Genomic DNA, 72,089 nt, shown 5'->3' with positions numbered 1-72,089 from the left:
GAAAAATCTAGAAAAGTCATCACTAAAATCAGCAGGAAATCCACGGACCTCAGCATTAAACAGGGTCGCCAAGTGGTCAGATTTATCCTAACCATGAGAAGGATTTATCTCGTACAATGGGGGGCACCATGCAAATTAGCTGGATAAGACTAATGAATCAGATCCCCAGAAAGGATAATCTCCTTAAAGATTAAAAATCAGCTTTTAAGACTGATATTACTCAATCCTAGAGATTGACCTTAAAGATTGAGAATTCAAACTCATGGAATTCAATGATATCTAAACTTGAGCTTGAACGAGAAAATATTTTTATCAAAAATTACAAACCGATTTGTTTTCTGAAAACCCTATTTTCAATGCGTTCATTACCATTGAACGTAAAATCCTAGGAATTCACCTGGAATTCATTAGGTCACCTGAACTAAATCGGGTGTCAACCGTAAGAACGGTGGTTGCATAGCATGGTCAAAGACAGGACCTTGTGTCAAACCGACAAATTATAAGGGTGAGCTTTACTATTGCTCCTACCAAGGATAGTAATTGCGTCCGACACGTTATAGACCATAATCAAAAGCATGTCACGGGACATTGCCTTAACAGTTGCTTGTTCAACGCTTTCCTTTACAACCGGACGGTAGTTTACCGAAAGGTAATATACGGGACAAGTAAACTGGACGTGTTGCTTTCCAAATACAAGGTTAGCAAGTGGGTGACACAAAACCGCAAGTTTTGAGCTAAAATTTTCAAATCTGAAACCCACCAAACCCACAAAAATATTTTGCAAACACCGGTAAAGGGTTATTCCGGAAAACTTATCTAGGGTAAAAACTAGATTTAATTTTCAAAAGATCAAATGTTTTCATAAAGATCCAATTTCCTTAATGGATCTAAATTTTTATAGTCATGTGGGACTGTAAACCATATCGTTACTACCATTGTTTATACCGCCGTATAGAAATCACTGATGTACAAAGTGTGAAGAATAAAGAAGTGATTCTAGTATTTCAAGACGATATTGCTTGAGGACAAGCAACGCTCAAGTGTGGGAATATTTGATAATGCTAAAAACGAACATATATTTCATAGCATTATTCCTCAAGAAAGACAAGCTTTTAGTTGCAATTGTTCTATTTACAAGTGATATTCGTTTAAATAATAAAAGGTGAAGACAAAAGACAGATTCGACGAATTGAAGACGCAAACGACCAAAAAGCTCAAAAGTACAAAAGACAATAAAAAAGGTTCCAATTATTGATAAGAAACGTCTCAAAATTACAAGAGTACAAGATTCAAAACGCAAAGTACAAAATATAAAATTGTACGCAAGGACGTTCGAGAATCCGGAACCGGGACCAGAGTCAACTCTTAACGCTCGACGCAACGGACTAAAAATTACAAGTTAACTATGTATATAAATATAATATAATATATAATTAATTATATTAATTATATATATATTATATTTATATATAAAAAAACCGTCGGCAGAGAAAACTCCAAGGACTGAGCTGTAAATACTATCTCCGCGACTCGCGGAGTTTGAAGAGCATTTTGCCGCAAGTCGCGGAGCCCCAAAATTCAACTCTGGCTATAAAGCAAACCGAATTCTGATCAAATTTCATATTCTATTTCTATCTCTCTCTCAATATATACGATATATATATATATTTATATTTTAATTTTAATTTTAATTATAATTCTAATAATAAGGGTATGTTAGCGAATGTTGTAAGGGTGTAAGTCGAAATTCTGTCCGTGTAACGCTACGCTATTTTTAATCATTGTAAGTTATGTTCAACCTTTTTACATTAATGTCTCGTAGCTAAGTTATTATTATGCTTATTTAAAACGAAGTAATCATGATGTTGGGCTAATTACTAAAATTGGGTAATTGGGCTTTGTACCATAATTGGGGTTTGGACAAAAGAACGACACTTGTGGAAATTAGACTATGGGCTATTAATGGGCTTTATATTTGTTTAACTAAATGAAAGTTTGTTAATGTTAATATAAAGATTTACAATTGGGCGTCCCTATAAATTACCATATACACTTAATCGGACACGATGGGCGGGGTATTTATATGTACGAATAATCGTTCATTTAACCGGACACGGGAATGGATTAATAGCCACTAGAATAATTAAAACAGGGGTGAAATTACATTCAAGGGTAATTGGTGTAATTGTTAACAAAGTAGTAAAACCTTGGTTTACACGCAGTCGATAACCTGGTGTATTCATTAAACAAAGTATTAAAACCTTGTTACAATTCGAATCCCCAATTAGTTGGAATATTTAACTTCGGGTATAAGAATAATTTGACGAAGACACTCGCACTTTATATTTATGACTGATGGACTGTTATGGACAAAAACCAGACGGACATATTAAATAATCCAGGACAAAGGACAATTAACCCATGGGCATAAAACTAAAATCAACACGTCAAACATCATGATTACGGAAGTTTAAATAAGCATAATTCTTTTATTTTATATTTAATTTCCTTTATTTTATATTTAATTGCACTTCTAATTATCGCACTTTTATTTATTGTTATTTAATCGCACTTTTAATTATCGTACTTTTTAATTATCGCAATTTTATTTTATCGCATTTTTATTATTCGCAATTTCATTATCGTTATTTACTTTATGCTTTAATTTAAGTCTTGTATTTATTTTATATTTTACATTAGGTTTTAACTGCGACTAAAGTTTTAAAATCGACAAACCGGTCATTAAACGGTAAAAACCCCCCTTTATAATAATAATATTACTTATATATATATTTGTATTTTTATAAAAGTAAACTAATATAGCGTTGAGCTTTGTTTAAAGATTTCCCTGTGGAACGAACCGGACTTACTAAAAACTACACTACTGTACGATTAGGTACACTGCCTATAAGTGTTGTAGCAAGGTTTAAGTATATCCATTCTATAAATAAATAAATATCTTGTGTAAAATTGTATCGTATTAAATAGTGTTTTCTAATAAAATTTAATAGTATTTTATACCCCTTAGCTTTAACATCACCATGTTTGTATGATATTGTGTAAAAACTGCATTCAAGAAACATATGTCGATGTAATATATTTCTATTGTAAACCATTATGTAATGGTCGTGTGTAAACAATATATTTTAGATTATCATTATTTGATAATCTACGTAATGTTTTTAAAACCTTTATTGATAAAATAAAGGTTATGGTTGTTTTAAAAATGAATGCAGTCTTTGAAAAACGTCTCATATAGAGATCAAAACCTCGCAACGAAATCAATTAATATGGAACGTTTATAATCAATATGAACGGGACATTTCACATATTAACATGTTATACTGTACATTCTTCGAATCTGATACAACAGTCATTTACTATCCTACTTACATCTACATATATACGTATCCGTTTACCGCAGAATAACCATTTTCCTTCAATTTCATATTTGGATTTTGACCTATCAGAATCCAACGAGTGGCATAATGAAGAAAACATTTGACAAAATAAAATTTGTTAGAAACAAACAAATTAACTATGAGAAAATTTGTTAAGAAACCACGCTAACGAAATCCTAGCTAACTGTTCCTAGCTAACTGTTCCTAGCTAACTGTTAATTCCGTATTACATTTTATTTATCGCAATTTAATTATCGCAATTTTAATTCTCGCAATTTTTTTATCGTCATTTAATTTCTGTTATTTATTTTACACACTTTATTTATTGTCATTTAAATACTGTTATTTACGTATTTTAAATATCGGGACACGTATACAAGGTTTTGACATATCATACCGACGCATCTATATATATTATTTGGAATAACCATAGACACTCCATATGCAGTAATGATAGAGTTAGCTATACATGGTTGAGGTTGATTCTCAAATAATATATATACTTTGAGTTGTGATCGAGTCTGAGACAGGTACACGGGTCACGATACGTATTAATCAATTCGAATATTATATGTTAAACTATATATGAATTATTGGACTGTTAACTGTGGACTATCGACCGTGGACTACCAATATTGGACAATTAAAATGAATTAAAATATTGATTATAACATATGAAACTAAACAATTCTTCAAGTTTGCCACTTGATTTCATCTTAAACCTCAAATGTATCTTGACGATTACAATTTACGTTCAAACCTTTCGTGATTCTTGAAAACACCTCAATCGAGAGGATGAACCAACCGCACTCCATCTACGGAAGAAAAGATTGATGCATATAGTAATGCACCTGAAAAACTCTCGGAACTTGAGTAAACGTTTAATACGAATCTGAGCTAATTCCTTTAGCGTTATTATTACCCAAAATAATTTTGCAATTCCTTTTCGAAGTAGCAAATTTTGTCACAGCTCCACCAAGAAAATTTTGACTTTTCATCCGGAGTAACCTTATTATAACCCTATCATATACTCATCCGCATTTTGTAATGAGAATTTCCATACCAAGTACCGGGAAATCAGCAATCAGTATTTTGAATTTCGCAGCGTTCTACATCAATAGTTACATGTATACATATAACATTTATCTCTTAGAATTATGAACTCCTATTCTGAAAATCTGAACAACACTCTAGTCTACGAATCAGTTCTTTGAATTTTGAGAAAGCTGATAAAGCAGCGAAAACTGTTGATGACTTTAACAGTCAAAAGTATGATGATAACGAATAGAGTGTTGGAAACGCTCAATAGAAAATTTAGTACCAAAAAGCGAATTATGCGAAACAATGAAGGAGACTTTGAACAAATCACAAGGACTAAACTTGTACATGAAGAATCCTGATGATTCTGTTTTTGATGAAATCTTTAGCGAATACCTTACTCCTTAACCGCTCTAAATCATTGTGACTAAACTTGTACATGAAGAATCCTGATGATTCTGTTTTTGATGAAATCTTTAGCGAATACCTTACTCCTTAACCGCTCTAAATCATCGTGAATGAATTTCTTCATCACAATTAGAATCTAAAATTCTAAGATATTATCGTATCTTTCATTGTAAATATCCTCAATATTTCTAAAGATATCTTCATAAATATTCTTGTCTGATATTAATTATCTCTCCACGCTATCTGTGTTATCTCATAAAAGGAAACTGTTTTAGTTTCTATATTCTGTAAATCTTCGAATTTAGAATACGAATGTTTTGAAGTAGTGTTGGAAATTGATGCATGAGTTAGTATAATATAATGACACTTGATCAACGTGATTATATTATAGTAAGTCATGCTGAGTTTCTAATGGAACGTGATGATTCATAGACCCTAACGTCATCATGTGCAATGTTACACGACTCTTACATTCTAACGAATCTTCAAATATATCGAGAACATATCTCCTGATAGTTCTATCTTTTCTCTTTAATTCTGGTAATTTAACCAATCAAGATCGTGCTATTACAATCTCTCTCTTAGAACATTAGTCATGTTCATTCAAAACTTCATACCCACGAATTTTGGACCATTATTCGCTTGTCTTAAAGTCGGGAAGAGAAAACAAAAAGGATGGAACTCCAAAATATAAAGGAAGCAAAGAGGGTGGATTATAGTGAAATATCAGGCAAAACAATCGAGGCAGATCACCGTATTTAAATTATAAAGATCTTAATTTCCTTTTTCGCCGAAGAATCAAATCTTTTAGATTTCAAAGATCTTCTTTAAATCCCTTGAATTTCGGAAATCCACCGTGACTACGTCAAAAGTTAAATCTCTGTCTCAATCTGTTGTGACAGCTTCACTCGTACGCTTCACATAATCGAATCGTTTTATCTATATTAGTCAATAATGATAAAAATCTATTTATTAACTAATATTCGTCATGAAAATATTTTTTATTGTTAGCCATGACGATCTCGATCAAATTTCGGGATGAAATTTCTTTAACGGGTATGTACTGTGATGACCCGGAAATTTCCGATCAAATTTAAACTTAATTTTAATATGAACTCGACACGATAAGCAAAGTCTGTAAGATTGAGTCTTGAAAATTTTAGAACTGTGTTCATGTATCCTGTTACCCATTGAATATTCCCGACGATTCATGAACAATTTTGTATAAATAAAAATGTAATATATATATATATATATATATATATATATATATATATATATATATATATATATATATATATATATATATATATATATATATATATATATATATATATATATATATATATAGGTATATGAACACTTTTAAATAAATAAAAATACACTTTAACTAATTAGAATAAAAAAATGTGAAATAATAAACAGTAAAATTAAGTATTATTAAAATGAATAAATATATATATGATTCTTATTGATAATTATGATTATTGGTAATATATATATATATATATATATATATATATATATATATATATATATATATATATATATATATATATATATATATATATATATATATATAATGTATAAATAATTATGCAACATATGTTATCATATAATATTTAGTATTAATAATTAAATATAATTACAAATTAAATTATAGTTGTTATATTATTACTACAATAATTATTATTACTAGTACTATAAGTATCATTAAAGTTATAATATGAAATTTTTACATGTAAATTGTTATATTATTATGATCATGGTTATCATTATTGTTATTAACAATATTACCATATTAGTACTACTAACTTTATCAATATTATTATTATAAAAAAAATTAATAATTATCATCATTAATATTATTACTAAAAATTATCATTTTTAATTATTTTCATTATTTCTCTTATCAATATTAATGTTAATATTAGTATTATTAATTATTTTTATCATTAATAATATTAGTATCTCTGTTATTATTACTATTAGTATTAATAATATTAATAGACTTTTATTAATATATTATATTATTAATTAATATTACAGAGTTAACATGGCAGATGGGAACAAATTCGGTTACACATAATTTTCTCTCTTTAATTTTTTTTAAACCTTCTGTGTAACCTGTGATTGAATGTCGACCATATACAATAATACAGACAATATTAAATCAACTCTTGCTATTGTTAAACCTTTCAGTTACAAATTATATATGCATTCTACTGTGAATTATAATAGAAAAACACCAAAAATTTTAAAACAAGAAAAGAGTGTTATTTGAGCCGTCCTCTGCTCTTGATTTTTTTTGTACCAAAACTCGAATTCAAAATCATTCTCAAAATCTAATAATGTAGTAATGTTAGGAATCATCCATCCAAACTATCTCTAAGTTTTCATACTCCAATTCGTTTTATTAATTACGAATTTTGAAGTCAAACATTTAACTTTCAAAAAGTCAAAGAATTGTTCATCATGAAATTTGTAATTGTTATGATGTTTTGGGTTAAATTAATGATTCCAGAAGTTTATACTAATGATTTGGTATCTAATTCTCGTTAACATCATAATCTAATTGGGACCAAATCATTAAATAAAAGAATGAGTTTAAACTATTTTTTTTTTTGTTACGAACCTACAGCTTTCTGTTTCTGTTATATATTTTTTTTAATAATTGAACACTCATAACAGGTGACTATGAATCGATTTTAAGTTCTAAAAATAAAAAACATTTAACTAAGAATGGATTTTGATTTGATTTGTTCGATTATGAAAGTGAAGAGGAAATTGAGATAAATTTAATATAGGATAAATATTTTTATGATTCAGTTAATATCAGAAAAATAGAAGATGGAGCCATGGTAAAGAGTGTTATGGTTTAGCGAGAGGTCTCGGGTTCGAGTCCCGTTTGGGGCATTTTTTTATAGAAAAAGCCTAATTCATTGAGGTAGTCCCATTATTATTATTATTATTATTACTATTGTTATTTTTATTGTCATTGTTATTAATATTTGTTGTTATCATAATCGGATAAACATTATTACCATTTTTGATACTACTAATTAATATCATTATGTAGTAGTATTAGTAGTAGTAGTAGTAGTAGTAGTAGTAGTAGTAGTAGTAGTATTATTATTATTATTATTATTATTATTATTATTATAATTATTATTATTATTATTATTATTATTATTATTTTTTATTTTTTATTTTTTTTATATAAGTATTATTATTATTATTATTATTATTATTATTAGGATTATTATTGTTAGTGTTATTATGAAAATAACACAATTTATTATTAGAATTAGTATCATCATTTAAGATATTATTAGTAGTATTATTATGATGAAAACCAATATTGTTTTTATTATTATTATTATTATTATTATTATTATTATTGTTATTATTATTATTATTATTATTATTATTATTATTATTATTATTATTATTATTATTATTATTATAGACATTATTATTGCTAAAATTATTATGAAAAGTATCATTTTAGTAAAAGTACTATATTTATTAAAATTATTAACATTACTATTACAAATAACATTTTTATAAAAATTATCATTTCAATTAATATTAAGATTATTATTATAATTATTATTATTATTATTATTAGTATTATTATTTTTAGAGACATTATTGCTATTTTTATTACTATTATTATTACTACTATAATTATTATTATCATCAGTATTATTATTATTGATATTATCATTATAATCAAACACAACTTTCATTACTATTGATATAAAAATACACTTATAAGTAACATTACATATGAATTAATTATATTAACAACCTTTATATAGATATTCATATATATATATATATATATATATATATATATATATATATATATATATATATATATATATATATATATATATATATATATATATATATAACCAATTAGGTATTTTTAAAGTATATATATATAAAACTATACAAATAATAATCATTTTCAAATATATATATATATATATATATATATATATATACAAATTAAATATATAATATATACAGTTATAATATACAAATTTGTTCGATTACCATTATATGTGTTAATATACATATAAATGATATAGGTTCGTGAATCCGAGGCCAACCCTGCATTGTTCAGTATCGTCGTATTAATATTTTTACTACAAAATATCGTATTGTGAGTTTCATTTGCTCCTTTTTAAATGCTTTTGCAATATATATTTTTGGGACTGAGAATACATGCGCTTTTATAAATGTTTTACGAAATAGACAAGTAATTGAAACTACATTATATGGTTAAATGACCGAAGCCGAATATGCCCCTTTTAGCTTGGTAGCCTAAGAATTAGGGAACAGACCCCCTAATTGACGCGAATGCTAAAGATAGATCTATCGGGCCCAACAAGCCCCATTCTGGAATTTGGAATGCTTTAGTACTTCGAGTTTATCATGTCTGATGGGTGTCCCGGAATGATGGGGATATTCTATATGCATCTTGTTAAGGTCGGTTACCAAGTGTTCACCATATGAATGATTTTTATCTCTATGCAATTTGCGAAATGCCTGATATGAGAATGATGTTTATGAAAATGAAATCTTGTGGTCTATTAAAATGATGGAAATGATTGTTTATGATAAACTAATGAACTCACCAACCTTTTGGTTGACACTTGAAAGCATGTTTATTCTCAGGTATGAAAGAAATCTTCCGCTGTGCATTTGCTCATATTAGAGATATTACTTGGAGTTATTCATGGCATATTTCAAAAGACGTTGCATTCGAGTCGTTGAGTTCATCAAGATTATTATTAAGTCAATTATAGTTGGATATATTATGAAATGGTATGCATGTTGTCAACTTTCGATGTGATGAAAGTTTGTCTTTTCAAAACGAATGCAATGTTTGTAAAATGTATCATATAGAAGTCAAGTACCTCGCGATGTAATCAACTATTGTGAATTGTTTATAATCGATATGGACTTCATCCAGATGGATTAGGAAGGGTCATGAAAACTTAATAATAACAAACTCTGAACCACCAAAAATGGAGTAATTACTATTCCTAATAACAAAAATAAGGAAGAATTGTAGTAATTGAATTTTGAGACAACCAGCTTACATGAATCGTTCCAAAACTACATCCAGGCTTTCATAAGTAGGCCCTAATGGTGATATTATACCTGTCCTAATTGTAAACTTTGAAGTAGTTGAGTGGACTTTGTGGACTTAGCTGTCAACATCTTTCTTGTCAGTTGTGACTCTTGTGGCCGTTTTGACACTCACCATGGAAAATATTTTATATGAATTATTTGGAACTTTTTTCTCTTACTTTGCATCTGTATGTACAATGTATATATGTATATGTATTATATTTTATATCGAGTTGGTTGCGTGTGCCTTAGAGAATGTATCTGACCCAGTAGCTCATGAGCTGGGTAACACCCTTCATTTTGAGTTCTATGAAACGAATGACACATTAAAGGAAGAAAATTTAGGCCAAGGGTTACAAATAATCCATCTGCCAAACATCAATACTCACGAAAAGTCTGATCTTGAACTTATGCACAAGATAATCGAAGAGTATAAGGTACCAGCTAAGTTAAGATTCTCACTTCTGACAAGATTGCGTTTTTCAAGAGCTTTCAGTTCCTTTGCTGCCCGAAAATAGTACACATGTATCCGCTTGTATGTTTATTAGGATATCTAACTATATGGGTTTCTGCATCAAATAATTAAATATTGTAACCGAATGCTGATGTAACAAATATTTTGTTGATGTGTATTGGATCATGTATCTACTAAATGTTACAGCAGGTTTGTAAGTATAAAATTTATCGCAATGGTGGTTTTATGTATTATATTCAATCCATGATAGTTGTATGTTTTATTCTTTTAATTCATTATTTAGTTGAACTATACTGATCAACGAATTTCTTAACATTTGCGTTTCACTAATCGATTGAAGGACATGTTGATTTGTTTATGATCTAATTGAAGCTGAAAATGCAGATTGATTGAACGTTTATCATCAATCTTCTCCATGTCATAGTTTTTGAGGTGTGATCCAAATCTGTTATTTTTGTTTGAACATTATATCTCTAAATCTAATTGAAGCACTATACTATTTAAATATAACAGTTGGGTATATCAGTATATGATGATTTAGACACTTTAATGAAACTTAGATTCTCAACTTTCCTCTTGGAACTGAGAAAGATCGTTGTACACAATAAGAATTTTAATACGAAACTTGATGGATGATCAAAATGCCAAGTTTGCTTAAAAAAGGAAGAAAGCAAGGGAACTTTGTGCTGCAAAAGATAAGGTGTTGCTGATTTAATAATAACAAATGTCGGTGTTCCTCATACAGTGAATGAATATGATGCAGTTTATAAGATAAAAAACGAACCATCTGAAGCTTGTGCTATGATGTTTTCATGTAAATCAGTGGTAGCTGCAGGTGGGCGTTTTTATTTATGTGATTTTTAGATAAAATATTGATCCAATATACTCATTTAGGCACGTCTATACTTCAGTCTTAGTTTATCTTGGTTGATTTGTCCAAGTACCAAAATAGAACTTTATATATAACATTTTCAATATTAAGCTTTTATCAAACTTTTACGGCTTCACCCCTTTTATCACTAATCAGCTGTGTACATAATTCGGAAATCAATTTATTTGTTATAGATAATATTTAAACTCTCCTCTACTTGAACTTTAATAATTGTACCAAGTTGTCAATAACTGCTCCTTTTCAATTACTTTCATGTAGATAAGGAAAGGCTTGATAATGTGGGCATTATGCTGTTGGAACTGATCCAATTTTCAAGGACAACAAGGGACATCTGTACTCGAAATTTACGGGCGTTTCAACAAACCTTGTATTATTATTCAAGGTGAGGTCTTTTTGCATATTTTGAAGGTTTTAGTTTCTTTTAATATGTTTCATTGCTTATCACTAAAATGTCGATATGTGAAGTATGTTCTTAATCAGCTCTATTATTATTTTATGTTTTTTGCAGATTTTTTTGTAAGTTTCAATATAACATTTCATGTCCTATTTCCTGATAGTCAAGCCAACTAATCTGAAAAAAACACAAATTATATAATTACCTCCATTACTATTCCGGAAAATAACACAAATTGTATAATTACCTTCATTTTGTAGTTAGGTGTGAAGAAGTTACTTATTTTGAACTGTAGGTAAAAGCTTTCTTACTCTACGAGTAAAAACAAAGACTCCAGTAAATGCAGTCTCCATCAGGAGAATTCCAAGGTGCCCCTATCCGTTTTTAGCTTGTTCTTTTTCATCATCTCTTCTGTGATAGTTATTAGATTAAATTGTGATTTAAATTAGCTAAGTGTAACCTTTACTTTACTTTGATAACATCATACTGTAAAATAAAAATAGACATGCTTTTACATGTAGGTATTAATTTGGTTCAGGAGATTTTACATGCATTCAAGGATTACATTAAAATTCTCATTATAGGTGTCAATATGAGTGACTTTTATAATTAGTCAAGTGGGTAATATATTACGTTAAGATTCTTATTATATGTGTCAATATGAGTGGTTTTTTTATATATATTTTTAAACATTTGAAATGTTATATTATTTATTTGTGTTATCATTGAAAGTAATTTATTATAATATGTAGGGTTTTGGGTTTAGATTTAGGATTTAGGGTTTAAGTTTAGAGTTTAAGGTTTAGATTCAAGGGTTTAGGGTTTATATTTGAGGGTTTAGGGTTAGGGTTTAGAGTTTTTAGGGTTTAGGTTAGGGTTCAGGGTTTAAGGTTTAGATTTAGGGTGTAGTGTTTAGAGTTTATGTTTAGGGTTTAGATTTAGCGTTTAGGGTTTAGATTTTAGGCTTTAGAGTTTTGGTTTAGGATTTTGGGTTTAGATTGTAGGGTGTAGGGTTTTGGATTTAGATATAGGGTTTAGGGTTTAGATTCTAAGGTTTAGGGTTTAAATTTTAGGGTTTAGGGTTTAAATTTTAGGGCTTAGGGTTTAGAGTTTTTAGGGATTAGGTTAGGGTTTAGGGTTTATGTCATAACCCGTCCTTAACCGTAAGAACGTGTTAGATAACGTATGATTTCATTGCGAGGTATTGACCTCTATATGCGACATTTTTAAAAGAAAAACTGCATATATTATACATTACAAACCATGATTCTTATTTTTGATACAAGCTTTGGACGAAATAAAGATGATTATCGTTTAGCGATAATCTTCGACTTACAAACTTTACAAATGATGATAACAACACGATTTCTAGCATATTTTACAACACAAGTTCTTGGATATGCAGTCTTATTTTTGACACAAATATGCGTACGCAAGATCCTGCTCACATTCAACATAATGCAGCGGAAACTTCTAATTATCACCTGAGAATAAACATGTTTAAAACGTCAACATAAAGTTGGTGAGATATAGGTTTAATGCCGGCAGCAATATATATATATAGACCACAAGATTTCGTATATAAACAGTTTAATAAAAATATTCTAAGTGGTTGAGCACTTGGTAACCATACTTAACATTTAATCACGTCGCATATTCCCTTTATTATGAAATCTTACTACACCGTACCAAGTGTAGTCACGAAACGAAGTACTGTGCAACCGTTGAATACTGGTCGTCCAGTCCGGTTGGGGTTGTCAGGCCCGATAGATCTATCAACAGGATTCGCGTTTACAATACCGCTGTAAATATTAGTTACCAAGCTACAGGGAAGTATGCCAGTGGTACAACTCAACGTAGAATATATATTTTTCAGTTACTTGTGTCCATAACGTAAAACATAAAATACATGTATTCTCATCCCGAAATATTTAGAGTTTAAAAGTGGGACTATATACTCACTTTCGTCTTGAAGATATATATATTTTGACTTGGTCTCCCGGTTGATATCACGAACCTATCCATATATAATATATCAATACCTTTTCTTTTTAAACAACGTCACATATATATATATATATTTTTTTTTTTTTTTTTATACTTGTTATACTTTTAATACTTTTTATAATTCCTTAGTCCGTAGTTAGCAGTTCGTTGTTAGTAATTCAATTTTAATGGTTCATATTTAGATGTTTAATAAACCCCCAACGAAATAAATAAAACCCCCAACATATATGTATTGGTCGAGATTAATCTTGACCCACGGTACCGGTGTTGTCAAATGACGTGTTGCGTACATAAAGTACCGGTGTTGTCAAATGACGTGTTGCGTACAAACATGGGATCTTATGATTAATCTTCTCGTGTTGTTTACGGGTGATCCTGAACCATATAAAATTGAATTATGAGTACATATATATAAAATATCATGTTATCTTAAAAAGATGTGATTTATTTTAATTTTCTCCAATTAATCCCGAAGTTAAACTAGTCTTGGATAGCCAATTTTATTTCGGTCATAGTTTCTTCGTTACAACTCCGTTTTCGTTGATTCAACTTGCCATCTCCTTGGATCGAGTTCCTCTTTAAGACTATGAACTGTAAATATCTTAGTTTGTATTCAAAATCACACGGCATAGGTGAAACTTTAGTGAAACTTATGAAGTTAAACCTTTTCCTTTATGTAGGCAACCTTAAATGATTATTTTTCTAAAAATACTTATACTTTGAGTTAAATCATGAAATTTTTATGTGTTATCATATTCATAGTAAAAATCATTTTTCCAGAAAATAAACCTCCAATTCAAAGTTTAAGATGGTTTTTAATTATCCAACCCAAAACAGCCCCCGGTTGCACTCCGACGCCGTAAATTCAGTTTTTAAGGTGTTCTTTGAAAAACCAAGTTATACCTTGTTAAGTTAGCATATAATTAAGATATGTTACAGGTCTTGAAGTATTTTAAAAGTTAAGTTAGAAGGATCTATTTAGTTTGCGAACAAGTTTGAAATCATTCAAACTATGTTCTAGTTTATAAACTCTTATATATATAGCTTTAAAATATATGAATTGAAAAAGAGTTGAAGTAGAGTTTTTACCTCAAGTTTAAAATGTAAAGTTGCTGGAAAGAAGTAGTAAAATAAAAGTTGAGAGAGTTCTTGCAAGTGTGTGTGAAAATTGGAAGTAAAATTTGGAAAATGAATGTGTAAAAATGAGTTAGAAATGGTGCTTATTTATAGGCTTGAAAATTTGGTTTTTAGTGAAAATATCTAAGATAAGTTAAAATTTATTATGTCATGAATGAGATATTATTCCAATAATTGAAGATTTCTATTGGTATATACCAATAGTAAATACTTCTAGAAGCTGTGTATAGTACCCTAGATATACGTATAGGATTATTGAGGAAACGGAACGAGAATTCAAATATAACTATCTTTTGTAAATATACTTATATTGTTTTATGTATAAAAGCCCTTTAAAAATGATTAAATACATTACTTATACGATATATGTATAAACATTATAAATCATCAGTATTTATGTCAAATAACGTTACGTATGGTTATTGTTTTGAAAACTTAAGTTAGTAGTTTCAAAATATACTTATGACTTTTTGTTATTAATACAAAATGAGATATTAAAACATCCTTAGATCATGTTAAATATGTATGTATAATTATCATATATTGTATAGTTCGTGATATCATCGGTCAAACTAGACGGTCAAACGTTGTGTAAAACTCTTTTCAAAAACATAAGTCTCAACAATTTGGATTGCTTATCATGTTGGTAAGGTTTAATTTATGTAAATATTAATCTTATAAGTATAGAACGATCGAAAAAGTGCGGGTCGTTACATTACCTCCCCGTTAAATAAATTTCGTCCCGAAATTTTAAAATTGTACCTATTTTGCGTCATCGAGAAACAAGTGTGGATACTTTTGTTTCATCTGATCCTCCCATTCCCACGTAAACTCGGGACCTCTTCGAGCATTCCAATGAACCTTAACGATCGGTATGTTGCTCTGCTTGAGCTGTTTAACTTCACGGTCCATGATTTCGATTGGTTCTTCGACGAATTGTAGTTTCTCGTCGACATGGATTTCTTCAAGAGGAATGGTGAGGTCTTCCTTTGCAAGACACTTCTTAAGGTTCGAGACGTGAAAGGTATTATGTACTCCGGCGAGTTGTTGCGGTAACTCGAGTCGATAAGCTACCGGTCCAATGCGTTCGATGATCTTGAACGGGCCTACATATCTTGGGTTCAGTTTACCTCTTTTACCGAAACGTATTACACCTTTCAAAGGTGACACCTTTAGCATAACCATGTCACCGATCTGAAACTCTAATGGTTTCCTTCGGACATCGGCGTAGCTCTTTTGGCGACTACGGGCCGTTTTCAATCTCTCTTTGATTTGTACTATCTTTTCAGTAGTTTCATGTATGATCTCGGGACCAGTTAAATGTCGATCTCCTACTTCATTCCAACAGATAGGAGATCTACACTTCCTTCCATACAATGCTTCGAATGGTGCAGCTTTAATGCTCGCATGATAACTATTATTATACGAGAATTCTGCTAACGGTAAATACTTATCCCATCCGTTTCCAAAATCGATCACACATGCCCTGAGCATGTCTTCAAGAGTCTGAATTGTTCTTTCACTCTGCCCGTCGGTTTGCGGATGATATGCGGTACTCATATCTAAACGAGTTCCTAGTGCCTCCTGCAGTGATTGCCAGAACTTTGAGGTAAATCTACTATCACGATCGGATATAATGGAAATAGGTATTCCATGCTTTGAAACAATTTCCTTTATATACAATTGTAATAGTTTCTCCATTCTATCCGTTTCCTTTATAGGCAAGAAATGTGCAGATTTGGTAAGACGATCAACAATCACCCAAATGGTGTCGTATCCCCAGGCAGTCTTTGGTAACTTCGTGATGAAATCCATGGTAATACCATCCCATTTCCATTCTGGGATTTCTGGTTGTTGAAGTAACCCTGATGGTTTCTGGTGTTCTGCCTTGACCTTGGAACAAGTTAAACACTCCCCAACATATGTTGCAACGTCTGTCTTTAAGTTAGGCCACCAATAATGTGTCTTAAGATCTTGATACATCTTTCCAACTCCAGGATGTATCGAGTATCTTGTCTTATGTGCCTCGTTCAATATCAACTTCCTTAATCCACCCAACTTCGGTACCCAAATACGGTTTGCAAAATATCGAATTCCATCTTCCCGTATAACGAGTTGCTTCTCATACTTCTTCATTATTTCATTTCCTATATTTTCTTTAGTAAGTGCTTCTCGTTGAACTTCTTTGATTTGTGAGTTGAGATTCATGCGAATTTTTATGTTCATCGCTCGTACTCGAATTGGTTCTCGTTCCTTTCTGCTTAGTGCGTCAGCCACCACATTCGCTTTCCCGGGATGATAACGAATTTCACAATCATAGTCGTTTATTAACTCGACCCACCTACGTTGCCTCATGTTCAGCTGTTTCTGATCAAAAATATGTTGAAGGCTTTTATGATCAGTAAACACAGTGCATTTAACCCCATACAAGTAGTGTCTCCACATCTTCAATGCAAACACGACTGCTCCCAATTCTAGATCATGCGTCGTATAATTTCGCTCGTGAATCTTCAATTGTCGGGATGCGTATGCAATAACTTTCTTCCGTTGCATAAGAACGCAACCAAAACCTTGTCGCGAAGCGTCACAATATATTTCAAAATCATCGTTCCCTTCTGGTAACGATAAAATAGGCGCCGTAGTTAACTTCTTCTTTAGTAATTGAAATGCACTCTCCTGCTCAGAGGTCCATTCATATTTCTTCCCTTTTTGCGTTAACGCTGTCAACGGCTTAGCTATTCGGGAAAAATCTTGAATAAACCTTCTATAATAACCGGCTAAACCCAAAAATTGGCGTATCTGCGTTGGTGTCTTAGGAGTCTCCCATTTTTCAATGGCTTCAATTTTTGCTGGATCAACCTGAATTCCTTTGCTACTAACAACGTGGCCAAGAAATTGCACTTCTTTCAACCAGAAAGCACATTTAGAAAATTTAGCATATAGCTGTTCTTTTCTCAACAACTCTAATATTAACCTTAAATGCTGCTCATGCTCTTGCTCACTCTTGGAATAGATAAGAATGTCATCAATGAAAACGATAACAAACTTATCTAAATACGGACTACAAACTCGATTCATAAGGTCCATGAATACAGCTGGCGCATTCGTCAATCCAAACGGCATGACCAAAAATTCGTAATGACCATAACGTGTCCGAAAAGTAGTTTTCAGAATGTCCTCTTCTTTGACACGTAATTGATGATAGCCCGACCTTAGGTCAATTTTTGAGTACACACATGATCCTTGGAGTTGATCAAATAAGTCGTCAATTCTCGGTAGTGGATACCGATTCTTGATAGTTAACTTATTTAATTCACGATAATCTATACACATCCTAAAAGATCCATCTTTCTTCTTAACAAACAAAATTGGAGCTCCCCACGGTGAAGTGCTTGGTCGTATGAATCCACGGTCTAGTAATTCTTTTAACTGACTTTGAAGTTCTTTTAATTCGGACGGTGCAAGTCTATATGGAGCACGAGCCACTGGTGCAGCTCCTGGTACTAAATCAATTTGAAATTCTACAGATCTAAATGGAGGTAATCCCGGCAACTCTTCCGGAAAAACTTCAGGAAAATCTCTTGCCACAGGCACGTCGTTGATGCACTTCTCTTTTTCTTTCTTTTCGACTTTATTAACATGTGCTAAGATAGCATAGCACCCTTTCTTCAAGCACTTTTGAGCTTTCAAATAACTAATGAGTTTTAGCTTTGAGTTACCCTTCTCTCCATAAATCATCACCGGCATTCTATCCTTACAAGGAATGCGAATTGCCTTCTTGGCACACACAACTTCAGCTCCTACTTTGGACATCCAGTCCATGCCGACTATTACATCAAAACTTCCTAATTCTACGGGTATTAAGTCAATTTTAAATGTTTCTCCGGCTAAATTTATTTTACAATCACGGCAAATTTTATCGGCTTTAATTAGTTTACCATTAGCTAACTCAATCATGTACTTAGCATCTAGAGGTAATGATGAACAATTCAATTTAGCGTAAAAGCCTCTACTCACGTAACTTCTATCGGCACCAGTATCAAATATAATAGATGCGGATAAGTTATTAATGGTAAACGTACCCGTAACAAGCTCCGGTTCTTCACATGCCTCTTTAGCATTAATAACAGATGCTCTTCCACGTGCAGGTCCGATATTCTTCTCTGGATTCGGGCACTGGCTCTTATAGTGACCTTGTTTTCCACACCCAAAACAAGTAATGGTAGCCAAAGCAGTTCTACTTGCATTGGTGGCAGGAGTCTTGGTACCATTTGTATTTGTAACGAGAGCCCTACAATCTTCAGCAAGATGACCCTTTCGATTACATTTGTTGCATACCACATTACAGTAACCAGAGTGATGTTTGTGGCATCGGTTGCATAAAGGATTTTGTCCTTTATAACCAAAGCTTAAACCACTACCCGTACCTTGCGTGTTTTCTTGTTTCTTAAAAGATTGTTGTTGGTTACCTCGATCATAATTTCCATTCCACTTTCTTTTGTTACCTGATACCTTCACATCAGTATTGGATACTTTCTTATCCATGATGACCTGATCCATTAGCTCGTTTGCCATGGTTATAGCTTCATGAATTGTCTTAGGTTTCGATGCTGTAACATTTGCCTTGACCTTTTTGGGCAAACCATCTTTGTACATTTCAATCTTCCGTTCTTCGGTTGGAACCAATTCAGGACATAGCAAAACTAATTCCATGAATCGCTGATTGTAGTTGGTGATTTCAGTACCAATAACCTTCAGACTTCGTAACTCATCTTCCAACTTCCTAACCTCGTTCCTTGGACAATATTCGTTGATTAACATTGTTTTGAATTCTTCCCACGGAGTATCATAAGCTACATCTCCTCCTACAGCCTTCACATAATTTTTCCACCACGTGAGTGCACTATCTTGTAAAGTGCACGATGCGTATTTGGTCATGTCCTTTTCAACACAACCACTGATTTTGAACACAGTTTCCATCTTTTCTATCCACCGGGTTAAACCGATCGGTCCTTCTGTTCCACTGAATGATGAGGGCTTGCAAGCTTGAAAAGTTTTGTAAGTGCACCCCACACGAGGATTTGGGTTAACTGCAGCACCTCTTGTAGCCTCGACCCATAACATTCTGTCGTTCACTCGCTGATTGATGAGTTCCTGGATTTCTTGTTCCGTCATTCGGTTCAATCGCGCCATATTCTTCTATAAGAATGAAAAGAAAATAATTATTCACATGGAATATTATAGATGTAGTGTATATTTACAGTACATTATAGCTTATTAATAATATGAACCAGGTATTATTATAAAAGCCTTTTCTTCTTATTAGCGTTTTATAATTATATCTAGGGTAGTACCTACCCGTTAATGTCCATACTTAATAGCTTAGTACAGAATCAATTACTACCATCTAAATAATACTTAACCATGGAAAATTATTGCATTTCACACTTCACTATTTTACATATGCTTATCTTACATCGAACATTAAGCAAACCACACTAATAATATTATACAAAATATTATATGATCCCATGGTTTAATACGGCAGCGCATCGTTTGGTCTATTTTCTAGGACGTTTAGGTTCAAAGAATCGCTTAACGCTTATCCTGGCTGTCTGCCTATATTTTGGCTGTGGGACTGAAGAACTGGATGCCGGGATAGAACGAATAGGAATAGCGGGAATAGGGGTGGTAGTGTCTAGTGGAGTTGGTGCCACATCATCCTTATTAAACTCAGGATTTGAATTTTCTAATTCATTAGCCTTTCGTTTCTTTCCTAGTTCGAACTCTTCTTTTGTAATTTCCTGTATTTCTTCCTCGGGTTCACTTTCCTCCTCGGGTTCACTTTCCTCCTCGGGTTCACTTTCCTCATCGGGTTCACTTTCCTCCTCGGGTTCACTTTCCTCCTCGGGTTCACTTTCCGGGTTCTCTATAGTCGGTTCATCCGGAATTTGTGAGTCTTCCCCAAAGATATTATTTTCGTCATCGGATAGGTTAATGACTGGAACACCATCTGAAGATTCTGGTTCGGAGTCGCTGAATGTGATAACAAGTTTTGAGCCCGACATCTATCACACAACAACTAACCCATTAGTACTACATAATATTTACATATAAATTTTAACCAACAATGATAAGCAATGGTTTTTAAATCAGACCCGGTCAAAGTCCAGACTTACTAATGTATCCTAACGACTTATCAGTTAGACACACTAATGCAAACCTGGTTCGCTAAGACCACCGCTCTGATACCACATGTCATAACCCGTCCTTAACCGTAAGAACGTGTTAGATAACGTATGATTTCATTGCGAGGTATTGACCTCTATATGCGACATTTTTAAAAGAAAAACTGCATATATTATACATTACAAACCATGATTCTTATTTTTGATACAAGCTTTGGACGAAATAAAGATGATTATCGTTTAGCGATAATCTTCGACTTACAAACTTTACAAATGATGATAACAACACGATTTCTAGCATATTTTACAACACAAGTTCTTGGATATGCAGTCTTATTTTTGACACAAATATGCGTACGCAAGATCCTGCTCAAATTCAACATAATGCAGCGGAAACTTCTAATTATCACCTGAGAATAAACATGTTTAAAACGTCAACATAAAGTTGGTGAGATATAGGTTTAATGCCGGCAGCAATATATATATATAGACCACAAGATTTCGTATATAAACAGTTTAATAAAAATATTCTAAGTGGTTGAGCACTTGGTAACCATACTTAACATTTAATCACGTCGCATATTCCCTTTATTATGAAATCTTACTACACCGTACCAAGTGTAGTCACGAAACGAAGTACTGTGCAACCGTTGAATACTGGTCGTCCAGTCCGGTTGGGGTTGTCAGGCCCGATAGATCTATCAACAGGATTCGCGTTTACAATACCGCTGTAAATATTAGTTACCAAGCTACAGGGAAGTATGCCAGTGGTACAACTCAACGTAGAATATATATTTTTCAGTTACTTGTGTCCATAACGTAAAACATAAAATACATGTATTCTCATCCCGAAATATTTAGAGTTTAAAAGTGGGACTATATACTCACTTTCGTCTTGAAGATATATATATTTTGACTTGGTCTCCCGGTTGATATCACGAACCTATCCATATATAATATATCAATACCTTTTATTTTTAAACAACGTCACATATATTTTTTTTTTTTTTTTTTTTTTTATACTTGTTATACTTTTAATACTTTTTATAATTCCTTAGTCCGTAGTTAGCAGTTCGTTGTTAGTAATTCAATTTTAATGGTTCATATTTAGATGTTTAATAAACCCCCAACGAAATAAATAAAACCCCCAACGTATATGTATTGGTCGAGATTAATCTTGACCCACGGTACCGGTGTTGTCAAATGACGTGTTGCGTACATAAAGTACCGGTGTTGTCAAATGACGTGTTGCGTACAAACATGGGATCTTATGATTAATCTTCTCGTGTTGTTTACGGGTGATCCTGAACCATATAAAATTGAATTATGAGTACATATATATAAAATATCATGTTATCTTAAAAAGATGTGATTTATTTTAATTTTCTCCAATTAATCCCGAAGTTAAACTAGTCTTGGATAGCCAATTTTGTTTCGGTCATAGTTTCTTCGTTACAACTCCGTTTTCGTTGATTCAACTTGCCATCTCCTTGGATCGAGTTCCTCTTTAAGACTATGAACTGTAAATATCTTAGTTTGTATTCAAAATCACATGGCATAGGTGAAACTTTAGTGAAACTTATGAAGTTAAACCTTTTCCTTTATGTAGGCAACCTTAAATGATTATTTTTCTAAAAATACTTATACTTTGAGTTAAATCATGAAATTTTTATGTGTTATCATATTCATAGTAAAAATCATTTTTCCAGAAAATAAACCTCCAATTCAAAGTTTAAGATGGTTTTTAATTATCCAACCCAAAACAGCCCCCGGTTGCACTCCGACGCCGTAAATTCAGTTTTTAAGGTGTTCTTTGAAAAACCAAGTTATACCTTGTTAAGTTAGCATATAATTAAGATATGTTACAGGTCTTGAAGTATTTTAAAAGTTAAGTTAGAAGGATCTATTTAGTTTGCGAACAAGTTTGAAATCATTCAAACTATGTTCTAGTTTATAAACTCTTATATATATAGCTTTAAAATATATGAATTGAAAAAGAGTTGAAGTAGAGTTTTTACCTCAAGTTTAAAATGTAAAGTTGCTGGAAAGAAGTAGTAAAATAAAAGTTGAGAGAGTTCTTGCAAGTGTGTGTGAAAATTGGAAGTAAAATTTGGAAAATGAATGTGTAAAAATGAGTTAGAAATGGTGCTTATTTATAGGCTTGAAAATTTGGTTTTTAGTGAAAATATCTAAGATAAGTTAAAATTTATTATGTCATGAATGACATATTATTCCAATAATTGAAGATTTCTATTGGTATATACCAATAGTAAATACTTCTAGAAGCTGTGTATAGTACCCTAGATATACGTATAGGATTATTGAGGAAACGGAACGAGAATTCAAATATAACTATATTTTGTAAATATACTTATATTGTTTTATGTATAAAAGCCCTTTAAAAATGATTAAATACATTACTTATACGATATATGTATAAACATTATAAATCATCAGTATTTATGTCAAATAACGTTACGTATGGTTATTGTTTTGAAAACTTAAGTTAGTAGTTTCAAAATATACTTATGACTTTTTGTTATTAATACAAAATGAGATATTAAAACATCCTTAGATCATGTTAAATATGTATGTATAATTATCATATATTGTATAGTTCGTGATATCATCGGTCAAACTAGACGGTCAAACGTTGTGTAAAACTCTTTTCAAAAACATAAGTCTCAACAATTTGGATTGCTTATCATGTTGGTAAGGTTTAATTTATGTAAATATTAATCTTATAAGTATAGAACGATCGAAAAAGTGCGGGTCGTTACAGTTTACATTTAGGGTGTAGGGTTTAGAGTTTAGGTTTAGGGTTTTGGGTTTGGGGTTTAGACTTAGGGTTTAGATTTTAGGATTTAGAGTTTAGGTTTAGGGTTTTGGGTTTAGATTTAGGGTTTAGGGTTAAGGTTTAGGGTTTAGGGTTTAGGGTTTAGATTCTAGGTTTTAGATTTTGGCTTAAGGTTTAGATTTAGTTTTTAAATTAAAGGATTTATACTTTGATAACATTTGAAATATGGGCGGCTTTTATTTAGGTTTAGGCTTTAGATTTACGTTTAGGGTTTAGGTTAGGGTTTAGGGTTCAGATTTTAGGCTTTAGAGTTTAGGTTTAGGATTTTGGGTTTAGGGGTTAGATTCTAGGTGTAGGGTTTTGGGTTTAAATATAGGGTTTAGGGTTTAGATTCTAAGGTTTAGGGTTTAAATTTTAGCGCTTAGGGTTTAAATTTTAGGGCTTAGGGTTTAGGGTTAGGGTTTAGAGTTTTTAGGGGTTAGGTTAGGGTGTATGGTTTACATTTAGGGTGTAGGGTTTAGAGTTTAGGTTTAAGGTTTTGGATTTTGGGTTTAGGGTTTAGATTTTAGGGTTTAGAGTTTAGGTTTAGGGTTTTGGGTTTAGATTTAGGGTTTAGGGTTTATGGTTTAGGGTTTAGATTCTAGAGTTTAGATTTTGGCTTAAATTTAGATTTAGTTTTTAAATTAAAGGATTTAGAAGAGTTTAAGGTGTAGGGTTTAGATTTTATAATGTAAGGTTTACATTTTATGGTTTAGATTACCTATTATTATCATATGTGATCTGTAATCTGTACATTGGTATTACTAATTAAATATGTAATCTGTATATTATGATGTATTTTTACTATAATTATTTATGAGTTGAGTTGGTTTGACTTGGTATGTGTATCTGCAGGATCATGGACATCATCTCAAGAAGCCAGCAAGTCTCCATTACAGTTTAAGGTAAAAAAGAATCTGAAAATTAAATCAAAGAAATCAATCCAACGAATTACCCCTTGGACATGTATATATTCGTATAAGAGAGCGGGAAAACATGTCAACTTATCACAAGTTGCACCAAGTGTATTTTGTAATGCCTTATCATGAAATTCGTAAATTACCATTTGAATGATAAAAAAAAAATTGCTAGTCTTATTTGTCATATGAATTAGTTATAAACATGTTAAAGATAGAGTGTTTTAAATCATCCTAATATAAGATATTTACTCGACCTGCCCATTTTGTCATCTCAGTTAAAATTCTTCTAATATTTAGCTAGGGGAATGGTCAAGGGGTAATATTGGACTGTACTTCAAGAGTTTGATCGGCTACGAATGGATTTAGAAGACAGTGTAGTGTCCCTTCAAGGGTGGAGATAAGGGAACATCGAATTTTCACCACTTATAAGTACTCCATATTTAATTACAACTGCTACTCGGTTACCCTTGCTAGCATAACAGGAGAAAAACAAATGACACCAGCATGATATTAAAGGCAGAAGATGTTGTAATACATATATTTACCATCTACAAGCAATTTTATAAAAGTATTGGTTGTGTTTACCCTTAGTACACCTTTAATGTCAAGTAATTTGTGTTGTTAACCTATTAGCAATTGTTAACAAAATACCTGTGCAACTCACGATCTATTAATATTATTTTGTAAATTTCGTAGTAGTACAGTATGTTGATAAAAGTATTTGTTGTTGGTAAAAGTATTTGTTGCCACTTACTGTATGCAACCTGGTATGCAAGCCACCACATGACACCAAAAAAAGATATGTTTGAAGTGTATCATATTCTTTTTCATGTCTATTGCATATCATATACTCCAAAATCAAAGAAAAGATACGAGTACATGAAACCTTATGTTTTACTTTATGACAACAATTTCTTTTAACCAATCTCGCGAATTCGCACGTCTTTTCCTGACGAAATGGATGTTAGCCTTTTTTTACAGTGTTAGACTTTCAATTTTATTTTATAGGTATTGTTTTTAGGTTCAAAAAACCTACATTGATTATAAGTCAGGTAACACTAATATTGCAACTGAATCAATTTATTATAAACCTAACAAATACTCTACAAGATATAGTAATTCATACAAATCAATGGTTATTCATCACTCAAAAATCTCCGTGAATTCGTGGGTCTATATAATAGGTCAATTCTTGTGATGCTCATGCTAATGATATAGTTATATGTGTATCTATTTAGTATTTCCATCCATGATAAAAAAAAATCAATTGATTTCAGCTTCGTATGTACTTGTACTCATAAGCATTTCTTATTACAACTCTTTGATGGTTATATATGTGCAACATATTATGAGGTCTATTTATGTTATTGAATATATCACAACCCTTTGTGATTTATTTAATAGTGTTTGCTTTTTAATCAACCTTATAAATACTATATCAAATTTTATCATTTCATAAAACCCGCGAAATCGCGGGTCTTTAACTAGTAGTAATAATAATATAATAATAAGATATCAACAGCTCTTTTTTATGTAAATTGTGGACCCGGATTCGCCACGGAATGAACCTTGTAATTACGCGGAAGGTTCCTGACAACTACCACGTTAACCCACCAAACGATGATTTAATGAAAAGGTCAGTAGATTCCAGCGCAGAGGCCACATGTTTATGAGCCCTTTTCTAACATTACCTTGTAACTTCCTCATATGAATTGATTCACGATTCAAAAGGGAAATTATTATAGTCCAAATAAATTCAGGCCGAGCAGTTTCTTGGAATATGCCCCCAGACACATACAAATACATATAAATTTGTGTATGTATATCTATCTATAATTTGTGTATGTATATCTATCTATACACTTAATATTATTATATATATAGCGTTAGGTTTACTCTGTTTTGCACCTTCAAATTACTCTGTTTTTGTGTGTGTCACCGGTTCCTTAATTTAATTGACTTAATTTTCTGGTCAATTTTTCGTGGAGTTTTTTTTCTTCTTTGCAATTGTTTAGTTTTTCTCGACTGTTGGTAGTCCTTGCCCATACTAATCTTATGTATGGGATGTTGTAGTTCCTCTTTTTAATAAATCTTGCTTTTCAAAAAAAATAAAAAATAATAAAAATAAAAAAAAATAAAAAAAAAATTTCTGGTCAATTTTAATTTAAACTCATTAATAATAAACATAAAAGAGCTTGAACCTTTTATAATTGAGCTCAACCAGTTAAAAACCCGATTCGATTTGAGTTTAAACTCAAAGCTTGAACGTATTTTAAAGATCGATTAGTAAACGAACTCGAGCTTCTTATGTCGAGCTCGCCTTTAAATGGAGATGAAACATACACTTGTAGTTTATCTAGTGGTCAGAAAACACCACAAGTGTTGTGGAACAATATCTGTTTAGAACAATCAACAGTTCCATTTTCTGGTGAGTCGAGTTTCCTAGTACCACTTTGGGTTTCTGGAAGTGATGAGCCACACGAAGGACTTCATCAATCTACTTCAGCCCAATCCGTCACCACAGGTATGTATATTTTATTATTTTATAAGTAATATTCCTTTCTAGCTAGGGTGGATTTCTATGGAGATGAGAGGGGGCAATTGCACCAAACATTTAAATTATTATTATTGATGTTTAATTATGATTAGTTAAGGTATATATATACATACACACACATTAGTCGTGCCTAAAATTAGATCTATAGGTTATGCTATCCTCTGCACTCCCTAATAAAAACTTCAAGTTGCACCCCTGATTCTACCCACCCTTATAGTTAAAAAGGAAGCCATAAATATTAATGACGTTCTACATTTAAATATGCAAGGAGCAATTTAGTTGCAGAAAACTGAAGATGTTTTCGACAAGTGTTTTTACTGAATTTGGAGGCTTAGTGATTGGCGCCGAATAACCTAGTAAATGAAAACTACCCAATTATATATAAAAGTCAAACTTTTGAAAAAAAAAATCCATTTTTTTAGCTTTGAACCGTTGAAAAAAGTGTGTGTACTTTTAACAATTCAGATTAACGCAGCGGATAGTTAAAATAATAATTTTTTATTATTTTATGAACAAAATTTTACAAGATTAAATATTCACTTATTTAATGAAACATGCACACGATTAATCTTTCCCAACGATTCAGTTACACCACTAATAATTGTCAAAATATGTAATTCACAAAGTGAGTAAACGATATACCTTTCTTGAAGAAACTGATTGAAGGAGAGAAACCTACGATCAAAAATATGACCGTCTCTTAGGATAGTCCACACTACACTTTCAAGCGACATCAATAGATGCTAGTCCAAACCCAAGTAACGTATTATAATAATCAAATTATTATAATGAACCAATAAATAATGCTTCGTAAACAATATCTTCTTTCGTAAACAATATCTTCTTTCAATGTTTTGTAGATGAATGATAATTCAAAGTGTGGAAAAACCTCAAATTAATAGCTATGATACAGAGCAATAATATGAGATTTTTTCTTAATGAATTAAAACTCTTCCTTTCTATATGTGTCGACCAAAAAGTCATAAATGGGATCTCTCTCCTAACTTTTGCAAAAGAGTGGAATATATAATATACATAAATGTCTTAAATTTTTATATCTAACATTCAATCAATAATATCTTTATACTATAACACTCGTGAACCTTTATATAGAATTATTATATTCACTACATTAACCCGTGAACCTTTTACTTATTAATAATTTCTATCGTGTCGCTTTCATGTGAATAGTAAATTAATTAATTTCGTTTCATTTACTATTCATATGAATAGTAATGAATTAATTTCGATTTACTATTTTGTTACTTGAGTAATATATATACATCATATATATATTTTATTTGACATCTCGGTGTATATGTGTGTGACCCCGAAGGCTCAAATGAAGTTGGCCATATAGTTATATGTTTTACCTTGCACATTAATCCTACAGACTCCCACTTGTGCATGGCACAACACCAAGTAACTATACAAACAATGGTAAGCGTCTAGCAACACGTCATTGTCCCCAAATTCATGTGAGGGTAGTTTCTCGAAACTGTTTATAGTAAGTGTTAAATGTCATTCGTCCTTTTGTTTCAGATACTTTAGTTAAACTTGAGATATGGATCATCGGTCATTCTCATTTGTTTAACAATTTTATTTCTCGATCTTAGAACTGAATTAGATCACCAAACTAATCAAGTATCATCTCAATTACATCTGGGTGCGGCCACACAAATATCTTATTCATTCATCGAGGAGCTCAAAAGTATCTAACTCCAAATATTTCGCAGGAACAAATCCTATTTTGCATACACGTGTCTATCACGAGCTTTACATAATACCAAATAATGGCCTTTATTACAGTCTTATTCAGAACAGCATTTAACTATATCAAAGTATAATGTTCCACACATCAAAATTGACGTGCACCTCAAGTCTAAGGACATAAAGACATAATCACTACTGACAATGATCCATGTAGTGACATCTCGGATGTGTCATTCCAATATTCATCATCAATGAATACATATGAATTTTGGTCTCTACAAGTTAACTATTTATCATCAATAAATATAACCAAAACTTCATATTAATCTTAATTCTTGTTATTCCCATAACATGATTGATTATGGAGATTTTGAATGATCAACAATTACTCATGGATTAAACTTGCTAATATAGAACACAGTGATATATATATGAAAACGATCATACCATCAATATATCAATTCATTATGAAAAAACTGTTTAATATTCCAAAAATATCCAAATACTAAATTACAAATAAAAAATATCAGCAGCATAACGAAGTCCAATACTACTAGCATGATCATCATGCTTGTTGTGTGTCATGGGCTTCGTGAACGGGTCAGCCACATTATCATCTGTATGAACCTTAAGAATACTAATATCATTCCTCTCAACGAATTCTTGAATAAGTAATATTCCTTTCCATCAGACCAAGGCCGCGGCGCGCCTAGGAGGGGCCGCGTCGCTCCTCCAAGTGTAAATGCGAGACAGAAGAAACTTCAAAACTGGAACACCTGATTGCACGTAGGCCGCGACGCGCCTCTAGCTGTATCCGAACTTCTCCTTTTGTTTTGATATCCTTCACACATCCAACAATCTCCCACTTGAAGGATGATCTAAACATAGCCCATTTTTGATCAACACTTCGACTCTTGAAAGTACCCATCTATACCGCCAAGAAAGCTTCTTGGGGCACGCAAACACTAACCATCAAGCTAGCAACTTTCGATAAAGAGCACCTCAACTTGTCAAGAAATGTAATCAACAAACAACCTAAACTTCAAACATCATCCCACAGTAACAATTTGATTTCATGGCCATAACCCCTTTTAAACAATACCACCGGATAAACAAACCCGGGACACGCCGCACTTCCACGCCATGGGAAGGAAGACTTTTGACACCTTTAAACTGAGCTACAATCGAATCACAGTTACTCGCTTGGGATCAATACTAACCAAACCCTCTCTGTTTCTGGCAATCATCTCACTAGACTGTGAGATACCGGGTCGTAGTCCGACTCGACTCTATCAACCCCATCACCCAAGTGATCCATCCGTACACAAAATCATCTACTCGATCTATCTTTCCAACAAAGAATAGACTACCTGGTAGAATAAACATGTGGACACAACTATCAAGATACTCATGAGAGAACACTACCACATCCTTGATCCTCCACCTTACCGCTTTCCCTTTCACCGTTGGAACACTGACCACATACGCGTGCACAAATTCAGACGAACCTAATTTTTTAACCCTAGTCAACTCCCACTGTACGGATGTTGTAATACCAATGACTCCCACAAAAATATCTCGTTCATCTTCTCCGGTCAATTGCAATATAGTTGCCATTGGAGGTGATCTAACTGAAGTCTCGAAATCTCTAGTGCTTCTTAATCGACCAAACTATTTAGTTGCTTCAACACTCCCACTCAAACCCGATTCCCCACTAGTTCCAAGTCTTCCTGAGCTCCCACTCAAACTAAATCCCTCAACAAAATCAGAAAGTTCAAGTATGCTAGGATTTTTAGCACCTAGTCGCTCACCTAGCCATTCCTTAATAGGAATCTCAACCATATACATGGTTCCCCTTTTTACCCCACAAGCAATGGTCTGACCGCCTTTAGACACTCTCCACCTTTGATCTCCAAACGAAACATGACAATTTTCATCATCAAACTGCCCAACTGAAATTAACCTTTTCGCGAGTTTGTGTACGAATCTCATGTTTCTCAAGATCCAAATATAATCCAAGTGTTTTATAGCAAGATCACCAATACTTGCAATATCAAGTAAATTCCCGTCCGCAACTCGAACTTTACCTGAATACCGCCTGAAATTAAACATCTCGTTCATGTAGGGGGACGCATGATACGAGGCACCCGAATCTAAAATCCAAGATTCGTCAAGAAACTCCTCATGGAAAATCAAAGCATCTTCAATCACCGCCGTTGTGTTCTCACCTGCCTTCACACCCGGGCACTGCGATCTAAAGTGACCGACTTGCTGAAAATTCCAACAAACAACGTTTCTTCCCTGAGATAGATCTCCTTAGATCTTGTCTTGCTTTTACTTCTACCCCTAGATCTGCCAGATGCATTCAAAAGAGAACCCGAATTTTCATAATCTTTTCTTCTAATTCCCTCACTGAGAATTAAATCACGGATCCCTTTAAACGTCAACTAGTAGTTCCAGATGAACCACTAACTGCTGTAACCGTGCCAGAATCAGATTGAATTTATTAACATGATCTGCTGCAGAAGATCCTTCTTTCATCTTTGTATTAACAAACTGCCTGATCAAGAAGACTTTATTTAAAGCTGGGAGTTTCTCGTACATATTTAACAAAGAAGTAAACACTCCTTTAGTCGTGGTTTCAGCCACGATGTTGTAGGAGACATTCTTGGCCAGAGAAAGCCGAACTACTCCGAGTGCTTTTCTATCCAGGAGATCCCACTCCTCTTGCTTCATCTCTTCGGGTTTATCACCAGTGATCGCCTGATATAAACCCTTCTGATATAACACGTCTTCGATCTGCATCTTCTAGAAGCTAAAATCTGACCCATCAAACTTATCAATCTTTATTGTGTCTTTATCTGCCATTGCACCAGGTAATACTCGTGAACCTGAGCTCTAGATACCACTTGTTAGGAAATCTATGTGAGCCCTAACAAGAACTTGATAACCCTAGTTATCAATCCACCGTGCAACAAACAAATAATCACCAACACAAATAAAGATAAGAATAAGAAACGTAAGAACAAGGAATTAACGTGGTTATGTCCAATCGTTTAATTCAAACGAATTGGTTTAATCCTGAAAGGACCTGTCCTAATCCACCTGGACGAAGTCATCAACATTTGGTCCCATTGCGATGATCGGCTCCAAGTAATGCCCATATATTGAGCAAATGCACAGCGGAAGACTTAATTCGTACATGAGAATAAACATGCTTTAAAGTGTCAACCAAAAGGTTGGTGAGTTCATAGGTTTATCATGACAATCATTTCAATATGTTAATAGACCACAAGATTTCATAATCATAAACATAATACACTCGCAAGTGTATGTAAAGCATTCTAAGTGGTTGAGCACTTGGTAACCATACTTAACATTTAATCAACATCGCATATTCTCTTTATTATGAAATCTCACTACACCGTACCAAGTGTAGTCACCAAAACGAAGTACTGTGCAACCGTTGAATACTGGTCGTCCAGTCCGGTTGGGGTTGTCAGACTCGAAAGATCTATCAACAGGATTCGCGTTTACAATACCCATGTAAATAGTAGTTACCAAGCTACAGGGAAATATGCCAGTGGTACAACTCAACGTAGAATATATTTTTAAGTACTTGTGTCTATTTTGTAAACATTTATAAAAGCAGCGCATGTATTCTCAGCCCAAAAATATATATTGCAAAAGCAATTAAAAAGGGAGCAAATGAAACTCACTTTTGCCTTGAAGGTATTTAATTCGACTTGGTCTCCGATAGATATCACGAACCTAATCATATATATAATATATCAACATATTTTCTTTTTAAGTAATCGTTACATATATATATATACTTTTAATATTTTCTTAGTCCGTAGTTAGCAGTCCGATGTTAGTGGTCCACAATTAGTTGCTTAAATAAAATAAATAAAGACCCCATCGTATTCGTATTGATCAGAATTAATCTCGACCCATGGTACCATGTTGTCAAAATGACTTGTTGCGTACATAAAGTACCGTGTTGTCAAATGACGTGTTGCGTACAATCATGAGGTCTTATGATTAATCTTCTCGTGTTGTTTACGGGTGGTCCTGAAATATATAAAATTAAATCATAAGTAATTATATATAAAATATCATATTAATTAGAAAAGATATGATTAATTTACTTTTTCTCCAAATATTTTCGTAGCTAAACTAGCTTCGGATACCCAATCTTGTTTTAGTCGTAGTTTCTTCATTACAACTCCGTTTTTGTTGGTTCAACTTGCCACTTCCTTGGATCGAGTCAAATTTTAAGACTATGAACTGAAAATACCTTAGTTTGTATTCGAAATCACAGGTTATAGGTCAAACTTTGGTAAAACTTATGAGAGTGATCATTTCCGTCATAAAAACAACATCTAGATGATCATTTTTATAAAAATAGTTACACTTTGAGTTAAACCATGAAATTTTTATGTGTTAACATATTCATAAGAAATATCATTTTTCCAATATATGAACTTCCAATTCAAAGTTTAAAATGGTTTTTAATTATCCAACCCAAAACAGCCCCCGGTTGCACTCTGACGACGTATATTCAGTTTTAAGGTGTTCTTTGTAAAAACAAGTTGTATCTTGTTAAGTTAGCATATTATTATGATATATTACAGGTCTTGAAGTGTTTTAAAAGTCAAGTTAGAAGGATCTATTTAGTTTGCGAACAAGTTTGAAATCATTCAAACTATGTTCCTGTTGTTAAAATTTTATACCACAAAATAAGATAGTTTTATGAATATGAATCGAATAAGATTATGAATAAGGTTAGTACCTCAAGTTACTTGGATAAAGCTACTGGAAAGGAAGTATAATTCTTGATCTTCAAAGAGTTTTTGAAATAGGTTCAAAAGATTAAAAGTATAAACTTGAAATGGATGTTCTTCATGAAGTGTTCTTGAATGATTATTATGAGATGATTAGGGCTTGATTCTTGAAGTAGTTTTTGAAGATGATGAAGATTAATTTGCTGGAATTTAGAGTGTTCTTGAGTAGGTGTTTAAAGAGGATAGATTTTTAAGAGAATTTATGAAGTAATGATGGAAAAATAAAATGAATATACATGTATATGTAATATCACAATTTTGGAATGGAATCAAAAATAGATTTCAAGTTGTAATTTAGCTAAACTACTTGACACTAAAGGTTAAACTTTGTCTAAACATGTTCCTCCATAATTAAAAAAAAGTTGAAAATGATGTTTTACTATTTGTATATACGAATAGTAAATATATCTAGAAGCTGTGTATTATACGAGTATAATACAGGTATAAAATGTCCTTGTCTTGATGTCTAAAGATGTCTCATGAGTCATATGTAATAACAAAGATGTCTTTTTCCATGATAAAAGGTTGAAAATGATGTTTTCCTATTAGTATATTCCAATAGTAAATACATCTAGAAACTGTGTATTAATACATCTTAATACAATACATATATATTTATTTTAACTTAGAAGTTTTAACGTCGTTAAGCGTTATTTATATGTATATATATATATATATATATATATATATATATATATATATATATATATATATATATATATATATATATATATATATATATATATATATATATATATATATATATATATATATATCGTTTCGAAGTCCTTAAGTTAGTAGTCTCATTTTATGTATATAATCCATTGTTAATATATTTAATGAGATACTTAATTATCATATATTCAAGTTATATATAATCCATATATATCCATATTAATACAAGTTATGACGTTCATGAATCGTCGGACAAATGGATGGTCAATGGGTAATTAATTACATGAATATAGTTTCAAACTTTTCGAGACTCAACATTACAGATTTTGCTTATCGTGTCGGGAACATATAGAGATTAAAGTTTAAATTTGATCGGAAATTTCTGGGTCATCACAAATCCACGGACAAACAGAGAGAATTTTATTAGTAATTTCGTAGGTTAGGTTTAGGGTTACAATGAGATGTATTTATAGGCATACAACTACTTAAGGAGCAAGAAAAAACGGATCTAGAAGTTTCATTCCCGTTAGACCAAGGCCGTAGTGCGCCCAGGAGGGGCCGCGGCGCGCCTCCAAGTGTAAACGTGAGACAGAAGAAACTTTAAAACTGGAACACCTGATTGCACGTAGGCCGCGTCGCGCCAAGAAGGGCCGAGACGCGCCTCTAGCTGTATCCGAACTTCTCCTTTTGTTTTGATATCTTTCACACATCCAACAGAAGGAAGTTGTGGAATCTTATTCTCCCTAATACATTTTGTAACCATTTGCGTATCTTATAACCATCACAAGATAGCCCAGTGGTTGAGGCCGTGAGTTCCTTGCAAGAGGTCTCAGGTTTGAGTCCTTCCTTGGACTACGTAAATCAGAGTATGAAATCGGATTGCTCGCCCACCCGGGTAGCCCGAACATGGAAAGCTTGGAAACAGCCAGAGAGTAATCATGCTGGGCTGTGTACATCAGAGTATGGGATCGGATTACTCGCCCAACCGGGTAGCCCGAACAGGGAAAACCTTCTACTTTTTACCATTTGCATATCTTAATACATCTTCTACATTTTACACTTCATTCTCATATATACAATCACAATCTCATAGTGAATTATGAGTTAGAGGTCCTACACATACTTCTACCTCTTTTTATTAATATCTCTAGTTTTCTAGGAGCTCCCCAACTAGTGTGTCTGATATGATAGCTTATAGTATTAGTATGAGTTTTTTGTCGGTGATTCTGATGTAGTTCGTATATAGGTTTGGAGCTGACGCCAGTGAAAATTTCCATGCATCATCAGGAAATAACGTATAAACTAAAAGCTGCACTAAAGCTCTTAACCTTCCGCGAGCAACATGTTCTTGTTCAGTTTTGGTCACCTCATGTTGTTGGAAAACACCAACTACTTACAACAATAGATCAACCATTTGGTCTTAGTGTAGTTGTTGAAAACCTTTGTTTTTATAGAAAAGACTCTGAAAAAAATGCATATATTGTGGGCGAAGATCTCGAAGAAGAAGACCATAGTCCCCCTGCTCGAGTATTTAAGCGAGGATTACCAGAGTGGACTTCTGATATAACTAATTACAACCCTAAAGATTTTCCACAACTTAAATCCGCGATTAGTTGCAATCTTCATGGATATTTGGCTTTACCGGTGGTTGATTCTGCTACTGGTTCATGTCTTGGTGTGCTTGAGCTTTTAATGTCTTCTACATATACGAGTTACTCTTTTGAAGTTCAAGAGGTTCACAAGGCACTAAAGGTTTACTTCATACCTCTTAAAGATGACACACTTTCTCATTAAACAATTTCAGACGAAATTAGTATGGTATTGGTATTATTAAGTACTAGTACTCATAGTACTACCCTGTTCTAAGAACAATATTTTCTCATGCATGTAATATCATTTATGCTTAGTTTATTGATTTATGGTTTCCATTTTGTCACCTTGGCCCTTGCAGACAGAAAATCTTACAAGCCCACAAGTATTTGATCGTCCTACATCAAAGGTGAGTTGGGTCTCGTTGATGGTCTAAACTTATACTACTCGTTTTTCTTTCTTTATTTTATACCCACTCCATCCCATTTTAAGTGTCCTCCAACAAAATTTTCTTAGATTTAAGATTGGTTGAATAAATACATCAGTTTTGTCTTTATATTTAAAATAAGTTCGATTAAATTTATTTAAAATTTGAGTGATTGAGGGTAATAAATGAGGTTAAAATGAGGAGTTTAATGATATTTGGTAGGTATTTTTTTACAAGTGGACAATTATTTTAGGACACATATAAGTAGTAAAGATATAAATACTAAGGTTAGTTGACACTTATTTTGTGACAGAAATAAATAGTAAGGATATAAATAGTAAGGTAGACACTTATTTTGTGACGGGAGGAGTATTACTTTCATTGTTAGGAATTCTTATGTGGGTAGATGCCTTTCTATCAGGTTCCTAATGAACGCAAGAGAAACGAGTGCAACATACTTAGTATAATAAAAGAAGTGAGTGACATCCACAATATTCCGCTTGCTCAGACATGGGCGATGTCCCCAACAAGTAGTTATGTTTCTCATGAAAATGTTATAAAAAAGAGTTGTAGTAGTTTCAACATTAGATGCATCGGTAAAGAATGCATGTATACAACCTCTCTACCATTTCATGTTCGAGACTTGGGTAAATGGGAGTTTAGAGAAGCATGTAGAAATCAACACATAGATAAGTCTCATAGCTTTGTTGGGCAAGCATTGTTAGCCCATGGTTCGGGTTACTGTGAGAATGTAACTGAATTAACTGAAGATGAATACCCTTTGGTCCACTATGCCCGTATGAGTGGCTTAGCAACGTGTTTTACAATCTTCTTACGTACTGTTGAAGGTGACGATGATTATCAAGACTACGTGTTGGAATTTTTTCTAATGTTGGATGACAAAGATAGCAGACGTGTAATAAGTTTGGTGCAAACGTTGAAGCAGAAAGTTGACGTCGTTTCTGGATTTCAATTGGGTCAAATCTCTAGTATCGAAATTATCGGACCACCTAAGGATGCTGATTATTTATCTTCAATTATAAATCCTCGTATTATCAAAATATCGTCAACCACATTTGATAAGGGATTTATAGATTCCGAGTCATTTTTGGATGATGTTTCTAAAGCTGATCTTGTACATGTCGCAAGCCAACTGTCGTGCACACAGAATCACAGCATTAAACAAAGTGACGTTATTGGTTGCAAACAAAGTTTGGCTAGGAACAATGTCATAAGCTGTAACATTAATGAGGTTGGCTTATGTAAAACTGACAATAGTAGTACATCGAAACTGAGCGATATCACTAATGTGGGAACGATGAATCATTCTTTGAAAAAGGGTAGAAAGTGTAAAATTAAATCACTGACAATGAAGTCACTTGAGCAGCATATCGGAAAACCAATAAATCAAGCCGCTGAGAGCCTTGGTGGCAAGTACTCCTGTTTAAAGTCTTTCATTCTTGCATATTTATTTCGCGTAATCATAATTTTCATATGTTTGTGTGTCTTCATTATTAATTTATTTTGTTTAATTTTTTCAGTTAGTAGATCCACATTGAAGCGTTTTTGTCGGGAGCATGGTATATCTAGTTGGCCACTGCCAAAACGGAGCAAAAAAACAGGTTGCGTTACCGACCCAAAGATGTCACACGCATCATGCTCAGAGAAACTAGAGAAAACGTCATCTAGTGCACGTTTTGCTATGTGTCACAAGAATATTGGTATATACCAGATAACACTACTGATAGTGGGCTTGAGGCGGTGGAGAAATAAGACTTTAAACCGGCTTCAAAAACAAGATTCTGCATTGTTTACGAGCACAGGCAAATCGGAACGTATAACAAATATTGTAAACACTTGTTCAAATGTTGAACAGCAACTATCAGATTGTAGTCTTGTTTATGCATCCTCAAAGCAGAGTGTGAGAAAATTTTGTGAGTTGGGGATGGGGATGGTGATGGTGAAAGTAACTTTAAAAAATGATATGTTAAAGTTCCGATTTCCTGTTTCATCGGGTTTATTGGAACTGAAAAACGAAGTGGCTCAAAGGGTAAATTTACATGGTAAACGGCTTAGTATACGATATAAGGATGAAGGCAACGATTTGGTGTGTATTACTTGTGATGCTGATCTGCACGCTCTTCCCGATTTTTTGGATGTTAAGTCAACGATCAGATTACACGCCCAGTTGGTCGATGATTAAGCTTGAGTTCGTATGCTAGTTCATCGATGGTGGAGCTGTTTCGTGTTTTTTGTGGAAAAATTGGTATGTGCTGTAAAATGTATAAGGTTGTAATAAAGGTATCTGTTGAGGATATTATGTAATCCAATCATGAAATGGTGGTAAGTTTGGTAAATTACTTGTGTTATAATATTTCTTGTATGATTTTGTTATATATAATTTGGTGGCTAAAGTTTGAAGCTGACAAACCTGTTATATAATCGTGAAAGTTAATGTAGTTTTTATAATTGTCAAAAAAAAAGATGATGATGATTTTGTGGCATCTACGTGTCATACATGGTGTCAGCTTGAGAATACTACCCTAATTTCCCACATTTTCATATTATAATCCTTTTTAGCAAGAATTAGAAAACACAATACCTTTTTGGGAATGTCATTGCCTTTATTGGCAATTTTTACATATCCCTCACATTTTAACCAGAGTTGCTATTTCCGATATGCAATTAACATATATACTCAGCTAAAACAAATTCGTTCAGGGTGACATACGCAACGTAACTGCAAGTTTTACACGCAAAATTCCAAAAATATTATCCAAGTGCTAATTAAGTCTTGATTGATTAAGATCCAAGAACCATAGTCATTAACCATGATATGTTAACAGTATTCTCAGATTAAGTTGATGGTGTTGTTATTGACTGAAGTCTTCAGAGCCATCTCCAAGTCTTCATCAATACAAATGCTTATCCATTCATTATCTTCGTCCAAGAATTTTAGTTTAAACTCTTTACCTTGTAACTTGAATCTATTTGCCATTTTACTTTTCAGATCCGACAGTTTCATCGAAATAGAAAATCGAAACTTCATCACATTGTTTTTAAAAAGTTACCATCACCTTCATCATTCCAGTATCACATGCTGTCTCCATGCTCGAAATTGACTCAGGATCTGATGAGATCATCGGAAACATGAAGTTGTCATCCACGCACCTTATGGATGTCGATGCAGTATCAGGTTCTGTCTGCAAGATACAACAAATTTGAACATGAGCAATATAGAAAGGGAGCTTACAAGAGAATGCAAATTAAAGAAAACATGTTTAGTACATTGTAGGAGATAAGTTCTGAATCTAGAATATTCTTAATGTAGGTTCTGCATACAGTTTGTATATGACCCCATGCAACTGAACAATTCGGGTATTAATCAGACTCTGGACATTTTAATACATTTAAATAATAAATTTCAAAATCATGTGTAAATACAGAAGAAAACTGTAAACATAAACATTAACATAAACTTTGACATGATTGTCTAAAAACATAATTGTTCATCCGTTCAAAAACTCAATTGTTTTTTTCATTTTATATTAAAATAAAATTTTGACCAATTTTGACTTTGACCGACAGATCCAATTCAGAACCATTAGCCTACGTTTGAAAAATTGGATCAGTCAGCCAATAATAAAGGAGTAATCGAGGATTAATCGGGAGTAATCGGGGGGTTTTTGCAACACTGTCTTACATAATAAGGTAAAAACTCGGTTTATTTTTTTTACTTTTTTTACTGTAGGTGGTCCAACAACTTGTATAACTGATGTGTCACCCAGTTCAAACCCGCGTGCTACCTTAAATTCTTGCTTCAATGTTTCCACCACATTTGGTACGCATTTACTGTCTGGCAGAAAAAACTCTAATACATAGTCATCACTGTTTGCTTCAACGTACATTGTGCACAAAGACTGCAAAACAACTAGTTAACCGACTCATGCGTGCATTGTGCACCAAAGGGTAGTCTTCATCACTAAGTTTAGTTATATCTCCACAAAAAGATAAACCTTTTGATAATAGCGCTCTCCCAATATACCCACGGGACGTGTCTACATGACGTTTTTTACATGCTTTCCGAAAATCCCACATATCTTTGTCTTGAACATGAAACGGGAGACAAGTTGTTGACATGCATACTACGTTTTCAAGACATCTAGTGTCAGAACTATTACAACTCTTCATTACAACTTCATTATGGGAAACAAAACTACTTAATGGGGAAATAGCCCATGTCTGAGCAAGAGGTAACTTATGAGTTTCGCACACAATTTTTAATATACTGTGAATTATTTTCATGGAATTTTGTCCGCCTTTATTTTGAACCTGTAAATCAAAGTGATCTACAAGTGTAAGCATTTCAAATTAAGCACATGGATATGTAGAAACTAAAGAAAAAGAGTACCAAGAAAGACCCAACTCACATTTGAATAAGGACGATTGAGTGCTTGAGGGGTTATCAGATCCACGGTCTACAAGTTAACAATTTTGAGCATGAATATAGCATACAGCGTGAATTATATAAAACGAGATAGAATGCAATGTGAATTAATATCTATGTCTATAGCACTGAAAGGGTTTGTATGATATTGTGTATATAAAATCTGATGTAAAGATAGCAATGGTTTATATATATATATATATATATATATATATATATATATATATATATATATATATATATGAACTTATGGTTCGCTCCAAATAACTATGATGAAATAATCTTGAAATGTTGAGAGGAAAGATGAAAGATGGGAAGTTATATTTCCACTTGTAAATTTGATAAATCCACTTATATTTTACATTGATAACTTGTACTGTACAAGCAGGTAATGCACAACAAAAACCTTCATGGCTTTGTGAACTTGTTGAATCTCATGAGCATAACTTGTATACTTTGAAGAAGACATCAAGAGGTCAAGGACACCAACACATAAAGTAGAATTAAACACCGGTAAAGCCAAATATCCATGGAGATTACAATCAATTGCATATTCTTGTTGAGGAAAATTTGTTGACGAGTATTTTGGTATATCAAAAGTCAACTCTGGCAACCCTCGCCTAAATACTCGAACAACAGGACTACGGTGGTCTTCTTCTTCTTCGTTGTCTTTTTCCACAACATAAGTATTGCGCTCAGAGTCCCGCCTATACGAATGAAGTCTTTCGTCATTAACCCCAAGACCAAATGGTTGATTACTTGTTGTAAGTAACTGGTGCTTCCCATCCCGTTGAGGGGACCAAAACTGAGCAAGTACATGTTGCTCGCGAAAACATAAAAGTTTTAGTGCAGCTTTTACCCTCTCTTGTATATTTTGATGATGTGGGTCCTTTGTGATTACCTTTTGGGTCGTAACCTATAGTTAAAATATGAACACATTAGAATCGTGAATGAAAATTTACTGGTAGGATCACTGCAAACCATTGTATATGAAACTAGTTACCAAATGCTAATTTCCCATATGAAGTTACAAAAGTCATGAAAACATAAAGAAAAAGCATGAACCTCATTCTTGTTTTTTGAGTTTTTATTATTCATCGGTGGATACGACTCAAATTTTTAAGGTTTTTCCTGTTCGAACCTGACACCACTTGCAAGGATATCAGAGGGCCCAACTACTAGGCAAATAGTCAAATTTCTTGAATAATATTTAGGCACAAGTTTCATTGGGTAGGTCCTACTGACCAACTAATATGCAAAGTAAAAAAAAAAAAAAACATTGCTTCGAGGCTTCCTTCTAAATCGTTCTTCTAGAGACCCGCCCTTTAATGAAAATTGTATAGCTAAATCTAGAAACCACAAAGGGAGTACTAATCAAGAAACTTTTGAAATGAAAAGTTGCCAATATCATATATTGAGATGGTTAAGTTTAAAAGTTCATAATGCTAGGATACTGGTATAACGATTTCATCATGCGATATTTTGAATCACCATAATTCGGGCGAGAGATACCTTGTTTTCCAAAAAACCAAAGTTGTGGCAGATATTTTGAATCACCATGCGATGTATCTGTTGACAGGATAATTATCAGGTTAGCTTATGAAAACAACTAATAACTGAATCGCTGTTAACTGCCCGCCCTGACCAAAGTTCAATTTCCTCAATAAAATCATTTTTACAACAAAAAAGTGTAAACTCTGTGTTTTTTTAAGCGTTTCTGCATAAATTCAGTGCATATAATCAGCACTGTTTATAGCTATAAACAATATTAAACTGCAGTTTTAGGGCACAAACACTGCAGTAAAACTGCATTTTTTTAACTGGGCTGGATTGGGTTCAAGAACAGATTCAGCAGTCTGAAAATGGTCTGGACTGGACAGTTTAGGTTAACTGATAACCAACCCATCCCTGTATAAAAAACTGATTACAGAATCAAAATATAACTCATCAGTTATAATTAACTAAAACTTTCAGTTATGTTTCAGTTAGTTATTTGACTTATTTACAACTCCACCCCTTATATTATCTTTTTTTGTCTTTCTCCACCTATTAAAGGTGTTGTCATATTGTCCATTTAACCACTATAAGCTCTTAGGGTAGGGTGTGCTTGGTTCAAAAGAGGGAATGGTAATGATAATGAGAATGGAATGATAATGGGAATGCAATGCTCATTCCCATTGGATTGTTGTTGCTTGGTTATTACTCTATAAAAAAAATTATTCTTTCACCACATTTGTTAATTTATAAAATCAAAAGTACAAATTCAGGATGAAGTGTCTCCAAATTGTTAATTGTTAACTAGGCATTAAACTAAAGTTCTCTAATTTAACTATCTACACTTGATCCATATACTAATTGCCCATAATAGTTAGTTGATGCTGTTGAAAAATAGTTATATATTTATACTCGTGACAACTACAGTACATAAATCGGGCAATCGTATGTAGAAGAGATAATTAATCGATTAACAGTGAAACTAATAAACAATTAAAACTTATATTTGATCATAATTTATAAATAGTTGTACCATCCTTAAAAAGACGTTAGATGAATCTTGAATACTATAAAATAGCCATTAATGACCTAATTATTAATATTTGATCTAAAATATAGAGAACAAATACAGAGGATACAATTCATCTTCAAGTTGTAGGTTCGTATAGTACAGAGATGAAAAATTCTTAGATGCAGTTGTAGTGTGTAGTTGAATAAAGGAACTAGAAATAAGGAAAATTATGATATGAACGTGGGAGGAAAAACTGCAGTGTATTATATAATGAGACTCATTCCTCCCATTTTGTTGGGTAATGGTTCATTAACTAGTTTTAGGTAATGGCCAATCCCATTACAATGAATCAAGCACTTACAATGATTACCATTCCTCCTATTCCTTAGGGTCCATTACCCCCAACCAAGCACACCCTTAAGCTAATCCAAACACAAGAACAAAAATCAGATAATAACCGAAGACTTCAAAGGAAACTTTAAAATTGAAAAAATGTTACTCGTAGATACAATTTAAATCATTTCTACCCAGAAGAATCAAAACAGTAATAGAGGAAAAAACTGTATGTGTGCACAAATAAGGTAACCAACATTAAAAAGTGAGGAAATTTTACCTCATAAAAGGTTTCTGATTGCCAATTAATTAGTTATTAGTAATTTAATTACCTTCATTTTGGCGGTGGTAGTGATTACCTGTTACCTTGCCCATTATCTCCACTACATCAAAGATCAATGCCCACAAATTAGAACCCGGTAATTTTCAATAAGACACTGGTAAAAAAAATTTATGACTGACAATTCTTTAAGAAAATATGATGACAAATAACAGGATTGATGATGCAAGCAATCAAACAAAGTAATAACTAGTACTCGTTTGCCTTTTTTGTTTTACCCTTTTAACTTTGAACAATACAAAATGTACGATACCTTTAATTGTAAAGAACTAATTTACGTTCCCCAAAAAGCATTTATCTATGAGTAAATTACTAATCCTTAGATTTACACTCTATAGTAAGTCAAAATTTAACATTTAACACATAAATATAAAAATATAATTGATGGTCCTAACCTACTTTCTATTCTAAATGGAATTGAATAAGCTATCATTTTGTTCTAAGCATAACACAAATTGAAGGATGAAACAGAACCAAAAACTAACAAATTGCATTACAATACATTTATATATTGTTAACCGACTCGGGAAAAAAAATTCAGTTGACCTAAAAGTTGGATGGGTGACCAAAGTATATGAAATCAAATATCTGTTTAAAGAAAAATATAATTTGTTCATATTATTGGCCAATACATAATATAAAATAAAATGATTTGCCAACTAAGTTGTCATAACTAACTTTTTCATCCACTACCAATTTCTCATAATTAATCATTTCCTAGCCCTTCATTCATTTCATTCCTTAAAAGAAACTAAAACAACAAATCATAATAAAACCAAATTTAATCCCCAGGCTACAACTTTGAAGGTTAATTTTCAGAAATATAATAAATAAATAAATAAATAAATAGTAAAATAAAACACTATAATAAGAAAAGAAGTTTTCAATTGAATCAATTCACAACGGAGAATGGTTCAATTGAAGATTAATGTAACTAACATTTGGGTACATGCACCATACTCTGTAACTAACGGAGAATTTTCTTACATCTAGAAACGAAATAATAAATCAAAACAGTAAAACGTTTTCTCTCGATGAGGCGATTCCCTTTCCCTACTTCACCTTTCACGCCGACCACCGGTCCGGCAAAACAACCCAGGATCCACACTTTCAAACCCAAATTTCGCGATGACATTGAGGAGGGTGAATGGATCGATTCGCCAATCAATCAAAATAACTACCATCGACATCGTGACCTTATTCGCAGGTATGGATCTGCTACTAAATCTTCACACAATCAACACGCTTCATTCCCCAACAATATTCCAATCCGTAATCGATCTCAACCCTCTAACCCTAATAATGAAACCTCCATCATGTTCTTTAATTTCCCTGATCATTGGAATCAATTAGATCTCCTGGTATTCTTCAAAAGATATGGACAAGTGACGGATCTTTACATTCCGATCAGGAAAACGTTAAGGAATGGAAAAAGCTTTGGATTTGTTCGTTTCGCAGATATTGTTGATATAGATTACCTGCTCAAACGTTTGAATTCCATTAATCTTCACGGTCAATGGTTGAGGGCGTATAAAGCACATGAAAGAACAGGTAACTCCATAGGTACCGAAGCTCTACCATTCAAGCAGCCTGCTCAGCCTACATCCTCTCACTATATCCCACAACATAGCAAACCTAAACCAAAATATGCTCCCAAATCTACTGCCAACCGTGAACCCAAATCTCAGTATGTTCCTAAACCGGCTGTCAATACACAGAATGGCTCTACACATACTGATACAACTGATAAAGACAATTTCGTACCAGTGCAACAAAATCATACTAAAGATAATTCTGTACCAGTGCAACAAAATCACACTCACATTCCCCCTAACCCGGCCACTAAACCACGTCTGCTTGAATTGGAAGAAGAAGAACTGAACCAGCAGGTATTATCTAATGCAATAATAGGCGAAATTTTGAACATAGATTTAATTGAGGATTTTCCTGTTCTATGCACAGCAGAAGGCCTTTCAAAATTTAATATAAAATATCTAGGTGGGCTTGATGTTTGTCTAACTTTTGAAGATAAATGCACCATTGATAATATTCTTAGCAACGAAGACCATATTCTAAAACAATGGCTAAAGAATATTCGTCGTGTGCAATCGAAACCATTTCAATCGGCTAGGTTGTCTTGGCTTACCATTAAAGGTGTTCCCATCAGTTGTTGGTCAGAAAAGAACTTCAGGAAGATAGCGAATTGGTACGGTCCCGTTCTCGACACTTATAATTGTTCGTTTAATGGTAATCAAAATTTGGTTTGTAGTAAGGTTTTAGTTAAACTTTGGGGTCAAGAGGGTCTTATAAATACCTTAGTAAGTGTTAAAATCAAAGAAGAAGGTATATTTTATGTGCAAGTCATTGAGGATGTTAAAGGTATTGTGGAAATTGAGATGGAAGAATCGGATCCAAGTATTGATCTCACAGATTCAAATAGTAACCATGATATCAACAAAGACTCTTCGCCGGAAAACTCTGATGATGAAATTGACGATGACTGGCCGCTGGAAGGTAATAATCATAATTCCAACGAAAAAGATCAAGGGTCTAAAGTTTTTGCCACGTCAGATAATTTTTTTGATATAAACGATGAAAGGAATAAGCATAAACCTACCACTCCAGTTAATGTTAGTGACGACACCGGCTCCTCAATTCCCCAGAATAATGAAGCTGATATTGAAAATGGGAAAACGAATGGTACTGTAATTGAAGAATCTTCTAACGAGGTTTCCACCAATGATTCGACTCCCTCTCCCACAGATCATAACTCAAATCAAGATAGAACCCATGATCCAAGCCCAAATGAACCTACTTTTCCTGTCAAAGTCACGGCCCAGAATAGCAAGGCTGACCCAAACGAAAAATTGGGCTTGGCAAACTCATGTTTTGAAAAAGATTTTACCACGTTCATATTTAACTCTGGAATTAGCAAACCGTCTGTTGAAAAATCACCTGATCAGTGTTATGCTCCTAAAGATCACCCATGTAAAAAGCGTAAAACCTCAAGTAAATCTTCAATTGAATCTTGGACTAACATTAGAAATTGGAATGCTTCATCCAAATTCTTAAACGTCAAATCCCTTGCAAGAAGACCAAGAAAGAAACATTCGGTTCGTAGGGCTGTTTCAAATTCCAGATTGAGTCAGAAAAACGATAAGGGTCATCAATCACTCTCTGAAAAGTCTTTAAATTGCGAGGAGGTCGGTGATATCTTGGGCTTGACGAGGAAAAAAGCTTCTAACAGGAACTAAGGTACACTCTTTAGGTACTTTCATAACTTTCGTGTTCTTTTTTAATTTTATATAATGAAGATACTATCTCTCAACATTAGAGGCTTGGGGTATGATGATAAAAAGAAATTCAATTGGTTTAAAAAAATTTGTTTTCAAAATAAACCTAACATAATTGCTTTGCAAGAAACTAAAGTAGATAAAATTTCTGAACAATGGATTGAAAAAATTTGGGGAAGCTGTGATTATCTCTATGCCTTTAAAAAATCAAAAGGGAATTCGGGTGGGATTCTAACGGTTTGGGATCCGAATATTTTTAAGGCTAACCAAGTTGTCGAACGAGAGTCCTATATTGCGATAAAAGGACATTGGCAGGATATAGGTACCGAGCTCATATTGATTAACACTTATGGTCCTCAAGCTGAAAAGGATAAAAAAGTCATGTGGAATGATCTTTCGGAGGCAATGAAATATGATAATGCTATGTGGGTTATTTTTGGGGATTTCAATGAGGTCAGGTTTGCAACTGAAAGAAAAAATACCGAGTTTTGTGAAAGGAGAGCCAGAATGTTTAATGACTTCATCAAAGATAATTCTCTCCTCGATTTACCTCTTGGAGGTAGAACTTATACTCGCATTAGTGATAATGGTACAAAATTCAGCAAACTCGACAGATTTTTGGTTTCGGAGCAATTCATCCAACAATGGCCGAATGCGAACGTATTGGTTCTTGACAAGAAACACACTGATCACTGCCCTCTGCTACTAAAAGATGGTGACATAGATTTTGGACCAAAACCGGTTAAAGTTTTTGATGAGTGGCTGAAACAAAAAGAATCTTATGATGTGATAAAAGCCGCATGGAATTCAAGCATCAACTCTAATAGACCCGACATTGTTTTTCGAGAAAAACTAAAGATTGTCAAGAAAGATCTTCGAAAATGGTTTTCTACATCTTACGGTAAACTAAATGTCGAAATAGAGGAATTATCGAATGCCATAAATGATTGGGAAAAGAAAGCAGAAACGTCCGATCTTAGTGAGGAAGATCTAGGTAATTGGATGAAAGATCGAGATCTTCTCGCGCAAAAAGAGAATACGCAAATTGAGATGCTCAAACAAAAAGCAAGATTTAAATGGGCATTAGAAGGAGACGAAAACAGCAAATTCTTCCATTCCTACATCCGGCGGCGGCACCACAAAAATAACATCCATGGAATCAACAAAGCTGGGGTATGGACTTCTAACCCGACTGATATTAAAAATGAAGCTTTTAATTTTTTTCAGGGTCTTTTCGAGAAATCCAATTCCGAGGGATGGATGCTTCATAATTGGGACGGTTCTAAACTTGAAGAAAGCATGGCCGAATCTCTTGAGTCTAGATTTTCAGAATCAGAAGTGCTAGAAGCTATCAAGGGGTGTGGAAAAAATAAAGCCCCCGGGCCAGACGGATTCAATATTCTTTTCTACACTCTATTCTGGGATATTATTAAGGGAGACCTTTTAAAGGCCATTCATTGGTTTTGGGAATCAGAGCAAATTTCTAACGGGTGTAATGCGTCCTTCATCACTCTTATCCCAAAGGTTAAAGATCCTCTCAACTTTTCTCATTATCGTCCTATTAGCCTCATCGGTAGTTATTACAAAATCCTTTCAAAACTGCTTGCAAACAGAATTAGAAAATTCATTCCGAGGCTAATAGGTGATGAGCAAACCGCCTTTATTTCCAATATATATATTTTAGATGGCGTTCTAATTGCTCTTGAGTCAATTGATGATCTCAAATCTAGAAATCAAAAGAGTTTTATATTTAAAGTTGATTTTGAAAAAGCTTTTGATTGTCTAGATTGGGACTTCCTTTGCGCCATTATGAATTTGATGGGTTTCGGGTCTAAATGGGTAAATTGGATAAAATCATGCCTTACCTCCACCTCAATCTCGGTCTTAGTAAACGGAGCACCAACCGACCAATTCTTCCCCAAGAGAGGAGTAAGACAAGGAGATCCTCTTTCTCCCTTCCTATTCATTCTTGCGGGTGAAGGTTTAAACCATCTCCTTAAGATTGCTACAAATAAAAAATTAATTAGTGGTGTCGAGGTTGGAAATGATAAGGTCGTCGTATCACACCTTCAATATGCGGATGACACTATCATTTTCGGCAAATGGAATAAAAGTGAAGTTAGAAATATTTTGAAAATACTTAAATGCTTTGAAGATTTATCGGGTCTTAAAATCAATCTTAATAAAAGTTGTGTATATGGAATCGGTACGTCAAGTGTAGAACTATCTTGTATTGCCAATTGGTTTGGGTGTAAGGAAGGCTCGTTCCCGTTTAATTATCTTGGTCTTCCAATCGGTGCTAATTTAAAGTGTTATAAAAATTGGTCTCCCATTTTTGATAAATTTAAAAAACGGCTTTCCGATTGGAAAGCTAAATCTATCTCTTATGGCGGTCGGTTAACCCTCATCAAAGCTGTCCTAACTAGCCTTCCACAATACTATTTTTCACTCTTCAAAGCCCCGGTACGTGTTCTAAATGAATTAGAAAAAATGAGGCGCGATTTTTTCTGGGGGGGATCCTATGATGAGAAAAAAATGGCTTGGGTCAAATGGGACCAAATTCTTTTACCATACGAATTTGGTGGTTTAAATGTCAACTCTTTAAAATTAAAAAATCTTACCTTATTAACAAAATGGTGGTGGCGTTTTCTGAACAACGATAACTCTTTTTGGGTCCGAATTATAAAAAGCATCTATGGTGATAACGGTGGGTTGGGTTGTTTCTCTCCCTCGGTCATTTGTAATTTGAAAAAATTTGCGGGTCGAACATGGTTCAATATTATCAATATCGAACACACCCTAAATAAGTTAGGGTGTAATATTGCTAATGCTTTTGTCAAAGATGTAGGGAACGGAGCTGACACGCGTTTTTGGAAGGATAAGTGGATAAGTGACAGAGCGCTCTGTGATTTGTATCCTAGGCTTTTTAGACTAGAAGTGGACAAAGACGTCTCTATTCGGGATCGCGTTACCAAATCAGATTCTGGCATTATTTTCTCCTGGGTTTGGAATTCTTTACCTAAATGGAGGGCTGCTGATGAATTGCTTTCCATCACCGATTCTATCGAACACTACACTTTTTCTAGTAACCAATCCCCAAGTTGGGTCTGGAAACACAGTCCGAATGGCAAGTTCTCCACGGATAATCTCATGCAATTATTGAATTCGTTGTCTGCTGTTCCTATCGGTTCGAGAAATCCTACTGTTCTTAACCCCTTAGTGCCGCAAAAAATTGGAATCTTTATCTGGAGGATGAATCAAAATAAACTCCCCGTCCGATCAGAACTTGATAAAAAAGTATCGATCTTCACTCTGTCCGGTGTCCGGTATGCGACGATGACATTGAAACTCTTCTTCATTGCATTCTAAAGTGCTCCAATTCCATCGACATTTGGAATAAATTACAAAAATGGTGGAATCTAGACCTCCTTAACATCTCATGCTTATCTGATATCGCAAATGCTTCGAACCCCCAGCTTAACTCAAATCTTGGCATCTCTCTTTGGCGATCGGTTGTTTGGATCACTAGTTATTACATATGGCTACATCGAAACGATCGTGTTTTTGAAAAAAGCATTTAAGCAACCCAAAAATAATATCCGAGATTCAATCTAAGAGCTTCGAGTGGATAAATAGCCGTTGGAAGAAAGGCAATCTAGTTTGGCAAAAATGGTTAACCAATCCGAGATGGTTTGACGCTAACCCTACTAAAGTTGGCATTGGTTAATATTCAGGTTTTTTATGCCGGAGTCTTTCGTTTTTCGTCTTGGCCAGGGCTAAGAGGTGTAGAGTCATTTGCTTTGTCGCTGTAGTGTTACGGTACTGCAATTTGGCTTCTACTCCTGCTTGTCTTTTCAAGTTGTCCCTTCCTTGGCGAATCTCGTTAGATGAAGGCTTTTTCCTGAAATATATATAACCAATCGAGTCTTACCATTTTTTCTTTACATAGCATTTTTTTTTTCTCTGTATAGCGCATGTCTGTATTGTTTTCGAGTTTGTTTCTTTATTTTAGTCGAGTGCTTTTGCTCGTGATTGTTAGTGTAGGTTTGTTGAGATTCTGTATATGGTCTTCGGACCTCCTTATTTCTTTTTAATAATAATTGTTGGCTTTTAAAAAAAAAAAAAAAAAATTCACAACAAGAATAATCGTATATAGTGTACTCAATACATATGAAACATGACGTGTCAAAAAAATAAATAAATAAATAAATAAATCAAAAACACCAACGTATACAATACAATATACAACATATAATCAATCATATGAACTCAGCGGCATAGATCCACTCATTGATGAACAAAATTGTGCTAATACCCTAAACTATTTTGTTTTTGAACAATGAAATGATATAGCAGCAATTACAAGTATCTATTTAACAATCAGCGGAAACAACGATAGCAGTGATCACTGATTAATCGCTCAAATCAGAAGCAATAAACCCTAAAAACGAATTTGTATTGCAGGAAGAAAAAAAAAACAGAGATAGAAAAGGTCAGAGATATACCTAAAGTGCTCAAGTGAAGTGAGTAGGTTGAAACACCCTCTTTGATCAATGCGGACAAGCAATTGAGTAGCATTGCCGACTTTGATCATCAAACAATTACGCGTAATTAATTAACGACTAACTTTTTTTTTGAGTAAATTACTAAAATAGTCCCTGTGTTTGTTCATTTTATCCCAAATAATCCCTCCCAATTATTTTCTGCAAAATCGTCCTTATTTGCATTTTGGAGTCCCAAATAAGTCCCTGTATTTGTTCATTTTATCTCAAATAGTCCCTGGTAACATGAACAACAGATAGCAGCACAGTGCGCTTGAGAGACGGTTTTCGAAAGGCTATAACTTCTAAACCGTATATCCATTTTTGATGAATAAGCTGTTGACAGAAAGGTGAGATAGTCAACTTTTCATTGGTCAGGTCATAATAGGTTAAATCGGATTTTACGGGACCCGAAACGTACCCTAAAGTTGCTGAAAAAACTAAAATCTGATTTTTTGTTTTTTTCAGCAACTTTATGGTACGTTTCGGGTCCCGTAAAATCCGATTTAACCTATTATGACCTGACCAACGAAAAGTTGACTATCTCACCTTTCTATCGACAGCTTATTCATCAAAAATGGAGTCTTATTATGACCTGACCAACGAAAAGTTGACTATCTCCCCTTTCTATCGACAGCTTATTCATCAAAAATGGATTTACGGTTAAGAAGTTATATCCTTTCGAAAACCGCCTCTCAAGCACACTGTTGCTTCCATCTGCTGTTTTCCTTCAGCGCACAGTGCGCTTGAGAGGCGGTTTTCGAAAGGCTATAAATTCTTAACCGTAACTCCATTTTTGATGAATAAGCTGTCGATAGAAATGTGAGATAGTAAACTTTTCGCTGGTCAGGTCATAATAGGTTAAATCGGATTTTATGGGACCCGAAACGTACCCTAAAGTTGCTGAAAAAAACCAAAATTTGATTTTTAGATTTTTTCAGCAACTTTAGGGTACGTTTCGGGTCCCGTAAAATCCAATTTAACCTATTATGACCTGACCAACAAAAATTTGACTATCTCACCTTTCTATCAACAGCTTATTCATCAAAAATGGATATACGATTTAGAAGTTATAGCCTTTCGAAAACCGTCTCTCAAGCGCACTATCTGTTGTTCATGTTACTAGGGACTATTTGAGAGAAAATGAACAAACACAGTGACTTATTTGGGACTCGAAAATGCAAATAAGGACTGATTTTGCAGTAAATAATTGGGAGGGACTATTTGGGATAAAATGAACAAACACAGGGACTATTTTGGTAATTTACTCCTTTTTTTTTCTTCATGTAATCGCGTTTTCAGTAGGTTCACGTGGGGTAAAGTGATATGATTATGATTATGATTATGATTATGATTATGATGATTATGATGATTAAGATAAAACTATTGGGCCTAGTCTTTTTACTTCTGGGTTTAAGTTTGGGTCATGTCTATATATAAATGGTTTTAAGTTCATTGTGGGATTTTCACCCATAAGCAGGGTCGGCCTTAGGGTAGGGCCACTGGGGTGACTGCATCCGGGCATCATATTTTAGGGGACATTAAATCTAGAGTTCTGAGTTTTTTTAAGTGCAGTTAGTTTTTTTTTTTTTTTTTTTGTAAGTTTAGAGGAGAAATTTCATGGGGAAGAGAGAGGAAGAAAAAAAGTCAAAATTTGAAAAGAGAAAAAATCTTTTGTTCCATGATATTGTAATCTTTTTTCATTTGTCAGATGTGTTAATTGTATTAAAATTCAACATATCATACAACAGATATAGCGTATTGTACAATCATGTATGGATTTTGAAATTCTAGTTTAGCAATAGAGGTGCTATAATAATGTGAATTCATAAAATAAGTTTACTGATTTCTTAATATAATACTCCATAGTAGTACTTGATTTTTATATTTTCTTTAATTTAATTATTTCTATAGGGGAACCAAGTCTTTTTTTGAAAGTCCTATTTTATTGGTGTGTCATAGACAAATTTTAGTATAATATAAAAATAAATCTTTTTAAGATGTCAATTTTTGAGAAAATATTTAAGAATAAAAATGTAAAGTTGATTGTCTTTTTTGAAGGTAGACAATTATTTTGAAACAAAAGAAAAATATAATTATATACACATATTTCGGGATATATCAACTAATAGTCTAATAATTTAGACACATGTTACATTAGTTGATGTTTTTCTTTTATAATTTACTCATTAATTAAATCACGTATGAAAAAGAAAAAGACACTATAAAAATTTTAACTAGACTCGAAGTCATCACTTTTATCGTAGTTTATCTTTTCAAATTGTCACACTAAATTTATTTACAAAAAAAATTAACGTGAAAATGAGTTATATAAATCGATTAGCTTTCGAACACTTGTTTATTAATAGAGTAGGGGGCATTATTTGATCGATTCGCCCCGGACAACAGAACACTCAGGACTGGCCCTGCCCATAAGTTATTTTCGGATCTATTTAGCTTAGGATTCAAATACGTCGGGTTAAAACTTAAAACCGCTTTCGGCTTTCGGTTAAAGTAAGGGTATACTAATAAGTTAGGTGTGTATGGATCAAAAAATGGTGTGTGAGGATCACCTCCCTTATAAAAAGGTTACTGATTATCAATTAGTTATAAGTAATTTTATCACCATCATTTTAGCGGTGGTGGTGATCACTCATAACGTTGCCAATTATATCCAGAAAATTGGTCAAATGCCCCATTTCTCAAAGAGTTTAACAATAGGTTCTCAATTTATTGCATAAATATCCTCAGAGCACGCACCACACACAGTGCACGATGGCCTGTGTGTTGTGCCTGTAAATGAGATATTTCCCGGAACAACCAACAGGGAAATCAGAGTATGAAATCGGATTACTCGCCCAACCGGGTAACCCGAACAGGGAAGGGTAGGAAACAGCCAGGGAGTAATCCTGCTGGGCTGTGTACATCAGAGTATGAGATCGGATTACTCGCCCAACCGGGTAGCCCGAACAGGAAAAACCTTCTACCTTACCATTTGCATATCTTAATACATCTTCTACATTTTACACTTCAATCTCATATATACAATCACAATCTCATAGTGAATTATGAGTTAGAGGTCCTACACATACTTCTACCTCTTTTTATTAATATCTCTAGTTTTCTAGGAGCTCCCCAACTAGTGTGTCTGACACGATAGCTTATAGTATTAGTATGAGTTTTTTTTTGGGTGATTATGATGTAGTTCGTATATAGGTTTCGAGCTGACGCCAGTGAAAATTTCCATGCATCATCAGGAAATAACGTATAAACTAAAAGCTGCACTAAAGCTCTTAACCTTCCGCGAGCAACATGTTTTAGTTCAGTTTTGGTCACCTCATGTTGTTAGAAAGCACCAACTACTTACAACAATAGATCAACCATTTGGTCTTAGTGTAGTTGTTAAAAACCTTTGTTTTTATAGAAAAGATTCTGAAAAAAATGCATATATTGTGGACGAAGATCTCAAAGAAGAAGACCATAGTCCCCCTGCTCGAGTATTTAAGTGAGGATTACCAGAGTGGACTTCTGATATAACTAATTACAACCCTAAAGATTTTCCACAACTTAAATCCGCGATTAGTTGCAATCTTCATGGATATTTGGCTTTACCGGTGGTTGATTCTGTGAAGCAACTTGATCCAAAACATCATGAAAAACAACGAATCGAGATGAACAAGTCGTTTGAACAAGTCGACTTGATCATCTCGATTCGTTGTTTTTCATGATGTTTTGGATCAAGTTGCTTCACAAAAAATGATAATCGAAGCATTAGTAAAGTGTTCCAAGTCTCAATTTGAAGTAATTCGTGATTTTAGATTTTGTGTTCATTAGATATTACCTCAATTTTAAAAAATTTGAACACACATTCCTTTTTTGCGAGCAAAAATTAAATTGCAATTCTTTTCGGGTTTGTGCAAATTGGGGGTTACCTTGATTGTCAAATTGGGTAACTTAGGTTACTTTTTCGGACCATTTGCCCTAAATTTAACAGACTTTTAAAATTTAAATATGGTACGTTCAACGTAGCCCTTAGGGCTATGTTTAGCATTCTCCATAAAATATTTATACGGAGTAGCATTTTATATTTTCAATCTATCCAGTAAATTAAACTTAGCCTTTGTACTCTTCATCATATCCAAAATAGACCTAAATACATCCTGATGACTTACCAGAAAGCCTGTGAACTTCTAAACCTACATATATCACAACTAAATCTAGAGGTGTTCATCGGTTCGGTTTTCGGTTGTTCAGTGTATTCGGTTTTGAAATTTTTTTTGTGCAAAATCGAACTGTAAACCGAAGTCAAAATTGAAATCGAACCGAAACTGAAATCGAATTTGGTTCGGATTGGGTTGAAACCGAAAATCATGAAAAAATTCAGAAATATGGGAGTTTAATTGCGGCGTTACTGATGTCTTAGTTATATACAACCTAAAACATTGACGTATTATTAAATTATTAAGAATTCGATGATTTATTAATATTTACAGCTTAATTGTGATGTTCACTACTTTTATTATTAAGAAGAAAAACATAATAATTTGAGTAACATAATTATAATGTGGGCTATCAAATCTTTATGTGAGTGGGAATCTATTTAAATGATTATATCCAAAATATAATGACATTAAAATTAACTAAACAAACTAAATATATTAAAATTTTTGAATTCGGTTTTCAAGTTTAACTGAATTCATACTTTTCAAACTGTATACCGAATTCAAATTCGGCTTCGATTTCACTCGATCTGAAAACCATTTTTCAAATTCGTGTTGGCTTTTTCTGGTTTAGTTTTCAGGTTAAACGGTTTAAATCCAAATATTGACCACCCCTAACTAAACTACAAATATGACATATAATTATGACCAAATTACACTCATCGTCCTTGTGGTAAACCTCAAATATCACTCCTTGTCCTTTTCTCAAATTTTCTACATTCATTGTCCCTATTGTATTAACTTACTACACTCCTCGTCCTTCCATCCAACTGCCGTTAATTTAGCCGTTAAGTCAAGTCATATGTAAAGCATGTGAAACTACTTTCGTCATTTTACATATTTTTTTAGGAACATATATCCTAGGAAAATATTTCCCATATATTTCAATTGATTGGATAAAATCGGTAGTTAGTTTAAATCCCTTAATTAGGGGGATTCACATTTATTTAGGGGATTTAGTTTTCTAATCCTTATTCCCAAGACTCTATAAATAAAGAGGTCTTTGGGTGAGGTTAGATGTCTTTTTCTGTAGCAAGAACCGATCTTATAACTTTGAGATCGTTTATCCTCTGTTTTTCATAGTTTATGTACTTCATTTATTCAATAAAATGTTAAACTTTGAGAAACTTCTTTTGTTCTTCATTTCCGCACTAACATAATGTTTAATTCTTTTGCTTGATCGACGTTATGGGGTCTATCAATTGGTATCAGAACAGGTTCAACATATCTTGTTGATGATCTAGTCATGTTCGAGCAAAAGATGTCTTTTTGAAGAAACAAAAGAAAAATCATTTTCTGATTCGTCATGCTATGCGCAACGATTTTTAAGTGATCATATCTCATTAGTTAACCATTCAATCGTCATGAAATTTTAACTGTAGGTTTAAAACACATGGAAGTAAATTCCTGCTGAAGGAAATTTCGATCGGAGCTGTGGATTGAGAGATATCAATGGTCGAAATCTGCTGCTGAAATTGGAGGGTTTACAGTGCAGTTTCAGTAATTTAATTACTTTATCTTCGATATCATCTATATATTTATGATTTTCTTATATATTATTGATTACATATAGATGGTCGTTGTGTAAAAATTTTATCTTGATTGGATGTGTCTACGAAAAGATATGAATTTATGAAACCACAGCAGTTTACTCGTGTTTCAATCTGCGCAGTCTGTGTAAAACGATTGTTTTCGATTCGTTGACCGTTGGATTCTCATGATTTTTGCATATGGGGTTAATGACATATGGATCTATCTCGTGTAAAATGTTTAGCTTGATCTGATAATTATTCAAAGAGATATGTATTTCTTTGTTCTGCAGTAATTCTGAGTCTGAAAACTCATATTCAAGACTGTGATTGAGTTATGAATCCGAATTTCAGGCTTATCAGTTTGACTTAAGTGCAGATGTAACACCCTGAATTTTATACATCAGAAAGTGTCAGTAAAGGTGTGCATCAGAAAGTGTCACTGAAAGTCAACCTAACACTTATGCATTTTCAGAATTTACATCAGAATCAGAATCTGTCAACCTCAGTCCCTGAACTTCTGAATTGGAGCTGGAAAACTGGAGATATAGCGTTTCAGTGAGGTTTATCGCATTTCAGCTTGTCGCGGAAAGCGACATACATGACCAGAACGCGACGCCTTAAAAATCCAAGTCCTGATCACTTCATCGCGTTCCATGGGTGTTTGTCGCATTTGGGCGTCGCAAAACGCGACTAGATGTTGCGAAACGCGATACTGGTGTAGAACTGGTATTTTAAATACGTTTTAAGGGGTTTTTGAAGGGTGTTTTGGTCCATTCACTTTAAGGACGGGTTTTTAGCCTCAAAACTGATCAAGCCTTATCTCTAGCTCATTTCTCACCCTCACAAACTCTCTCATCCATATTTAGAGAGAGAAACCCATTGTAGTGAGAGAAAGCTTGGTTTGGAGAAGAAGAAGTGGAAATCTCACCAAAGTGCTAGTGTTAAAGTTGTTCACCTCGTTCACGGCTACGTTGTGGTAGTGTTGGTAAGTTCTAACTCCGAAATTCATTATTTGATTTGATATTCCAATTAGGGTTTGAGCTTGATTTTGCTAGAAACCCTTGAATGGTTGTGAAATGGGTTTGTTGTGGTTAGTAGATGGGTTTTGACTCGTTATTGGTGGGTTAGGGTTTGATGACGAATTTGGAAGTAATTTTCATGGTTTGGGTGTTAAATCACTAGATTATAAATGTGATGGTGTTTTGATGTTCATAAGAACATGTTTGTTGGTCAAAATGGGTGTTAACCTTGATTTGGTGTCAAGCTAAGTTGAAAGGACCCGTTCATATACATTATAAACGATTCATAATAGTTGATTACATCGCGAGGTATTTTGACCTCTATATGATACATTTTACAAACATTGCATTCGTTTTTAAAAGACAAATTTTCTTTACAACGAAAGTTGACGGAATGCACACCATTTCATAATACATCCAACTATAATTGACATAATAATAATCTTGATGAACTCAATGACTCGAATGCAACGTCTTTCAAAATATGCCATGAATGACTCCAAGTAATATCCTTAAAATGAGCTAATGCACAGCGGAAGATTTCTTTAATACCTGAGAATAAACATGCTTTAAAGTGTCAACCAAAAGGTTGGTGAGTTCATAGGTTTATCATAATAATCATTTCAATATATTAATAGACCACAAGATTTCCGTTTATAAATATATGTACACTCGCAAGTGTATAAAAGTATTCTATAAGTTGTAGGCACCCGGTAACAAGCCTTAACGTTCATGTTTTACCCTCTGAAGTACACCAGATCAGGTGTGTTTAAAATAACCTCGAAGTACTAAAGCATCCCATAGTCAGGATGGGGTTTGCCAGGCCCAATAGATCTATCTTTAGGATTCGAGCCTACCGTACATAGACAAGTAGTTTAATGTTACCAAGCTAAGGGTATATTTCTGGTTTAAACCCACGTAGAATTAGTTTTAGTACTTGTGCCTATTTCGTAAAAGATTTATAAAAACAGCGCATGTATTCTCAGTCCCAAAAATATATATAAAAGGGAGCAAATGAAACTCACCATACTGTATTTCGTAGTAAAAATACATATAACGTCATTTAACAAGTGCAAGGTTGGCCTCGGATTCACGAACCTATATTAATTATATATATTTATATGTTGGTCAATATTTGTTTAACAATTTTTGGTCAAGTCATAGTGTACCACAATCCTAATGCTCGAGACTAATATGCAAAAGTCAACTTGACCCAAAATGACTTCTAAAATTTATACGTGTTTATTATATAACTTAGCTATAGTCGTTTTATATATTTAAATATATTTATTAGATTTTATAATAATAAAAGTCATTTATTAATAAAAATTTATATTAACGTTTATATATGATAAAATATACTTTTATATATCTTAAGTAGTAAAATTTATAAAGTTCACTTAATATCGTAAAACTATAGTGGTAAGTATTATTAATGTAATTATATTACGCGTGGTGAAAAATATCTTTGTATCCTCTATTTATTTGATAAAATAATATTGATCATAATAATAATAAGTAAAAGTTGTATTATTTTGTAATAATAATTATTATTATTCTATAAAAAAAATAACAATATTTATATTTACTAAAAATGTTATTATGATAAAATGATAATACTAACATAATAGTAATAATGATATTTTATAATAACAATGATATTTCTATTAAAATAATAACGACGATAGTAATAATAATCATTTTAACAATAATACTAAAATTCAGTTGACTATAACTTCAAATCCGTTCATCGAAACCATTCAATATCTAAATGAAAAGTTCTTAATTTTTCGCTAGCTTTCCAATGACATGCATATCATATACCCTATCTCAGTAGCATATGTATCTAATTCAGGATTCAACAAACCTATCTAAGGACAATATCGAATGTACAAGCATGCATAATCCTATATACTCGAGCACTAGTCAGGGATACACTATTGATATATAAAAGTTAAGTTATGAGTGCTCACGTATCAATATTGAGATTCAATATTGTAGGAAAGTACGTAGACGCAACGGAGATGATAAAAACTAGATTGACCTCATGAGCATACCCATGAACCATACCCATCACCTCCATAGCTATAACCCATAATTTCCTTAGCTTCGACTCATTCAAAAAACTATTTTGAAATCACTCGGACATCACTCCGTCGTAATATTTTATGTATACTAATAATATCTTGAAATAATATAGAGCAAATATATATATATATATATATATATATATATATATATATATATATATATATATATATATATATATATATATATATATATATATATATATATATATATATATATATATATATATGTAAATCGATTGAGAGAGATTAGAGAAATATATTTTCAAGTTTCTATGAAATAATGAAACCTATTGAATTCTATTTATAATAGATTTTTGAATTATTAAAGTGAATTATTAAAGTATAAATTATTAAAGTGAATTATTAAAGTATGAATTATTAAAGTGAATTATTAAAGTATGAATTATTAAAGTGAATTATTAAAGTGAATTATTAAAATGAATTATTAAAGTATGAATTATTAAAGTAAATTATTAAAGTTAAAGTAAAGGTAAAGTAAAGTAAAGGTAAAGTTAAAGTATAGTAAAAATATAAAAACTATGTATGTATAATACGTGTATAAATATATATAATATTAATTTAAATCGTTATATATATTTAATGAAATAAAATATAAATATCGTTATATTTATTATACTGGTTAAGTAATGAGTTGTCAAAAGTGATTCTAGATATTTATAAAAGTTATATACGTTTTAATAATAAAGTTCTTTTTAAACTGAAAACGTTTTTGTACGTTTGAAAATAGATTAATAGAATATTATGGAAACCAATTCTCCAATAGCTTTTGTCTAACTTTCGTAAATGACACTTTTTATTTTTATTTATAAATAGCTTTACAAATTATTCTGAATATCGTTAAGAGGAATAGATTTCTCAAATCATAGTGGACCTCTCAACAGAGACTTGTAATCATAATTCAATGTTTCTGATAATTCAATCATTTAATATATATTTTTTTAATTTCGTCGATAATCATATTGAAACAAATACATTCATATAAAGCATTATACTTTAAAATACTTTGTTGACATTTTCAATTTATAACATATACACATATACATACATATTCATATATGTTCATTTAATGGTTCGTGAATCATTGGAATTTGGTCGAGGTTTAAATGAATGTATAAACATTGTTTAAAATCCTTGAGATTTAACTTAACAAACATTGCTTATCGTGTCAGAATAATATAAAGATAAAGTTTAAATTTAGTCGAAAATTTCCGGGTCGTCACAGTACCTACCCGTTAAAGAAATTCCGTCCCCGAAATTTGATAGAGGTCGTTATGGCTAACAATGAGAATGTTATTATGACGATTATGAAGTTTTATCATGTCTAAGAAGTATGGATAAAATAATTCGATTACTCAAAGCGTATGAGGGAAGTTATCGTAAATGAAGGAAATAAGATTATAGTGATTCGTCATATCTTTTGACATCATCACAATTGATCTCCGAATTTAAAGAAAATCTTTGTAATCTATGTTGGATTTGATGCTTCGGTGATTAAGGAGATTATGATTCTCTTCGAATTAATACGATAATCCATCTTGATTTCTCTGTCGGGTATTTCACTATAAATCCACCTCCTTCGTTTCCTTACAACTCACACCTTCTATTCTTTCTCCCTCAACTCATATTTTAAAGTATTTGTCAATATGCTTCATCCAGTACTGATTCTCGATATACTCCTCACTTTCATATCTGTCATTCTTCTTTTTCATCTGCCTCCGGAAGAATCTATTTACTTCTACTATATTCTCGGTTTTATAGTGTTTTTAGTTCTTCCGTGTCTTTATATTGTTATATGCATCGATATATACGGTTTATAATTTTTGGGTGGTTGTTGGGTTTTATATCTTCCCTTATATTTCAAAGCCCCTGCTTTTGTCTTCTATAATCATTGACATCCAAGTTAATGCTCCCTTCTATTTGCTGCGATTTATACTCCAATTTCTATTTTGGAGTTTTGTCCTTTCGTTTCTTCTTCTTGCGATTAAGCAACGTTTGTAATTGTCCAGTATTCGCAGATATGAATTTCAGAATGAACATAGTTAATGTTCTAAGAAGGAAATGGTAATGGCACGATCTTGATTTGTTAATTTACCAGAATACCCTGAAAAGACCGAATCATCAAGAAAATATATTCTTGATATTTTTAGAGATTAAATAGAATACAAGAGTCGTGTAACATGGAACATGATGACGGCATGGTCTGTGAATCGTCATGTCCCATTAGAAACTCAGCATGACTTACTGTAATATAATCACGTTGATCAAGTGTCATTATATTATACTAACTCATGCTTCAGTTCCCAACACTACTTCAAAACATTCATAATTTAAACTCGAAAGTTTATAGAATATAGAAACTAATAGTTTCTTATATGATGTAACACTGATAGCGCAAAGAGATAAATGACTTCAGATAAGATTAGTTGTGAAAATATCTTCAGAAATATCGCGGATATTTATAATGAAAGATATGATAATATCTTAGAATTTCTAATATTGATGGATGATGATGAAGATTTGTCTGTAAAGGTTTAGAATAAAGAGTAAGGTATTCGTTAATGACTTTAGCAGGCACTGAATCATTTGGATTCTTTGAAGGCAGATTTAGTCTTTGTGATTTGTCCACAGCCTCCTTCATAGTCTGTTCAATCCGTTTTCCAGTTTCAAACCTTCTCTTTTTCTCAGCTTTACCACCTTACTATTCTTTGTCATCAAACTTTTTACTGTTAAGATCGTTTACAGTTTTTGATGCTTCGTCAGCATTTCAAGAACTAGTTTGCAGTTCAGAATATTTTTCAGAACTTCACATTCAAAGTATGTAAGTCCAGGAGATAGACGTTTTATGTACACATATAACTGTTGGCGTAGACATGCTGCGAGATTTCAAAATACTGGTTACTGTTTTTCGATGATTCGTATGACAATTCTCGTTACAAGATGCGAATGAGTAAATGATGTGATTTCAATAAATATAATGATTTTTCGAAAAGTCAAAGATAATTGAAGTTGTTGGTAAGTTTATTACTAAGGTGGCGAGATATGAAAGGTCCCCAGTAATGATGACGAAAGGGCAACGTATCTATCGAGGTTATAATAAGACTAGTCCGACTGAAAAGTCGAAGTTGACTTGCTGGAGCTGTGACAAAACTGTCTACTTTGAAAAGGAATTGAAAAGTCATTTTAGCTAATAAATGCCAAAGGGTCTGACACGGATACGCGTCGAACTATGACTTTGGCTTCGAGAGCTTTTTAGGTACATAAATGTGGGTAATATGTGATTGGATCATCATCTCGATTGTTCATTGTTTGAAGTGTCTTCGAAAACTTCGGAGAGTTTGAACACAGTTTGTAATCGTTAATATACATATGATGTTCTAACACGGTTTTGAAGTCAAAGTATAGCTTTGAAAGATGTAGGAATCTAAGAGTGATGTCTTCTGTTAAATCATGACTTGGATTTTGATTTGTCAAAATCAGAATGCGTAATCAAATTTGGGTGAGAATGGTTGTTTTGATTTTTATACAAGAATGTATATTGTTGTGAGATTTTGAGAGTATAGTTGATGATTTGCTTAATCAGATTCGAAAAATGTAATATATTAATTGTGAATTTATATATCTCTCGGGTATTACCTACCCGTTAAAAAAAAATTTCACAATTAATATTTTGTACAACAGAATTTTATTACAGTCTTTATGAAAATATATATGTGCATATTTTCTTCAGATGTAACATAGATTTAATGAGTTAATATTAAATTAAACTCATTTGATTTACGGTTGAAACTAGAACTGAATAATCCCTAAAGACTTTAGAAATTACATAACTTTTACGGAGTATTTATTCAATAAAATTGAAATTATGAATTAATACTTCGTTATTTGTTGGTGTTTGTAACCCTTGCACCATATTCTCTAAAGCCACTACTCGAGCGCGAAGCTCGTTGACTTCTTCTATTACATCGGGGTGATTGTCGGTTCGGACGAGCGGATAAATAAAATCTAGAATTTGATGTAGTATATAATCGTGACGAGATACTCTAAAAATGAGAGAGAAAATGGTGTTTCAGATCGATTCGCTGGTAAGTGCTTCAGGTTCATCGCCAAGAGGGCAATGTGGTGGATGGAAAGGATCACCTTCTTCTTGTCTCCAATTATTGAGGAGGCTACGAACCTATCCCCAATTCATTCATAATAGATGATGGCTAATTGGTTGATCCATTCCGGTCACACTGCTTTCGGAGCTTGAGTGGGATTCCATATCGGAATTCGTGGGACTTGAACTAATGACGAATTCCATTTTGTTCGATTGAATAAAGAATTTTTCGATATGAAATGATTTTTCGGCTATCGGGTGGTATTCTAATTACATAGAATATCTATATATATAGCGCAAAAGATTTCGTAGATTACGGAGGAAATTACGGGATATGTCAGGCAAAGTTTACAGTAACAGATACGCTAAGATATGGATTAGCAGATACGCTAAGATATGAATTTTGTCTATACACTATTCATGCAATCAATGCAGTAAGACGTGTCTAGACTAAGAATGATAAGCAGGCAATTTCCGACAAAAATGATAAGCAAAACTTTTGACATGCAGACACGGTCGAAGTCCAGGCTCATTAATGCATCCTAACGACTATCAGTCAGACACACTAATGCAGACCTGGTTCGCTAAGACCACCGCTCTGATACCAACTGAAAGGACCCGTTCATATACATTATAAACGATTCATAATAGTTGATTACATCGCGAGGTATTTTGACCTCTATATGATACATTTTACAAACATTGCATTCGTTTTTAAAAGACAAATTTTCTTTACAACGAAAGTTGACGGAATGCACACCATTTCATAATACATCCAACTATAATTGACATAATAATAATCTTGATGAACTCAATGACTCGAATGCAACGTCTTTCAAAATATGCCATGAATGACTCCAAGTAATATCCTTAAAATGAGCTAATGCACAGCGGAAGATTTCTTTAATACCTGAGAATAAACATGCTTTAAAGTGTCAACCAAAAGGTTGGTGAGTTCATAGGTTTATCATAATAATCATTTCAATATATTAATAGACCACAAGATTTCCGTTTATAAATATATGTACACTCGTAAGTGTATAAAAGTATTCTATAAGTTGTAGGCACCCGGTAACAAGCCTTAACGTTCATGTTTTACCCTCTGAAGTACACCAGATCAGGTGTGTTTAAAATAACCTCGAAGTACTAAAGCATCCCATAGTCAGGATGGGGTTTGTCAGGCCCAATAGATCTATCTTTAGGATTCGCGCCTACCGTACATAGACAAGTAGTTTAATGTTACCAAGCTAAGGGTATATTTCTGGTTTAAACCCACGTAGAATTAGTTTTAGTACTTGTGCCTATTTCGTAAAACATTTATAAAAACAGCGCATGTATTCTCAGTCCCAAAAATATATATAAAAGGGAGCAAATGAAACTCACCATACTGTATTTCGTAGTAAAAATACATATAACGTCATTTAACAAGTGCAAGGTTGGCCTCGGATTCACGAACCTATATTAATTATATATATTTATATGTTGGTCAATATTTGTTTAACAATTTTTGGTCAAGTCATAGTGTACCACAATCCTAATGCTCGAGACTAATGTGCAAAAGTCAACTTGACCCAAAATGACTTCTAAAATTTATACGTGTTTATTATATAACTTAGCTATAGTCGTTTTATATATTTAAATATATTTATTAGATTTTATAATAATAAAAGTCATTTATTAATAAAAATTTATATTAACGTTTATATATGATAAAATATACTTTTATATATCTTAAGTAGTAAAATTTATAAAGTTCACTTAATATCGTAAAACTATAGTGGTAAGTATTATTAATGTAATTATATTACGCGTGGTGAAAAATATCTTTGTATCCTATATTTATTTGATAAAATAATATTGATCATAATAATAATAAGTAAAAGTTGTATTATTTTGTAATAATAATTATTATTATTCTATAAAAAAAATAACAATATTTATATTTACTAAAAATGTTATTATGATAAAATGATAATACTAACATAATAGTAATAATGATATTTTATAATAACAATGATATTTCTATTAAAATAATAACGACGATAGTAATAATAATCATTTTAACAATAATACTAAAATTCAGTTGACTATAACTTCAAATCCGTTCATCGAAACCATTCGATATCTAAATGAAAAGTTCTTAATTTTTCGCTAGCTTTCCAATGACATGCATATCATATACCCTATCTCAGTAGCATATGTATCTAATTCAGGATTCAACAAACCTATCTAAGGACAATATCGAATGTACAAGCATGCATAATCCTATATACTCGAGCACTAGTCAGGGATACACTATTGATATATAAAAGTTAAGTTATGAGTGCTCACGTATCAATATTGAGATTCAATATTGCAGGAAAGTACGTAGACGCAACGGAGATAATAAAAACTAGATTAACCTCACGAGCATACCCATGAACCATACCCATCACCTCCATAGCTATAACCCATAATTTCCTTAGCTTCGACTCATTCAAAAAACTATTTTGAAATCACTCGGACATCACTCCGTCGTAATATTTTATGTATACTAATAATATCTTGAAATAATATAGAGCAAATATATATATATATATATATATATATATATATATATATATATATATATATATATATATATATATATATATATATATATATATATATATATATATATATATATATGTATGTAAATCGATTGAGAGAGATTAGAGAAATATATTTTCAAGTTTCTATGAAATAATGAAACCTATTGAATTCTATTTATAATAGATTTTTGAATTATTAAAGTGAATTATTAAAGTATAAATTATTAAAGTGAATTATTAAAGTATGAATTATTAAAGTGAATTATTAAAGTATGAATTATTAAAGTGAATTATTAAAGTATGAATTATTAAAGTGAATTATTAAAGTATGAATTATTAAAGTGAATTATTAAAGTATGAATTATTAAAGTAAATTATTAAAGTATGAATTATTAAAGTAAATTATTAAAGTTAAAGTAAAGGTAAAGTAAAGTAAAGGTAAAGTTAAAGTATAGTAAAAATATAAAAACTATGTATGTATAATACGTGTATAAATATATATAATATTAATTTAAATCGTTATATATATTTAATGAAATAAAATATAAATATCGTTATATTTATTATACTGGTTAAGTAATGAGTTGTCAAAAGTGATTCTAGATATTTATAAAAGTTATATACGTTTTAATAATAAAGTTCTTTTTAAATTGAAAACGTTTTTGTACGTTTGAAAATAGATTAATAGAATATTATGGAAGCCAATTCTCCAATAGCTTTTGTCTAACTTTCGTAAATGACACTTTTTATTTTTATTTATAAATAGCTTTACAAATTATTCCGAATATCGTTAAGAGGAATAGATTTCTCAAATCATAGTGGACCTCTCAACAGAGACTTGTAATCATAATTCAATGTTTCTGATAATTCAATCATTTAATATATATTTTTTTAATTTCGTCGATAATCATATTGAAACAAATACATTCATATAAAGCATTATACTTTAAAATACTTTGTTGACATTTTCAATTTATAACATATACACATATACATACATATTCATATATGTTCATTTAATGGTTCGTGAATCATTGGAATTTGGTCGAAGTTTAAATGAATGTATAAACATAGTTTAAAATCCTTGAGATTTAACTTAACAAACATTGCTTATCGTGTCAGAATAATATAAAGATAAAGTTTAAATTTAGTCAAAAATTTCCGGGTCGTCACATAAGTTACGGGTCAAGATGTGATGAACCAAGCATATAAATATTTGATTCAAGTGTTAAATGGTGTTTTGGAAAGTTAATCACTAGTCGTTAGTGGTTAAGGATGTTTTGAGAATTGGTTCATAATGGGTAAATTGAAATGGGTTAAAATTGGTAATGACACTAGTCTTGCGAACGATAAAGGGCTGTTAGTTGTGATTTGTGGTATGAAGGTGCGGGGTTGTCGCAAGTACGACATCTCGGGTGATTGTGTATGTCGGATCGAAGAGCCCGAAGTGAATTCGTGGTGATTTGATGTTTATGACAAATGATAAGATTGATCATGTGTGTCGTGGAAGGACAATTCCGTGGGATGTTATCATCTTGGCGGTAAGGATGTGGAGCTGAATCCTAAGTGGGGGAGTTTATACCGCCGCCCGAGGAGGCTCTGGTGGTGTTAGATCAAGTGTAGTGTAAGACTTCTTATGTAAGGTGGTCGTGTAGTACCAAAGTGCGGTATGGGACCAATTATGAAGTATGAGATCATGGAAGTGAGAGAATGAAGCTGTCATTGCGGGTGCTCCTGTAGTGAAAACCTGGGTTGTCGTGAAACTCGGATAGTATTATTAAATGGGTACATGTTCGATATCGCGAAGGATACTGTATTTTCCCTGTCGGGAAAACATGATCGTGGAAATTGTCAGTGGATTATTCCACTTTATGGATAATTGTGAGGCGGGGAGTGCCGGTTTCGATTGTCTCACATAGAGACATGCGGTTGTTGTTTGTTTGCGAGGGTGTGTTCTCTAGTGATGTCACCCGTTAGTTGCATTAAAATGTGGAGACCATCCTTAACGAGCGGTCTAGGTAGGAGGATTCACCAGGCGTTGGTGGATATTTTTGTGGGTCGCGTGACAAATTGCGAATTGTTGTGATGATAATTTGTGGTTGACGGGATTCTTGTACACGAATGGTTTTCATGCTAGTACTAGGAAGCTGTATTGTATGGATTTGTTGTAGGGTTTAGAGGAGAAACCCCGTGTCGAGTGTTGATGTTTTGTCTAACTCATGGAGTATTATTGTCGTCCTGGATCAATCCAGAGACTGATGGACTTGTGCGGATTGATTGATGGGAAAGTTTGTATCCTTAGTGTGATTATTTGGTGATACCGAAATTTCTTCATTGAAGGAATGACCTGGTGGTGGATACGACGAAGTTGGTTCTTGATTCGGAGAACATTCGCGATTGACCGGTTGAGTGATGTGTTTATGAACCGACAAAGTACGGAGTTTTAATGAGGCATGGATCCTTCTCGATTTGGATTAATGCAAGACTTGGTTCACGGCGTAGTGGACCTAGTAGATCGCGTTGGGTGTTATAGTTATGGATGTAGCTTGTTGCGAGTTTTGGTCGAGAGAACTTGAAGGGATAATGGTGTTTTCCGTATTTTGACTTTGAGTGTATGATATACCGTTTGTTGCGGTAATGCACGCTAGTGATTATTAGCGTGTGGTGAGATATTCGAGTTAATGGAAATTATTATGGACATCGAGTTTGAATGTGTATCGGAGGACCATAGAGTGTGGGTCCGGTTGGCTAAGTGACGGAGATCACGGGGACGTGATCCAGTTTAAGCGGGGGAGAGTTGTAACACCCTGAATTTTATACATCAGAAAGTGTCAGTAAAGGTGTGCATCAGAAAGTGTCACTGAAAGTCAATCTAACACTTATGCATTTTCAGAATTTACATCTGAATCAAAATCTGTCAACCTCAGTCCCTGAACTTCTGAATTGGAGCTGGAAAACTGGAGATATCGCATTTCACTGAGGTTTATCGCGTTTCAGCTTGTCGCGGAACGCGACATACATGACCAGAACGCGACGCCTTAAAAATCCAAGTCCTGATCACTTCATCGCGTTCCATGTGAGTTTGTCGCATTTGAGGCATCGCAAAACGTGACCAGATGTCGCGAAACGCGATATTGGTGCAGAACTGGTATTTTAAATACGTTTTAAGGGGTTTTTGAAGGGTGTTTTGGTCCATTCACTTTAAGGACGGGTTTTTAGCCTCAAAACTGATCAAGCCTTATCTCTAGCTCATTTCTCACCCTCACAAACTCTCTCATCCATATTTAGAGAGAGAAACCCATTGTAGTGAGAGAAAGCTTGGTTTGGAGAAGAAGTGGAAATCTCACCAAAGTGCTAGTGTTAAATTTTTTCACCTCGTTCACGGCTACGTTGTGGTAGTGTTGGTAAGTTCTAACTCCGAAATTCATTATTTGATTTGATATTCCAATTAGGGTTTGAGCTTGATTTTGCTAGAAACCCTTGAATGGTTGTGAAATGGGTTTGTTGTGGTTAGTAGATGGGTTTTGACCCGTTATTGGTGGGTTAGGGTTTGATGACGAATTTGGAAGTAATTTTCATGGTTTGGGTGTTAAATCACTAGATTATAAATGTGATGGTGTTTTGATGTTCATAAGAACATGTTTGTTGGTCAAAATGGGTGTTAACCTTGATTTGGTGTCAAACTAAGTTACGGGTCAAGATGTGATGAACCAAGCATATAAATGTTTGATTCAAGTGTTAAATGGTATTTTGGAAAGTTAATCACTAGTCGTTAGTGGTTAAGGATGTTTTGTGAATTGTGTCAAAACGGGTAAATTGAAATGGGTCAAAATTGGTAATGACAATAGTCTTGGTCAAATAGATGTTTAAACACGTGTGTTAAGTGTTAAATGGCTTTTTTGGAAGTAATCGCGCATGAGAAGTGATTTTGGGTCAAAGTGATGTTTTAAACATAAGTCAAACGTGGTCAAAAGCAATATGGGTCAATATTGCACGTGTTGTAGTTTTTGTGTAAATGGTGGTTTGAAATGATCACTAACTAATTAGCATTTAGTGTCGGGACCTAGGTTGGTCTAATTGGTGTCAAGTATAATTTGGGTTAAGTTATACTTGTTTGTATGGGTCGGAATTTACCACCCATAGTGGTATTTGGTTTGTGTCCATTAGGTGTTAAATGGGCGGGTTTTGGCGAGCTAGGTGTGATCCCTCAGCTAAAGGATAGTTGTGTCGGATTCTCTTTTTAGAGAATGTATATTCATGTGTATATTGTGCCTATGTGCAATATAGGTAACTATTTGCTCGGATATGAGGACGAAGATCATAATACACTACTCGTGCGGACATTCCAAGGTGAGTGGAATAATTATATATGTATGTATATGATTTATTTACTTGTGGGATATGGGTTAAAGTTCGATGTTGACGATA

At 32.9% G+C, this 72,089-nt stretch overlaps 1 protein-coding gene and 1 pseudogene across 3 annotated transcripts; one reads left to right on the top strand and one right to left on the bottom strand.

The window, feature by feature from the left end:
* The first annotated feature begins 27,212 nt into the window (after positions 1-27,212).
* On the top strand, positions 27,213-39,069 carry LOC139856939 (protein NLP6-like). Of its 3 annotated transcripts, none has more exons than XM_071845647.1 (5): positions 27,213-27,368; positions 35,924-36,388; positions 36,588-36,635; positions 37,075-38,083; positions 38,195-39,069. In XM_071845647.1, the coding sequence occupies exons 1-5, from the start codon at positions 27,315-27,317 to the stop codon at positions 38,854-38,856; spliced, it is 2,238 nt and encodes a 745-aa protein (XP_071701748.1). In that variant the 5' UTR covers positions 27,213-27,314; the 3' UTR covers positions 38,857-39,069. The 3 variants fall into 3 exon arrangements, with proteins under 3 accessions (XP_071701748.1, XP_071701750.1, XP_071701749.1); XM_071845648.1 differs by having other exon boundaries at positions 27,246-27,368; positions 35,883-36,388; XM_071845649.1 differs by lacking the exon at positions 35,924-36,388.
* A 643-nt stretch (positions 39,070-39,712) lies between these two features.
* LOC139860371 (protein NLP6-like) lies at positions 39,713-52,150 on the bottom strand (annotated as a pseudogene).
* Positions 52,151-72,089: the final 19,939 nt, after the last annotated feature.

Source organism: Rutidosis leptorrhynchoides, chromosome 7 (assembly GCF_046630445.1).
Source record: "Rutidosis leptorrhynchoides isolate AG116_Rl617_1_P2 chromosome 7, CSIRO_AGI_Rlap_v1, whole genome shotgun sequence".
Classification (NCBI taxonomy): Eukaryota; Viridiplantae; Streptophyta; class Magnoliopsida; order Asterales; family Asteraceae; genus Rutidosis; species Rutidosis leptorrhynchoides.
Note: the sequence above shows the minus strand (reverse complement) of the source record. Positions and strands in the feature narration are given on the sequence as shown.

Coding starts and splice junctions, on each gene's coding strand:
- LOC139856939 (XM_071845647.1), top strand. CDS start 27,315: ATGAGCCACACGAAGGACTTCATCAATCTACTTCAGCCCAATCCGTCA. Junction 27,369..35,923: donor AGCCCAATCCGTCACCACAG/GTATGTATATTT, acceptor ATGCATCATCAG/GAAATAACGTATAAACTAAA. Junction 36,636..37,074: donor TTGATCGTCCTACATCAAAG/GTGAGTTGGGTC, acceptor CCTTTCTATCAG/GTTCCTAATGAACGCAAGAG.